Source organism: Arachis stenosperma, chromosome 7 (genome assembly GCF_014773155.1).
Source record: "Arachis stenosperma cultivar V10309 chromosome 7, arast.V10309.gnm1.PFL2, whole genome shotgun sequence".
Lineage (NCBI taxonomy): Eukaryota > Viridiplantae > Streptophyta > Magnoliopsida > Fabales > Fabaceae > Arachis > Arachis stenosperma.
The window spans coordinates 44,694,544-44,766,632 of record NC_080383.1 but is presented as its reverse complement, the minus strand read 5'-3'; the positions used below and the strand labels follow the sequence as shown (position 1 = coordinate 44,766,632).

Here is a 72,089-nt window from a genome sequence, read left to right as displayed (position 1 = left end):
GTGGCTGGAGGCGTGCCAATGGCACAAATCGTCCCACGCGACCGCGTCACTGACGCGACCGCGTCATATGGGAATAATGGCCTCCCACGCGACCGCGTGCCCTGGATTTCGACGTAAAAGGGTGCACAACCAATTATTGTGCTAGAGTGGTGCTGGATTGGTGCTGAATGCACAATTCTACCCACGCGGCCGCGTGACCCACGCGACCGCATCACATTCTTCTAAAGCCCACTCACGCGATCGCATGATCCATGTGATCGCGTCACTTAAAATTTGGCACTAATAATAATTTGAACAGAGAGTTGTGCGAGCGCGAGGCTGCCCTCGCGCCAGTAGCATGAATTGTGTCACGCGACCACGTGACCGACGCGACTGCGTCGATTAACTTAAAGCGCAAGTCACGCGACCGCGTGCCCCACGCGTCCGCGTCGCTTGCGCCGCACACCTTAACCTAATATGCCAAAATATTTTATCTTTTCTTCCCCAATCCTAATTTTTCCTCCCTCCTTTCTTACTTACTTCTTCTTCCCTTCTTTCCCTTCTCATTTCTCTTATCTTTCATTTTCTTTTACTTAATTGCATACTTTCATTCATTACATTATTTTCATTGGTGTTGGAATTTTATTTGGGCCATTGTTTTTTCTATATTTTTGTGGATTATTTGACAATTATGTATTACTTTTTAAAGGGATGCTTGCATGTTCAATTTAATACTTTCAAATAGCTTATTTACCATGTGTTCCGAGGGTTACCTGAAACGTGTAGCTCGGTCGTCTGGAGATGCCCGAGGTGGGGGCCAGGGACCCGAGCTTGATGTGTTGGCGGTTGGTGGTTGTACCTGCAATGACACTCCGATGCTTAAGTTAGCATGGGTCCAAGCAGATATGTGTAGAATGTGGAATGTATCTCATACCTGGGTGTTCCAGTGTATTTATAGTAGTTGGCTGTGATCTTCCCTGGATAAGATATTCTTATCTTATCTTATCTTTCGGGAGTTTTATCCCTATCTTTGTGGAACCGCCTCCCTTAGGCCTTTTCGGCCTTTAGGTTTTGGGCTGCGCTCCTTCTGATGGGCCTTCTTTGCCTTTAATGTCCGAGGTCCGACCTTTAGGCGTGGGCCTTAGGACGAGGTCGGACCTTTCATGGATTTACCGAGTTGGGGGAGCCCGGTCAGGGTATGAACAGTGCCCCTGCCTGAGTTCGTCCTTTTTTGGGAGGTCGAGCTCGGGCATAGTAGTTTTTCAAATTTTCAAAAAATGGCCGTTTCTGCATTTATTGCTTTTTTACCGTTTTTCCTTGATTTTCGTTCCGGCCTTCGTGAAGGCTTTATTTATTCGCTCCCTTTCCTTTTTCTTCGTTCATTCTGTTCCTTTCTTGTTTTTCTAAGTTTTCGCCATCTCTTTTTCGAGCGCCGCTTCTTCTTTTTCTTTGTTCTTCTTCCCTGATTCTTTTCCGTGCATTTTTCCGGGGTTTCCTCTGCGCCGTTGTTTCGTGCTTCTTGCTTCCGGAGTTTGCCGCCTTCGTTTCTCTTTTGCCTCGGAGCTCCTCGCCTTCGTTTCTACTTTCCAGGTTTGTTTTCCATGTTTTTACTTTCTTGTGATCATATGCTTCTGTTCTTTGTGTGGCTCTTTGTTTTGTCTCTTTATGCCTGGGTTGCCCCGAAAAAGAGGCGCCGCCATTGCTGTTGTTTGTATATGGGGGGGGCTCTTTTTTGTTCTCTGGTGTTTTCCGGGTCCGGGTTGCTGCATTTTCTTCGCGGGGTTTTTGTTTTCTTGCATTGCTGAATGGGTTTTTGCTTTCTGTTGTATTCTTCTTTGTAGGTAGGAATTTATGTCTCGAAAGGTTCTTCAAGCGGTGTCGACCAAGATTCCGAGTGGTCTTGGTTGGGTAGATCCTCTTCCTTTGAGAATCCCTTCTGTGGTAGATTCTGAGTATTTAGCTAGGTTCCGTAGGCACAGTAGCATATGTGAAAATAGAGAGTCTGAGAGGGATTATGAACTAGTGGCCCCGGATTCCGAGGAGAGAGTGTGCTTCCCGCCTTTAGAGAGTTCCGAGAAGCTCTTCTTTTATGCTTATGATTGTTTTTTCTCTAAGCTGGGTGTCCGACTTCCTTTTACCGACCTGGAGTCCGAGGTGTTGTGGTCTTGTAACCTTGCCCCTACGCAGCTCCATCCAAATTCTTGGGCGTTTTTGAAGTTGTTTCAACTTTTGTGTCAGTTTTTGGGGGTCCCTCCCTCTATTTCTCTTTTTTCCTATTTGTTTGTGTTGACGAAGCCGGGGTCGGGTGGAGGGAAGGTATCTTGGGTTTCTTTTAGGGCTAACCAGGGAAGGAAGTTTTGTACCCTTTATGATGAGTCTTTTCATGATTTCAAGAACTTTTACTTCAAGGTCCGGGCTACTGGAGACGTCCGACCTTTCTTTCTAGATGAGAGTGGGGAGCCTTCTTTTCCTCTTTGTTGGCAGGAGAATGTAGTGTCTGTTAAATATACCTTTTGGAGTCTAGATGAGGTTGAGCAGGCTTTTGTGGGTGTGGTGAGCAGTTTATGGGGTCGGGCACCTCACTTGGATACGAAGAAAATGTTGGGAGATCCAAGCCTTCTCCGTTCCGAGTTAGGTAGTTCCCGACCTCTTTCGAGATTCATCTTTTTCTTAGTATTTTGGCCTTGTTTGTTTTGGTGGAATTTCTGTTGTGGTAACTCCTTTTCTTTTATTTCTGCAGAGATGTCTTCTCAGGCGGATTCCATGAAGTATCTTCGTCGGACGAAGAAGTCTGTGGCCGCTCGGAATATTGAAGCTGGGGGGGCTTCTACCCGATCTTCTCCGGAGAAGTCTACTGTGGGTGTTCAGACTCGGTCGAAGACTATTCCGACTCCCCAGTTCCGAGCTATAACTCAAGATCCTCCGACCTCCGGGCCTGCTACCTCTTCTCCTCCCCCGTTCTCGGGTCCTCCTCCCAAGAAGCAGAAGACCTCTCAAGAGCCTGCGGGTTTTAATGACAAGGATTTCGATGCTTTTGGTTGGATTGATCAGCATATTCTCCCTCAGACCTTTATTTCTACTGATGATGTGTCTATGGAGCACCATTTTCAGTATATGGCGCGGAGTTGTGTTCGGATGGCTAGTCTTCATGCTACTATTGCCCGAGAGTTCAAGAAATCTCCCCTTGGCGCGACCAGTTCCCGACTTGAGAAGGCTCAGTCCGAGCTCGAGAAGATTAGTGAGCTGAAGGCTGCTAGGATTGCTGAGTTGGAAGCATCTTTAGAGAAGGAGAAAGCTAAGGCTACCGCGGCTGTGGCGGCAGCGAATGCATCTGAGGGGATGGCGAAGGCAGCGAAGGAAAATTATACTCGGGCACTTGCCGAGCTTGTGGAGACGAAGGAGAAGTTGCAATCTGCTCAGAATGACTTTTACGAGCTAGAAGGGCATGTGGCGAAGGGTATGGATGCTATGTATGAAAATTTGAAGGCTCAGGTCCGGGTTCTTGCTCCTGACCTGGATCTGAGCTTATTTAGTATGGATAACGTTGTTGTGGAGGGAGAGATTGTTCCTGCTCCCAACGAGGATGAGGTTCCGGTGTCCGACCCCAAGGTTCCGGTGTCCGTCCCCGAGGTTCCGGTTGCGAACCCGACTTCACTTTTGGTCGGGGATGGGTCTGGTGCGGAGGTTTTGAACCGGGATGATGGGGCTGTCGATGCTGTCCCGATTTCTATGTTTCTTCCGCAGCCTTCTGTTGCTGCGGCGACCGGGAAGGATCTTGATCCTCTGTAATCCCTTTATCTTTTGGGTTTTTGCCCGGCCTGTGGGCTCTTTTGTTTTTTGGATGATTTCTGTGGATGCTTTGGACACCTTTTTTGCTTTTAGCTACTTGTAGTAACTTTTTTAGCTTATTATGCGGTGTTTTTGTTCGCGTTTTGACTTGTTTGTTCCGCTTTTATGCTTTTTAGTTGTTTTTGGATAACAACTTTTTAGCTAGCGTTTGATTTCGTTTTTTCGCTCGTACTTTTTTAGTTGTTTTTGTATAGCAACTTTTTAGTAAGCGTTTTCGAAATCTTTGTCTTCGCCGTTTTGACTTTTTTGTTCCGCTTTTATGCTTTTTTAGTTGTTTTTGGATAACAACCTTTTAGCTAGCGCTTGATTTCGTTTGTTCGCTCGTACTTTTTTAGTTGTTTTTGTATAGCAACTTTTTAGTAGGCGTTTTCGAAATCTTTGTTTTCGCCGTTTTTAGGCTTCCTTCTCGGGTCCGAGCTTTTTATCGGACCTCGGGTGGCGCGGTCGAGTACACCTTTTGTTGGTCCGACCTTGTCTTTGGTCGGCCTTTTAAGTTATTTTTGTAATCTCTTTTTATTTGGCTTTTTTGAGCCTTTTTCAGAGTTACTTTTATAACTTCTCACATTAATTTGAACCTCGTCGCTTTATCTTTGCCGACCTTGTGTGGTCTCTTGGCAAATGATTTTTTGCGTTTTGTCGAGCATAAATTAATGCGCCTTGACGGGGTACTTTTTCAGGATTTGTTTTATCACGAGAAGGAACAAAAGAAAATAGAAAAATTTGATTAGTATTAAGAAAGAAAGAATATTTACAAAGTGTTTACCCTTGACTAGGTCGAGTGCCTTATCTGACCAGGTGTCTCATTAAAAAACCCCTGTAGGGAAAAAGAGTGCACCTCGGGTCAGATTTTTCTAGCTGTAGTACCGTTTTAGATTACAGGCGTGCCAGGCCCTGGGCAGCTCATTGCCTTCTAGGTCGGATATCTTGTAATAGCCTGTTCCTAAGACTTCAGTTACTTTGTAGGGTCCTTTCCAATTTGCGGCTAGCTTTCCTTCTCCCAACTTTTGTGTTCCGATGTCATTTCGGATTAGAATTAGGTCGTGAGTGGAGAAGCTTCGTTTTATTACTTTCTGATTGTATCTGAGGGCCGTTCGCCGTTTTAAGGCTTCTTCTCGGATTCGGGCTCTTTCTAGGACCTCGGGTAGGAGGTCGAGTTCTTCCTTTTGTGCCTGCGGGTTACCTTCTTCGTTGTAGAAGATGACTCTGGGTGACCCTTCATCTATTTCGATAGGAATCATTGCCTCCATCCCATAGGCTAGTCGAAATGGAGATTCTCCCGTTGTAGAGTGTGGAGTTGTCCGATATGCCCATAATACCTGGGGGAGCTCCTCGGCCCATGCCCCTTTGGCCTCTTGGAGTCTTCGTTTTAACCCGGCCAAGATGACTTTATTTGCGGCCTCTGCTTGTCCGTTGGCTTGTGGGTGCTCGACTGAGGTGAATTGCTGTTTGATTTTTAGTTCGGCCACCAAGTTCTGAAAACTTGTGTCCGTGAACTGTGTTCCATTGTCTGTGGTAATGGAGTAGGGGACTCCGAACCTTGTGACAATGTTTTTGTATAGGAATTTCCGGCTTTTCTGAGCCGTAATGGTGGCTAAAGGTTCAGCTTCGATCCACTTCGTGAAATAGTCGACCCCTACTATGAGGTACTTGACTTGTCCCGGTCCTTGGGGGAATGGGCCGAGTAGGTCGAGTCCCCATTTTGCGAAGGGCCATGGTGCAGTGATGCTGATAAGGTCTTCGGGTGGTGCTTTGTGAAAATTGGCGTGTTTTTGGCAGGGGGGGCATATTTTCACAAACTCCGTTGCGTCTCTTTGCAAAGTTGGCCAGTAGAACCCGGCTCGGACTACTTTCTTGGATAATGCCCGAGCTCTGAGGTGGTTCCCACACATGCCTCCGTGGACTTCTTCGAGGACGCTCTTTGTTTCTGAGGTCGGGACGCACCTAAGGAGGGGGCTTGCGAATCCTCTTCTGTATAATACGTCGTGAATTAGTGTGTAATTCTGGGCGTCTTTCGTGAGTCTTTTGGCTTCCTTTCTTTCGGCGGGGAGAGTTCCCGACTTCAGGTAGCTGAGTATGGGGGTCATCCATCCTTGCTGCTGGTCTGATATATTTAGCGTTTCTTCCTCTCTTAGCACGGAGGGAGATTGTAAGGTTTCCTGGAGGAGACTTCTATTGTTGCCTCCTGGTTTGGTGCTGGCAAGTTTTGAGAGGGCGTCTGCCCGGGCGTTTTGTTCCCGAGGTATGTGCTGGATCTGTATCTCTGGAAAGTGGCGTAATTGTGCCTGTGTTTGGTCCAGGTATTTTTTCATAGTGGGGTCTTTGGCCTGGTAGCTTCCATTTACTTGTGATGTGACGACCTGGGAGTCGCTGAAGATTGTGATTTTTCGGGCTCCGACCTCTTCGGCTAGCTTTAGACCTGCTAGTAGGGCTTCGTATTCGGCTTGGTTGTTTGAAGCTTGGAACTCGAATTTTAGGGATAGTTCTATCCGCGTTCCTTGGTCGCTTTCGAGTATAACCCCGGCTCCACTTCCAGTTTTGTTTGAGGACCCGTCGACATATAGGTTCCATGAGAGTGGGGTTCCAGGGGTCTCAGTGTATTCTGCGATGAAGTCGGCTAGATACTGAGACTTTATGGCAGTCCGGGTTTCATAGTGGAGGTCGAACTCGGACAGTTCCACCGCCCATTGCAGTATTCGTCCTGCCAGGTCTGTTTTTTGGAGGATGTGTCTCATGGGTTGGTTTGTCCGGACTTTGATGGTGTGGGCTTGAAAGTAGGGACGGAGCCTCCGAGCTGTGAACACTAGGGCGTAGGCGAACTTTTCTATCTTCTGATAGTTTAATTCGGCCCCTTGTAGTGCCTTGCTTACAAAGTATATGGGGTGTTGTCCTTGGTCATTTTCTCGTATTAATGCTGAAGCGACTGCTCGATGTCCAACCGAGAGGTATAGTACGAGTTCTTCTCCCTTTAGAGGTCGGGTTAGGATTGGTGGCTGCCCGAGGAATTCCTTGAATTCTTGGAAGGCCTTTTCGCATTCTGGGGTCCATGAGAAGGGTTTCCCTTTCTTTAGGAGTGAGTAGAGAGGCAGTGACTTTATTGCTGATCCTGCCAAGAATCTTGATAGTGCGGCTAGCCTTCCATTCAGTTGTTGTACTTCCTTGACACACGTCGGGCTCTTCATATTGAGTATCGCTTGGCATTTGTCCGGGTTCGCTTCGATGCCTCTTTGAGTCAGCATGAAGCCTAAGAACTTTCCGGCTTCTGCGGCGAAGGTGCACTTCGTCGGGTTAAGTCTCATGTTGTGTTTTCTGAGGGTGCCGAAGACGCTGGTGAGGTCGGTCAGTAAGTTTTTGTCCTCTTGTGTCTTTACCAGCATGTCGTCGACGTACACCTCTAGCTGTAGTCCGATGTGCTCTGAGAACACTTTGTTCATTAGCCTCTGGTAGGTTGCCCCTGCGTTCTTCAGCCCGAAGGGCATTACTACGTAGCAGTAGTTTGCCCTTGGGGTTATGAACGAGGTCTTTTCTTGGTCGGGTTCGTACATCGGGATTTGATTGTATCCCGAGTATGCATCCATGAAGGAGAGATATCTGTAGCCTGAGGCTGCGTCTACTAAAGCGTCGATGTTTGGTAGTGGATATGGGTCTTTGGGGCAGGCTTTGTTGAGATCTGTGTAATCGACGCACATCCTCCATTTTCCGTTGGGCTTTTTTACCAGGACCACGTTTGCAAGCCATAGGGGGTATTTTACTTCCCTAATGAATCCTGCATCTAGTAGTGCTTGTACTTGTTCTCCTATTGCTTGCATACGCTCGGGTCCGAGCTTCCGACGTCTTTGTTGGACAGGTCAGGATCCCGGGTAAACTGATAGCTTATGGCACATCAGGTCGGGATTTATTCCTGGCATGTCGGAGGCTTTCCAGGCGAAGAGGTCGGAGTTTTCCTTTAAGAGGTTTATGAGTTCCTCTTTTAGGCCCGTTTTGAGGTTCGCCCCTATGTTTGTGATTTTTTCAGGTGTGTTCCCAATCTGGACTTGTTCGGTTTCTCCCTCTGGTTGTGGTCGAAGATCTTCTCGGGACTGAACTCGTCCGAGTTCTATCGTGTTGACCTCTTTCCCTTTCAGGCTCAGGCTTTCGTTATAGCATCGCCGCGCTAGTTTTTGGTCGCCTTTTAGAGTAGCGATTCCTTTTGCGGTAGGGAACTTCATACAGAGGTGTGGGGTCGAGACTATAGCCCCTAGCCTGTTTAGGGTTGGTCGCCCAATGAGGGCATTGTATGCTGAAGTGACGTCGACTATAATATAGTCGATGCTTAACGTTTTGGATTGCTCGCCTCTTCCAAAGGTAGTGTGTAGCGAGATGTATCCTAAGGGATGGATCGGGGTGTCCCCTAGCCCAAATAAGTCGGTGGAGTAGGCCTTTAGCTCTTTCTCTTCAAGTCCGAGCTTGTCGAAGGCCGCTTTGAACAGGATGTCTGCTGAGCTTCCCTGGTCAATCAGGGTTCGATGTAAGTTGGCGTTTGCTAGGATAATAGTGATTACCATTGGATCGTCGTGCCCGGGTATTATCCCTTGAGCATCTTCTCGGGTAAATGAGATAGTAGGTAACTCGGGCAGGGGGCTGTCTTCTCGGACGTGATAGACTTCTTTGAGGTGTCTTTTTCGCGAGGATCTGGATGTTCCTCCGCCTGCAAAACCTCCATTTATCATGTGAACGTGTCTTTCAGGGGTTCGCAGGGTTGGTTCGGCCCGACCTTCATTATCTTCCCGTCTTCTCTTCCTGGTCTCTTCTCCTTTCTCTGCTATGTATCTGTCGAGTTTTCCTTCTCTGGCCAGCTTTTCTATAACATTTTTTAGGTCATAGCAGTCGTTAGTAGAATGACCGTAGAGCTTGTGATATTCACAGTATTCAGACCGATCTCTCCCCGCTCTCTTGTGCTTTAGTGGTCGGGGCGGTGGGATCTTTTCGGTGTGGCATACTTCTCTGTAGACGTCTACCAGGGAGACTCGGAGGGGGGTGTAGTTGTGGTACTTCCGTGGCTTGTCCGAGTTGGGTTCTTCTTTCTTCTTCTGTTCCCGATCTCGATCTCAGAGTGGGTAGGTTGATTCCTTCCTAGTAGAGTCTCTTAACTGGGAGGTTTCCTCCATGTTGATGTATTTTTCTGCTCACTCCTGCACCTCGTATAGGGAGGTTGGGTATCGTTTGGATAGGGATTGGCTAAACGGTCCTTCTTTTAGGCCGTTTGCTAGTCCCATGATGGCTGCTTCGGTGGGCAAGTGTTGTATGTCCAGGCAGGCTTTGTTGAATCGCTCCATGTATTCTCGGAGAGTTTCTTGGTTACCTTGCTTGATCCCGAGTAGACTGGGGGCATGTTTTGTTTTGTCCTTTTGAATAGAGAACCTTGTTAGGAATTTTTTGGTTAGGTCTTCGAAGCTGGTGATTGATCTTGGTGGCAGGCTGTCGAACCACTTCATGGCTGACTTGGTGAGAGTGGTGGGGAAGGCTTTGCACCGAATCGCGTCGGAGGCGTCGACTAGGTACATTCTGCTTCTGAAGTTGCTGAGGTGGTGACTTGGGTCGGTGGTGCCATCGTAGAGATCCATGTCGGGTGGTTTGAAGTTTCGCGGTACTTTCTCCTTCATGATCTCTCGCGTGAAGGGATCATGGTTGCTTTCGGGGGTGGTGCCGCGTTCTGTCCGGTCTTTCAGATTGGCCTCTATTTTTCGCAGTTTTTCTTCTAATTCTCTGCGCTTTCGAGTCTCCCTTCTCAGATCTTGTTCAGTTTCTTTCTGCTTCTTTATGTCCTCTTCAAGTTGTTTCAGCCGGTGTTGTTGTTCCCGGACTGTTTCCAGGATTTCCGAGCTCTTCCCTTTTTCGGGATTCGGTGGATCTTTGTTTGGGAGTGATGTCTTTGGGCGATTCTGTTTGTTTCCTCCTGGAGTGCGTGGTGATAGAGGGCTGTCCGGTCGTTCTCCGGTGTCAATTTCTTCCTCTTGTTCAGATGCAGCGCGATCATTGTTGTGAGGGTCGTCCGCCATGATAGAGGGATGACTTCCAGGGTCCCCGGCAACGGCGCCAATGTTCCGAGGGTTACCTGAAACGTGTAGCTCGGTCGTCTGGAGATGCCCGAGGTGGGGGCCAGGGACCCGAGCTTGATGTGTTGGCGGTTGGTGGTTGTACCCGCAATGACACTCCGATGCTTAAGTTAGCATGGGTCCAAGCAGATATGTGTAGAATGTGGAATGTATCTCATACCTGGGTGTTCCAGTGTATTTATAGTAGTTGGCTGTGATCTTCCCTGGATAAGATATTCTTATCTTATCTTATCTTTCGGGAGTTTTATCCCTATCTTTGTGGAACCGCCTCCCTTAGGCCTTTTCGGCCTTTAGGTTTTGGGCTGCGCTCCTTCTGATGGGCCTTCTTTGCCTTTAATGTCCGAGGTCCGACCTTTAGGCGTGGGCCTTAGGACGAGGTCGGACCTTTCATGGATTTACCGAGTTGGGGGAGCCCGGTCAGGGTATGAACACCATGCATGCTATGTGTTTGTGAAAACGCCCATATGGCATTGTGCACTATTTTTAAGATTTCTTTTAATCTATTACTATAAATGCTTGCTTTTCACAAAACCCTTTTTATATTTTATTAATTAAATATAATTGTTATTACAAACATGATTGTTAGTTTGAAAGACTTGGTAATCTAACTTGGATATTGAATGCTTGATCTATGCTACTCATGCCTTTGCCAGCATGCCAATAAACATCTTGCATTTAACTGTCATCACATGCACTTACTATATTTCCATTGATGACTTTTCACATGTAGTCATGACCATGTGTTAACATCATTCTTCTTTACTGTGCATTGATTACCACCTTTCCCACTCTCTTCCTTACTGGATCCCCTAGCTTTACTTGTTACTTTCTTTTTTCCCCTTTCAAGATGGCCACCAAGAAGGGTAAAGAGAGAAAGCTACTCCCAAACCACCGACAAGGAAAGGAACACAAGAGAGCACTAGCTGAGGAACTACAACCCCCATCCACCTGCACATCTCAGCATGCACCGAGGACGGTGCAATCTTTAAGTGTGGGGAGGTCGATACCGATCTCCACGGGTTAGTTAGTCCCTTCTCAACACCAATTTTTGTTTTTCATTGTTGCATTTGCATGTTTGATTGCATGTTTATTTTTTTTTGTGCATATTTTACCACTTGGTTAAAGTAATATTTTCTTTTTCAAGAAAATTTTATTGTATTTCACTAATTTGAATAAAACTTTTTGAAAAACTTGTTTGAAGAAATATTATTTTAGAACATAGTTTAGAGCACGAACACACAAAACCAGTGAGATTTTGAGCCTATTTGATTGGTTGCATTTTATCAACCAATACTTTATTCTTGGTGTGTGTTTCTCTCTCTAAAATTGTGATCTTTGTCTTGCTTAATTCTATATTTCCATTATTTGATGTATGCATGCACTTATATGATTGAGGCTTTGTTTCACTGAGCTTACATACCCTTATGGCCTTACCTTTTATTATTCTTTGCAAACCCATGTTGAGCCTATTTTATCCCTTGTTCTTTACTTTAGCTCATCACTAACTCTAAGCGGAAAACAATAATGTCCCTAATTTGAATCCTTGATTAGCTTAGACTAGTGAAAATGCTCATGAATTATGTGTGGGGAAAAGTGGGTTTGGAAACGTTTGGTTTGGGAATTGAGTATGTTAGACTTTGTGTGAAAATATGAAAAATGTTAAGAACACGTTTATGCATTCAAAACCTTAATCATATGCATTAAAAAAAAAGAAGCAAGTAATAAAAGGGGACAAAATGCCCCCAAAGTAAGTGTTGGTATCAATACATATGTACTAAACTCAAATTTAGGATGCATGAACATGTAATAAACATAGTTAATGGGAAGTTAGATTTTGTATTTTAATTACATGAATTGTCTTAAGTTAGGTGGAAAGTTTATGTTAATTAAGGATTCAGATTTTAGTCCACCTGGCCAAATACAATCCTACCTTGACCCTAACCCCACTACAACCCTTAAAAGACCTCTTGATTTGTGTATTGGTGCATTAAATTTGTGTTGATTTTTAGATGAAGAGCAAGTTATAGAAAGCAAGATTAGTAGAGAATTGAGAGAATTGACCCTAGACACTTGAGAGTTAGAATGATATACACTACTAGTAAGGGTCCAGTGCTTAATTCTATGTTCCCTGCTTTTATGAGCTATCTTCTTCTTGCAAGCTATTTATATTGTATTTTGTGATTTGAATTAGTGAAATCCAGTTCATATTTATTCCTGAAAGATTTATTTACTTTTTCACCAAGTAGGTAGAACCATTTTAGCATGTAGTTGCATTCACATTTCATAGGTTGCATTGCATGAGTCTTGCCTTTTTCTACTCATTTATTTGGTCTCCTTGAGTTTAGCATGAGGACATGCTAATGTTTAAGTGTGGGGAGGTTGATAAACCACTATTTTATGGTTTACAATGTGCTTAATTGTGTGGTTTTATCATGGTCTTTACCCACTTATTCATATAATTAGCATGCATTTATATTTCCTTCCTAAAATTATTACATGATTGAAAATATGCTTCTTTTTGGTCCTAATTTAGTTAATCTTAATCCTCTCTTATTACCATTCGATGCCTTGATCTGTGTGTTAAGTGTTTCAGGCTTTATAGGGCATGAATGAGTGAGAGATTGGGAAGGAAGCTTGCAAAAATGGAAGGAACACAAGAAATTGAGGAGATGACCAGCGAGAGGTGACGCGTACGCGTCAGCGACTGATGAGCGGATATTTTATACGCTTTTTGGGGGTAATTTCATGTAGATTTTAGTATGTTTTAATTGGTTTTTAGTAGAATATTATTAGTTTTTAGGCAAAAATCATATTTCTGGACTTTACTATGAGTTTGTGTGTTTTTCTATGATTTCAGGTATTTTCTGGCTGAAATTGAGGGAGCTGAGCAAAAATCTGAGTTAGGCTGAAAAAGGACTGCTGATGCTGTTGGATCCTGACCTCCCTGCACTCGAAATGGATTTTCTGGAGCTACAGGAGTCCAATTGGCGCGCTCTCAACGGCGTTGGAAAGTAGACATCCAAGGCTTTCCAGCAATATATAATAGTCCATACTTTGCGCGAAGATAGACGACGTAACTTGGCGTTGAACGCCAAGTACATGCTGCTGTCTGGAGTTAAACGCCAGAAACATGTCATGATCCGGAGTTGAACGCCGAAAACACGTTATAACTTGGAGTTCAACTCCAAGAAAAGCCTCAGTTCGTGGATAGCTTTAGTCTCAACCCCAGCACACACCAAGTGGGCCCCAGCAGTGGATTTCTGCACCAATTATCTTAGTTTACTCATATTCTGCAAACCTAGGTTACTAGTTTACTATTTAAACAACTTTTAGAGAATTATTTTGTACCTCATGACATTTTCAGATCTGAATTACATACTTTTTGACGGCATGAGTCTCTAAACTCCATTGTTGGGGGTGACGAGCTCTGCAGCGTCTCGATGAATTAATGCAATTACTTTTGTTTTCCATTCAAACACGCTTGTTCTTATCTAAGATGTTCATTCGCACTTAATTATGCAGAAGGTGATGATCCGTGACACTCATCACCTTCCTAAATCCATGAACGTGTGCCTGACAACCACCTCCATTCTACATCAGATTGAATGAGTATCTCTTAGATTCCTTAATCTGAATCTTCGTGGTATAAGCCGGATTGATGGCGGCATTCATGAGAATCCGGAAAGTCTAAACCTTGTCTGTGGTATTCCGAGTAGGATTCTGGGATTGAATGACCGTGACGAGCTTCAAACTCCTGAAGGATGGGCGTTAGTGACAGACGCAAAAGAATCAATGGATTCTATTCCAACCTGATTGAGAACCGACAGATGATTAGCTGTGCTGTGATAGAGCATTTGGACCATTTTCACTGAGAGGATGGGAAGTAGCCATTGACAACGGTGACACCCTACATAGAGCTTGCCATGGAAGGAACCTTGCGTGTGGGAAAAGGATTTCAAGGAAGAGTTGAAGTTCAGAGGACAAGGCATCTCCAAAACCCCAACATATTCTCCATTAATAAAGTAACAATTCCTTATTCCAAATACTTTGACTTCTTACAATTAAAACCAAATAACCTTATTGGTATCCTGACTAAGATTAATAAAATAAACGTAGCTTGCTTCAAACCAATAATCTCCGTGGGATCGACCCTTACTCACGTAAGGTATTACTTGGACGACCCAGTGCACTTGCTGGTTAGTTGTACGGATTGCAAATTCATGCACCAAGTTTTTGGCGCCGTTGCCGGGGATTATTCGAATTTGAACAACTAAAGGTTTATTTTATTTCTTAGATTAGGAATAATTTATTTTTTTTATTGTTATAGAGTCATTAAATTCTGATAGGATAGTTTCTTTTCAAAAATTTCTTTTCAAAAAAAAATATTATTTTTCTTTATTAATTGTTAATTTTTCGTGAGTCTAGTGTCTTGTTCTAAGTTTGGTGTCAATTGCATCTTTTATATTTTTCTTTAAATTTTCGAACTTGTGCTCTTTGTTCTTCATTGATCTTCAAGTTGTTCTTGTTTATTTTTCTTGTTTGATCTTGAGTTTTTCTTGTTTTGTGTCTTTTCTTGTTTTTCTTGTGCTTTTTCAAAACATTAACTTTCAAAAATTATACTTTTATCCATAAAAATAATACATCTTTAAAATACGTTACATTTTTAGCTCAGTTGGTTATAGCGTGGGTTTATGTTCTTAGCAATTGGGCACCTTCTTTTTAAAATCCTTTTTCAAAAATAATTTTTCTTGATTTAATCTTGTACCAAACTTTAAGTTTAGTGTTTTCTTGTTAATCTTTTCATAATTTTTGAAAATTTTATTAAAGTTTTCTAAAAATTTTAAGTTTGGTGTTCTTCCTTTTGTTCTTGGTGTTCTTGTGAATCTTCAAGGTGTTCTTGAGTTTTTCTTGTGTCTTGATCTTAAAATTTTTTAAGTTTGGTGTTCCTTGGTGTTTTCCCTCCAAAATTTTCGAAAATAAGGAGCATTAGATCTAAAAAATTTTAAGTCTTGTGTCTTTTATGTGTTTTTCTCTTTCATCATAAAATTCAAAATTCAAAAAAATATCTTTTCTAACTAATTTTAAAACTACATTTTCGAAATTTTTATATAAAATTCAGATTTCAATTTCAAAATTTTTCAAAAAAAAAATTTCACAAAATATTTTCAAATTTTTTTTATATATTCCGTTTTTATTTATTCCACTTCTATAAAATAAATAATATCAACATACATATCATCTCCCTTGTTCCATCATGGAATTAAGTGGAAATGAACAGTCCAGGAGGACTCTGGGGTCATATGCTAACCCCACTACTGCTTCATATAGGAGTAGTATCTGTATACCATCCATTGGAGTTAGTAGCTTTGAGTTGAACCCTCAGCTCATTATCATGGTGCAGCAAAACTGCCAGTATTCTGGTCTTCCATAGGAAGAACCTACAGAGTTTCTAGCACAATTTTTACAAATTGCTGACACAGTACATGATAAGGAAGTAGATCAGGATGTCTACAGATTATTATTGTTCCCATTTGCTGTAAAAAATCAAGCTAAGAGGTGGTTAAATAACCAACCTAAGAACAGCATAAAGACATGGAAACAGCTGTCAGAAAAATTCCTGAATCACTATTTCCCTCCAAAACGGATGACACAGCTAAGGCTAAGCATCCAAGGCTTCAAACAAGGAGATAATGAATCCCTTTATGATGCCTGGGAGAGATACAGAGAGATGCTAAGAAAATGTCCCTCTGAAATGTTTTCAGAGTGGTGCAATTAGACATCTTCTACTATGGGCTTACAAAAAAAGCTCAGATTTCTCTAGACCACTCAGCCGGTGGATCTATACATATGAGAAAAACAATTGAAGAAGCTCAAGAGCTTATTGATACAGTTACCAGAAATCAGCATCTGTACCTAAGCAGTGAATCTTCCATGAAAGAAGAAGCTAAAACAGTAACTGCTGAGCGCAGTCCTGTAGATCAGGCTAATGAATTCAATCAGCAATTAGACCTTCTAACTCAGCAGCTAGCCGAATTCAAGGAAATACTACAGGAAACAAGAATGGCTAACAGGAATATGGAAGTACAATTAAGGCAAACAGAAAAGCAACTGTCAAAACAAATAGCAGAAGAATGCCACGCAGTTCAATTAAGAAGTGGGAAGACATTAAATACCTCACTTCAAAGCAGCAGGAAGCCAAGAAATGAACAAATGGCTACTCAAAATCCCTCTGAGGACAATCAGAGCCCAGAGAGGAATAAGGCTGGCGCTGAACGCCCGGACCATGCTCATTTCTGGCGTTCAACGCCAGAAACAAGCATGAATCCGGCGTTGAACGCCCAAGGGAAGCATAGTTCTGGCGTTCAGACGCCAGTAACAGATAAGGAGTTGGCGTCTAACGCCACTCCAGCTTCCACCCCTGGCATTCAAACGCTAGTGGGAAATCAGTCACATACAAGTGCTGATAACAACCCTTCTAAAAAGGCTTCCCAACCCACTTCTATAGGTAATAAACCTGCAGCAACTAAGGTTGAGGAATACAAAGCCAAAATGCCTTATCCTCAAAAACTCCGCCAAGCAGAACAGGATAAACAATTTGCCCGCTTTGCAGACTATCTCAGGACTCTTGAAATAAAGATTCCGTTTGCAGAAGCACTTGAGCAAATACCCTCTTATGCTAAGTTCATGAAAGAGATCTTAAGTCATAAGAAGGATTGGAGGGAGACTGAAAAAGTTTACCTCACTGAAGAATGCAGTGCAGTCATTCTGAAAAGCTTACCTGAGAAGCTTAAAGATCCTGGGAGCTTCATGATACCATGCACATTAGAGGGTAACTACACCAAGACAGCTCTATGTGATCTTGGGGCAAGCATCAACCTAATCCCTGCATCCACTATCAGAAAGCTTGGCTTGACTGAAGAGGTCAAACCAACCCGGATCTGTCTTCAACTTGCTAATGGTTCCATTAAATACCCATCAGGCATAATTGAGGACATGATTATCAAGGTTGGGCCATTTGCCTTCCCTACTGACTTTGTAGTGCTGGAAATGGAGGAGCACAAGAGTGTAACTCTCATTTTAGGAAGACCATTCCTAGCAACTGGACGAACCCTCATTGACGTCTAAAAAGAGGAGATAACCCTGAGAGTCAATGAGGATGAGTTTAAGTTGAATGTTGTCAAAGCTATGCAACATCCAGACACATTAGACGACTGCCTGGGTGTTGATATTATTGACTCCCTGGTGGAAGAGGTCTATATGACTGAGAGTCTCGAATCAGAGCTAGAGGACATTTTTAAAGATGTTCAGCCTTATCTGGAGGAACCAGAGGAAATAAAAGAACCTCTGAAAACTCCTCAGGAAGAAGAGAAACCTCCTAAACCCGAGCTCAAACCACTACCACCATCCCTGAAATATGCATTTCTGGGAGAAGGTGACATTTTTCCTGTAATCATAAGCTCTACTTTAGGGCCACAGGAAGAGAAAGCATTAATTCAAGTGCTAAGGACACACAAGACAGCTCTTGGGTGGTCCATCAGTGATCTCAAGGGCATTAGCCCAGCCAGATGCATGCACAAGATCTTACTGGAGGGTGACGCCAAGCCAGTGGTTCAACCACAAAGGCGGTTGAATCCAGCCATGAAGGAAGTTGTGCAGAAAGAGGTCACTAAGTTACTAGAGGCTGGGATTATTTATCCTATTTCTGATAGCCCCTGGGTAAGCCCTGTCCAAGTCGTCCCTAAGAAAGGTGGCATGACAGTGGTTCATAATAAAAAAAATGAACTGGTTCCTACAAGAACAGTTACAGGGTGGCGTATGTGTATTGATTATAGAAGGCTCAATACAGCCACCCGAAAGGATCATTTTCCTTTACCATTCATAGACCAGATGCTAGAAAGACTAGCAGGTCATGAATACTACTACTTCCTGGATGGATATTCAGGTTATAATCAAATTGCAGTAGATCCCCAGGATCAAGAGAAAACGGCATTCACATGTCCATCTGGAGTATTTGCATACAGAAGGATGCCATTTGGCTTGTGCAATGCACCTGCAACCTTTCAAATGTGCATGCTCTCCATCTTCTCTGATATGGTGGAGAAGTTTCTGGAAGTCTTCATGGATGACTTTTCAGTATTTGGAGACTCATTCAGCTCCTGCCTTAACCATTTAGCACTTGTTCTGAAAAGATGCCAAGAGACCAACCTAGTTTTAAACTGGGAAAAATGTCACTTTATGGTGACTGAAGGGATTGTCCTTGGGCACAAAATTTCAAACAAGGGAATAGAGGTGGATCAAGCTAAGGTAGAGGTAATTGAAAAATTACCACCACCTGCCAATGTTAAGGCAATCAGAAGCTTTCTGGGGCATGCAAGATTCTATAGGAGGTTTATACAGGATTTTTCAAAATTTGCCAAACCTCTGAGCAATCTGCTAGCTGCTGACACGCCATTTGTGTTTGACACAAAGTGTCTGCAGGCGTTTGAGACCCTGAAAGCTAAGCTGGTCACAGCACCAGTTATTTCTGCACCAGACTGGGCATTACCCTTTGAACTAATGTGTGATGCTAGTGACCATACCATCGGTGCAGTATTGGGACAGAGGCATAACAAGCTTCTGCATGTCATTTATTATGCTAGCAGTGTTTTAAATGATGCCCAGAAAAGTTACACAACCACAGAAAAAGAATTACTTGCAGTGGTTTATGCCATTGACAAGTTTAGATCCTACTTAGTAGGATCAAAAGTGATTGTGTACACTGACCATGCTGCTCTTAAATATCTACTCACAAAGCAGGATTCAAAGCACAGGCTCATAAGATGGGTGTTGCTTCTGCAAGAGTTTGATATAGAAATAAGAGACAGAAAAGGAACAGAGAATCAAGTAGCTGATCACCTGTCCCGGATAGAACCAGTAGCAGGAGCATCCCTCCCTCCTACTGAGATCTCTGAAACCTTTCCGGATGAGCAATTGTTTGCTGTTCAGGAAGCTCTGTGGTTTGCATACATTGCAAACTATAAGACACAAGGTTCTCCTTTTGTAACAATGGAGAGGAAGCATGAAAAGCTTCTCTCACTGCAGAGTCAACCAAAGCCCCCACAGTCCAACTCTAAGTTTGGTGTTGAGAGGCAACCCAGCCAATCACAAAATTTAATTTTATTCGTTTTGATTAATTAATTGATTTTTACAGGTATATGTCAAAGTATCTTCAAGGTAAAATAGCAATTGATTGGATTCACAGAGTTATAAGGGAATTTGGAAGCTCACTGGCGTGAAAAAGCCAGTAAGAAACATTTTGGGCGTTGAACGCCCAAAAGAAGCACCCACTGGGCGTTCAACGCCAGTAAGGGTAGCCATCTGGGCGTTCAACGCCAGAAAGAAGCAATAACTGGGCGTTGAACGCCCAGGAGAAGCAGCAATTGGGCGTTAAACGCCCAAAACATGCAGCATTTGGGTGTTTAACGCCAGGATGGTGGGGAGGAGGTAAAATTCATTTTTCTTCACAAATTTTCTAATTTTTATGTTTCAATTCATGATTTCTTGCATAAACATGTTTCCAAATATCATCCTTCAATTTCAAAAATTTTAATTCTAATTTCTAAGAACCCTAATTTCTAAAATCCCTTTTTCAAAAATATTACATGCATCTTAATCCATAAAAACAAATTGTTTTCCAATCCAATCCAACTCTTTTTTTTAAAGTTCTTCAACACTTAATTATCTTCTAAAATATTTTTCAAATTAAAAATTCAGATTTATTTTTAAATATCATTCATATCTTTTTAAATTATATCTTTTTCTTATCATATTTATCTTTTATAAATCATATCTTTTATCTTATATCTTTCTTTAAATCTTTTTCAACTCATCATATCTTTTGAATTTCGAAATTGCCTCTCCCTCTATTCCTCTCTTATCCTTTCTTTTACTTGAGGACAAGCAAACCTCTAAGTTTGGTGTGATTTGCCATGATCATTGAGCTAAAACTCATCAAGATCATGGCACCTAAGGAAACAGGAAGAGCAAGAATGTAACTTGAAGGAACTGAAGCGTCAGAAATTATATCTTGAAGGACCAAGCACCCCACAGACTAGAGGAACATCCACTTCCCAAAATAAAGGTCGTTGAGTTCTAATCTTTGCCTTAACTCTGTGATAACTGTTCTTATTAGAAATTTACCTTAGAAGTTATATATTAGTAGTAGTAATTAGTATCTCTACATTGATTTTAATTCCAATTAAGTTATAATTTATTTTTCTCATCATCATCAAACATGAATAAAATAGTAGATTTTTAGAATAAAGAGGCAATATTTTTTTCGAGTTCTTAATAAGAAAAATTCTAATTATTTATATGTGGTGGCAATACTTTTTGTCTTCTGAATGAATCCCTAAACAGTGCATATTTTTGATATTGAATTTTATGAATGTTAAAATTATTGGCTCCTGAAAGAATGATGAACAAGAGAAATGTTATTGATGATCTGAAAAATCACAAAATTGATTCTTAAAGCAAGAAAAAGCAGTGAAAAACAACCTTGCAAAAAAAAAAGCAAAAGAGGTAGAAAAAGCCAATCGCCCTTTAAACCAAAAGGCAAGGGTGAAAAAGATCCAAGGCTTTGAGCATCAATGGATAGGAGGGCCCAAGGAAATAAATCCAGGCCTAAGCGGCTAAATCAAGCTGTCCCTAACCATGTGCTTGTGGCATGCAGGTCCAAGTGAAAAGCTTGAGACTGAGTGGTTAAAGTCGTGATCCAAAGCAAAAGAGTGTGCTTAAGAACTCTGGACACCTCTAATTGGGGACTTGAGCAAAGCTAAGTCACAATCCGAAAAGGTTCACCCAGTTATGTGTCTGTGGCATTTATGTATCCGGTGGTAATACTGGAAAACAAAGTGCTTAGGGCCATGGCCAAGACTCATTAAGTAGCTGTGTTCAAGAATCAACATACTAAACTAGGAGAATCAATAATACTATCTGAATTCTGAGTTCCTATGGATGCCAATCATTCTGAATTTCAAAGGATAAAGTGAGATGCCAAAACTGTTCAGAAGCAAAAAGCTACTAGCCCCGCTCATCCAATTAGAATCTGAGCTTCACTTAAAACTCTGAAATATTATTGCTTCTTAATTTCTTGTTATCCTATTTTATTTATCTAGTTGCTTGAGGACAAGCAACAGTTTAAGTTTGGTGTTGTGATGAGCGGATATTTTATACGCTTTTTGGGGGTAATTTCATGTAGATTTTAGTATGTTTTAATTGGTTTTTAGAAGAATATTATTAGTTTTTAGGCAAAAATCATATTTCTGGACTTTACTATGAGTTTGTGTGTTTTTCTGTGATTTCAGGTATTTTCTGGCTGAAATTGAGGGAGCTGAGCAAAAATCTGAGTTAGGCTGAAAAAGGACTGCTGATGCTGTTGGATCCTGACCTCCCTACACTCGAAATGGATTTTCTGGAGCTACAGGAGTCCAATTGGCGCGCTCTCAACGGCGTTAGAAAGTAGACATCCAGGGATTTCCAGAAATATATAATAGTCTATACTTTGCGCGAAGATAGACGACGTAACTTGGCGTTGAACGCCAAGTACATGCTGATGTCTGGAGTTAAACGCCAGAAACACGTCATGATCCGGAGTTGAACGCCCAAAACACGTTATAACTTGGAGTTCAACTCCAAGAAAAGCCTCAGTTCGTGGATAGCTTTAGTCTCAACCCCAGCACACACCAAGTGGGCCCCAGAAGTGGATTTCTGCACCAATTATCTTAGTTTACTCATATTCTGCAAACCTAGGTTACTAGTTTACTATTTAAACAACTTTTAGAGAATTATTTTGTACCTCATGACATTTTCAGATCTGAATTACATACTTTTTGACGGCATGAGTCTCTAAACTCCATTGTTGGGGGTGAGGAGCTCTGCAGCGTCTCGATGAATTAATGCAATTACTTTTGTTTTCCATTCAAACACGCTTGTTCTTATCTAAGATGTTCATTCGCACTTAATTATGGAGAAGGTGATGATCCGTGACACTCATCACCTTCCTAAATCCATAAACGTGTGCCTGACAACCACCTCCGTTCTACATCAGATTGAATGAGTATCTCTTAGATTCCTTAATCAGAATCTTCGTGGTATAAGCCGGATTGATGGCGGCATTCATGAGAATCCGGAAAGTCTAAACCTTGTCTGCGGTATTCCGAGTAGGATTCTGGGATTGAATGACCGTGATGAGCTTCAAACTCCTGAAGGCTAGGCGTTAGTGACAGACGCAAAAGAATCAATGGATTCTATTCCAACCTGATTGAGAACCGACAGATGATTAGCCATGCTGTGATAGAGCATTTGGACCATTTTCACTGAGAGGATGGAAAGTAGCCATTGACAACGGTGACACCCTACATAGAGCTTGCCATGGAAGGAACCTTGCGTGTGGGAAAAGGATTTCAAGGAAGAGTTGAAGTTCAGAGGACAAGGCATCTCCAAAACCCCAACATATTCTCCATTAATAAAGTAACAATTCCTTATTCCAAATACTTTGACTTCTTACAATTAAAACCAAATAACCTTATTGGTATCCTGACTAAGATTAATAAAATAAACATAGCTTGCTTCAAACCAATAATCTCCGTGGGATCGACCCTTACTCACGTAAGGTATTACTTGGACGACCCAGTGCACTTGCTGGTTAGTTGTACGGATTGCAAATTCGTGCACCAGCGACGCGACCGCGCGGAAGAAAGGAATTCGCAGTGACGCGGCCGCATGGCTCACGCGACCGCGCGGATTGGAAAAGCACAAGTGACGCAGAAGCATGGACGACGCGAATGCATGGCAGGGAAAAACGCGAATGACGCGTCCGCATGGATGACGCGATCGCGTGATGTGCGCAATCTGCAGAATTACAAAAGTCGCTGGCAGAGATTCTGGGCCGCATTTCAACCCAGTTTTTGGCCCAGAAACACAGATTAAAGTCAGGGAACTTGCAGAGACTCATCATGCTCTCATAATTCACAATTTTAGTTTAGATGTAGTTTTTAGAGAGAGGTTCTCTCCTCTCTCTTAGGATTAGGATTAGGATTAGAATTTATTTTAGGATTAGGATTTCTTATCACCTCAGGATTATTTCATCTTCAATTACAGGTTCAATGTTCCTTTTATTTATTTTCTCAATTTAATTTATGGATTTCTATGTTCAACTCAACTTCTTTATTTGGCTATAACTGCCCATGTTACATTTGATTGAGTTATTAATTTATGATTTTGAGGTAATTCAAATTGATGATTGCTGTCTTTTATTTATATAAATAATTTGGATTTTCCTGTTACCCTTTTGGCTTTGGTTGAGTAATTGGTGACGCTTGAGTTGTCAAATAAAGCAATGGTTGAAATTGGGAGTTGCTAATTAATTTGAGTTCCAATAACTCTAGCCTTTCCAAAGAAAAGACTAGGACTTTAGGTATCAAATTAATTAGTCCACTTGACCTTCCTTTGTTTAGTAAAGGTTAACTAAGTAGGATTAAAATCCAATTCTCATCACAATTGATAAGGATAGGACTTCCAGTTCTTATATCTTGCCAAGAGTTTATTTTACAGTTATTTATTTATTTTTATTGCTTTGAAAATATACCTGTGCCCATTGCCCAAATTCCAAAAACTCCAATTTTACCTTTTTCATAGCCAATAATAAGAACATACTGATGCACGTTGGAAATTTGTCTCTCAACAAATCTCCCTTCGGCAAGTGTACCGAATTGTCGTCAAGTAAAACTCACAATAGAGTGAGGTCAAATCCCACAGAGATTAACGAATTAAGCAATCAATGGTTAATTGATTATCCTAGTTAGACGATTCAGATTTGGATGAGGAGCAGCAGGAATTGTAAATTGACAGAAAAGTAAAGAAACCAATAAAGTGCAGAAGAGTAAAATGGCAAGAAAAGTAAATGTAAGAACTAAAAATAAAATGAACATTGGGATCAAGAGATATTGCAATCCTCCGGATCAAGTTCATTTTCATCTCTTCCTCAATCAATGCACTCATTGATCTCCTTGGCAATCTTAAGTGATCGAATTACAATTTCTTACAATTCAATCTCTCAAATCTTGATCAATAGCCAATTCCTTGGTCAATTGCTCATGAGAAGAGATGAAGTGTGGTCACTGATTATACCACATGCATTTCCCAAATCAAGTATTGAGAGGATTATAGTCACATATCCATCCAAACCCAATTTGGTCCAGCATGAGAAAGCATTTCTAGCTTGATCTCTTCATTCCTCTTTCATGGCTCAGAAGAGATCCAAGTTTGAATAGCTTATTTTCCAAGAGAACTACCCAATGGGATGAAGAACGAAAGCTCTCTAGTAAAATCAAGAGAAAAGAAAGAAGAAGAAGAATAAGAACTACACTTAATCCATTGAATCACAATAGAGCTCTCTAACCCAATGTAAAGAGTTAGTTGGTCATTGCTCTACCTAAATAGAAAAGAAGAAAAGTGCAGAAAGTAAAGATGAAGATTAAAACTAAAATTAAAACTTCAAAATACATAAATGAAAATTACAACTAAAATAAAACTACTCCTAAGGAAGAAAAGAAGAGAAAAGGAAGAAGAGTGGTGGAGGGGAGGGGTCCGAAGACCCACTCCCCTTGGAGTGTGCCAATTCACAGAAGTTTGAATTGGTTTTCACCCTCTCCCCCTTCCTTCAATTCTCCAGAATCTAGAATTACTTGAATGTAAAAACTAAGGCCTTTATATAGGCTCTCCTAAATTACCAAAAATGAAATTAAAAACAAATTACAATAAAATGAAAATTCTTATTCTAGATGCTTCTTGTGGTCTTGATTGGTTGACAATTGTGGGCTTGCTTGCTTGAGCTTTGAAGTGGACTTGAGAGAGAAGTGGGTCAAGTTGAGGTCCAGGTGCCAAAGTTAGTGCTAAAGTTATTGTGGCTAACGTTGCACTTGCTGCCCAGTTGGTGTTTTCGGGGCTTAAAAGATGCCTCTTGTTTGTGCTCCAATTTCATGCCCACTATAAAATATTATACATCATTGGAAAGCTCTGAATGTCAGCTTTCTAACGCAACTGGAATCACCTCAATTGGACCTCTGTAGCTCAAGTTATGCTCCTTTGAAGTGGACATGGTCGCTGGCATATATGCCAACGTTACTGGAAATGTTGATTGCCAATAACGCTAGCGATCAGGGCTTCATTATTGCCAGTTTCTGAAGCTCAAACTTAGTGTTCACCCCATACTATTATACATTGTTGGAAAGCCCTGGATGTCTACTTTCCAATGCCTTTAAAAGCGCATCATTTGGAGCTCTACAACTCGAGTTACACTTCTTGGAAGGTGAAGAGGTCAGTTGACCTTAATACAGGTTGATACCATGTTCATCATTGCACTTTCGGGGCAGGTTTTCTCCCTCAAATTTAGTGTCAACCATGTAGTGCCATATATGCTTGGAAAGCTCTGGAATCCTACTTTCCAATGCCACTAGAATCACTTCATTTGAAGTTTTGTGGCTCAAGTTATGCGTGTTTGAAGAAGGCATGGTCAGGCTGTCAGGTACCACGTTAACTAAGTTAACGTGGGAGTTAACGTGGCTCATGGTGGCATGTGTGGCTCCTTCCAACGTTAGTGACAATGTTGGGTGTCACTAACGTTGGTGAGCACCTTCTTTTTTCACACGTTAGCCTCCACGTTAACTAAGTTAACGTGGAAGTTAACGTGGCTCCTTGGGGGGTTGTGTGGTTGCTTCCAACGTTAGTGACAATGTTGGGTGTCACTAACGTTGTCGACCACTTTGTTCCTTCACGTTAGCTTCCATGTTAACTAGGTTAACGTGGGAGTTAACGTGGCTTAATGTGCTTTGGCCAACGTTAGTGACAATGTTGAGTGTCACTAACGTTGGCTTTCCCCCTTCCTTCTTAACGTTAGAGGCCACGTTAACTAGGTTAACGTGGACTCTAACGTGGCCACTCATGAGCTTGGTCCAACGTTAGTGATAATGTTAAGTGTCACTAACGTTGGCTCCATTTCCTTTCTTCAAAGTTAATGCCACTAACTTTTCTCACTAACGTTGTGGCTTTCCTTCCTTCCACGTTAGTGCCCACGTTAGTGTAACTAACGTAGCCACTAACGTGGCTCTTCTCTTTTTCTTTTGGCCTGAAATCAATCAAACAGAGTGCATCAAAGTCTTGCTCTTAATCATGGGATCCTGCATCATCCAATTTATCATTCAATTTATGCATAATTCTCATGAAATCATTCAAAATTCATAATGTTTTCTTGAATCAAGATGTAAGTGAATATCTACCCAAAACTAGCTTATTTCCTAAGAAAATGCATGAAACTACCTTAAAAACAGTAAAGAAAAGGTCAGTAAAACTAGCCAAAATGCCCTGGCATCACATACCTCCCTGCAATTCCCTGAGAAGATGACCCGAGATTTAAATACTCGGTTATCAATTTTAAAGGGGTTTGTTACTTGTGACAACCAAAACGTTTGCACGAAGGGATTTCTGTTGGTTTAGAATCTATATCTACAACGCGGCTATTTTTATAAAATTCTTTACTAGCAAAGATTCTAACGTCTAGTCCCCATTTAATTGAAGGACTAATTTTCCTCTGTTAACATCTATCACAGCTTCTGCTGTGGCTAGAAAAGGTCTTCCAAGGATGATGCATTCATCCTCCTCCTTCCTAGTGTCTAAGATTATGAAATCAGCAGGGATGTAAAGGCTTTCAACCTTTACCAACACGTCCTCTACCAATCCATAAGCTTGTCTTACTGACTTGTCTGCCATTTATAATGAGAATATGGTAGGCTGTACCTCAATGATCCTCAGTTTCTCCATTACAGAGAGTGGCATAAGATTTATACCTGACCCCAGGTCACACAGAGCTTTTTCAAAGATCATGGTGCCTATGGTGCAGGGTATTACGAATTTGCCAGGATCTTGTCTCTTTTGAGGTAAAGTTTGTTGAACCCATGTATCTAGTTCACTAATGAGCAAGGGAGGTTCACCTTCCCAAGTCTCATTACCAAATAACTTGGCATTCAGCTTCATGATGGCTCCTAGATATTGAGTAACTTTCTCTCCAGTTACATCATCATCCTTTTCAGAGGAAGAATAATCTTCAGAGCTCATGAATGGCAGAAGGAGATTTAATGGAATCTCTTTGGTCTCTATATGAGTCTCAGATTCCTTTGGATCCTCAATAGGGAACTCCTTCCTGCTTGAGAGACGTCCCATGAGATCTTCCTCATTGGGATTCGCGTCCTCTCCCTCCTTCTTGCATTCGGCCATGTTGAGTATATCAATGGCCTTACACTCTCTCTTTGGATTCTCTTCTGTATTGCTTGGGAGAGTACTAAGAGGGGTTTCAGTAACTTTCTTACTCAGCTGGCCCACTTATGCCTCCAGATTTCTGATGGAGGACCTTGTTTCACTCATGAAACTTAAAGTGGCCTTAGACAGATCAGAGACTAAATTTGCTAAGTTAGAGGTACTCTGTTCATAATTCTCTGTCTGTTGCTGAGAAGATGATGGATAAGGCTTGATATTGCTGAGCCTATTTCTTCCACCATTATTAAAGCCTTGTTGAGGCTTTTGTTGATTCTTCCATGAGATATTCGGATGATTTCTCCATGATGAATTATAGGTGTTTCCATAAGGTTCACCCATATAATTTACTTCTGCTATTGCAGGGTTCTCAGGATCATAAGCTTCTTCTTCAGAAGATGCCTCTTTAGTACTGTTGGATGCATTTTGCCATCCATTCAGACTTTGAGAAATTATATTGACTTGCTGAGTCAACATTTTGTTCTAAGCCAAAATGGCATTCAGAGCATCAATTTCAAGAACTCCCTTCCTTTGAGGCGTCCCATTATTCACGGGATTCCTCTCAGAAGTGTACATGAACTAGTTATTTGCAACCATGTCAATAAGTTCTTGAGCTTCTGCAGGCATTTTCTTTAGGTGAATGGATCCACCTGCAGAATGGTCCAATGACATCTTAGAGAACTCAGATAGACCATAATAGAATATATCTATCATGGTCCATTCTGAAAACATGTCAGAAGGACATCTTTTGGTCATCTGTTTGTATCTTTTCCAAGCTTCATAGAGGGATTCACCATCTTTTTGTTTGAAGGTCTGAACATCCACTCTAAGCTTGCTCAGCTTTTGAGGAGTAAAGAACTTAGCCAAGAAGGCCATGACCAGTTTATCCCAAGAGTCCAGGCTATCTTTAGGTTGAGAGTCCAACCATGTTCTAGCTCTATCTCTTACAGCAAACGGGAAAAGCATGAGCCTGTAGACTTCAGGATTTACTCCATTCGTCTTTACAGTCTCACAGATTTGCAAGAACTCAGTTAAAAACTGATAGGGATCTTCTGATGGAAGTCCATGAAACTTGCAGTTTTGTTGCATTAGAGCAACTAGTTGAGATTTCAGCTCAAAGTTATTTGCTCCAATGGCAGGAATTGAGATGCTTCTTCCATTAAACTTGGAAGTAGGTGTAGTATAATCACCAAGCATCCTCCTTGCATTATTGTTGTTAGGTTTGGCTGCCATCTCCTTCTCTTGTTCGAAAAATTCAGCAAGGTTGTCTCTGGATTGTTGTAATTTGGCTTCTCTTAGTTTCCTCTTCAGAGTCCTTTCAGGTTCAGAGTCAGCTTCAACAAGAATGCCTTTTTCCTTGTTCCTACTCATATGAAAGAGAAGAGAACAAGAAAAGAAGAGAAGAGGAATCCTCTATGTCACAGTAAAGAGGTTCCTTATTGTTAGTAGAAGAAGAAAGGGAATAAAGAAAGGAGAATCCAAACAGAAGGGTGAGGATAGGGGTAGTGATTTAAGATGAAGAGAGGTGAAGAGAAGTGTTAGTAAATAAATAAATAAATAGAAGAAGATGAGAGAGAATTCAAAAATTAATTTTGAAAAGCAGTTAATGATTTTCGAAAATTAAATGTGAGATAGAATTAAAATTAAAATTTAAAACAATTAGTTAATTTAAGAAGAATTTTGAAAAAGGGATGAGATATTTTCGAAAAGTAGAAAGGGAAAAGTAGTTAAGTTGTTTTGGAAAAGATAAGAAACAAACAAAAAGTTAGTTAGTTAATTGAAAAAGATTTGAAAATCAAATTTGAAAAGATAAGAAGATAAAAAGATAAGATAAGATATTTTGAAATCAAATTTTTTGATAAGATAAAATTTTTGAAAAAGATATGATATAAAAGATATGATAAAAAAAGATATGATAAAAAGATATGGTTGAAAAAGATTTAATTTTCAAAATTAAAATTAATTACTTAACTAACAAGAAACTAAAAGATATGATTCTAGAATTTAAAGATTGAACCTTTCTTAACAAGAAAGTAACAAACTTCAAATTTTTGAATCAATCACATTAATTGTTCGTGTAATTTCGAAGATTATGAAATAAGGATAAAAAAAGATTTTGAAAAGCAATTTAAAAGAAATTTTTGAAAAATATATAAAAAAAATGAAAAAGATTTGAGTTTTGAAAAAGTTTTGAAAAGATAAGATTTTTAAAATTGAAATTTTGACTTGACTAACAAGAAAACAACTTATTTTAAAAATTTTTGACCAAGTCAACCCAAAATTTCGAATTTTTGAGAGAAATAAGGAAAAGATATTTTTTTATTTTTGAATTTTTAATGATGAGAGAGAAAAACACAAAAATGACCCAAAACTTGAAAATTTTGGATCAAAACACATGATGCATGCAAGAACACTATGAATGTCAAGATGAACACCAAGAACACTTTGAAGATCATGATGAACATCAAGAATATATTTTTGAAGAATTTTTTATGCAAAGAAAACATGGAAGACACCAAACTTATAAATCTTTAATGCATGGACACTATGAATGCAAAAATGCATATGAAAAATAATAAAAGACACAAAACAAGAAAACATCAAGATCAAACAAGAAGACTTACCAAGAACAACTTGAAGATCATGAAGAACACCATGAATGCATGAATTTTTGAAAAATAATGCATAAATTTTTACAAGCATGCAATTGACACCAAACTTAAAAATTGACTCAAGACTCAAACAAGAACACAAAATATTTTTGGTTTTTATGATTTTATGATTTTTTTGGATTTTCTTTTATATTTTTTGAAAAACATATAGGAAAAATAAAGTAATGAATCCAAAGTCCTCAATCAAAATCCTGTGAATTAGCCATGGCTTAATAGCCAGCCAAGCTAAAACATGTTATATGAAACTCTAGGATTCATTCTTGAAAACTCTGAAAATTTTCGAAAACATGTGAGAAATTTTGAAAAATATTTTTGAAAACTTTTTGAAAAAAAATAAAAAGAAAATTCCTAATCTGAGCAACAAGACGAACCGTTAGTTGTCCATACTCGAATAATCCCCGGCAACGGCGCCAAAAACTTGGTGGATGAAATTGTGATTCATACTTAAATTGTTGTTCGAAATTGATTGCCCCAGTAATGGCTCCAAAAGCTTGGTGCTCAATACCATGGTCTAAACATAACTTCACAACTTCACTCAACTAACCAGCAAGTGTACTGGGTCGTCCAAGTAATAAACCTTACGTGAGTAAGGGTCGATCCCACAGAGATTGTTGGTATGAAGCAAGCTATGGTCATCTTGTAAATCCCAGTCAGGCGGATTCAACTATATTAAGAGATTATTGGATTTTCGAATAATAATAATAAATTAAACAGAAAATAAAGATAGAGTTACTCATGTAGTTCAATGGTGGGAATTTCAGATAAGTGCAAGGAGATGTTGTGTCCTTTCTGAATCTCTGCTTTCCTACTGCCTTCCTTCAATCCTTCCTACTCCTTTCCATGGCAAGCTGTATGTAGGGCATCACCATTGTCAATGGCTACATCCCATCCTCTCAGTGAAAATGGTCCAAATGCTCTGTCACAGCACGGCTAATCATCTGTCGGTTCTCGATCATGTTGGAATATATTCCCTTGATTCTTTTGCGTTTGTCACCACGCCCAACAATCGTGAGTTTGAAGCTCGTCACAGTCATTCAATCCCGGAATCCTACTCAGAATACCACAGACAAGGTTAGACTTTCCGGATTCCCATGAATGCCGCCATCAATTCTAGCTTATACCACGAAGATTTTGATTAAGGAATCCAAGAGATATGCGCCCGGCCTAAAGTAGAACGGAAGTGGTTGTCAGTCACGCGGTCATAGGTGAGAATGATGATGAGTGTCACGGATCATCACATTTGTCATGTTGAAGTGCAACGAATATCTTAGAATAAGAACAAGCGGAATTGAATAAAAAGTAGTAGTAATTGCATTGAAACTTGAGGTACAGCAGAGCTCCACACCCTTAATCTATGGTGTGTAGAAACTCCACCGGTGAAAATACATAAGTGATGAAGGTTCAGGCATGGCCAAATGGCCAGCCCCCAAAACATGATCATAGGATCAGAAATACAATTCAGGATCCAGGATCGGTCAAAAGACAACTAGTACAATAGTAAAATGTCTTATTTATACTAAACTAGCTACTAGGGTTTACAGAAGTAAGTAATTGATGCATAAATCCACTTCTGGGGTCCACTTGGTGTGTGCTTGGGCTGAGCTTGATCTATCCACGAGCTGAGGCTTCTCTTGGAGTTGAACGCCAAGTTGTAACGTGTTTTGGGCGTTCAACTCTGGTTCGTGACGTGTTTCTGGCGTTTGACTCAAGAATGCAGCATGGAATTGGCATTGAGCGCCAGTTTACGTCGTCTAATCTCGAACAAAGTATAGACTATTATATATTGCTGGAAAGCTCTGGATGTCTACTTTTCAACTCCATTGAGAACGCGCCATTTGAAATTCTGTAGCTCCAGAAAATCCATTTTGAGTGCAGGGAGGTCAGATTCCAACAGCATCAGCAGTTCGTTGTCAACCTCCTATCAGAGTTTTGCTCAGGTCCCTCAATTTCAGCCAGAAAATACCTGAAATCACAGAAAAATACACAAATTCATAGTAAAGTCCAGAAATGTGAATTTAGCATAAAAACTAATGAAAACATCCCTAAAAGTAACTAGATCATACTAAAAACTACCTAAAAACAATGCCAAAAAGCGTATAAATTATCCGCTCATTAGCTACCGCGAGTGAATCTTTTGTTACAGATAGATATAGGTAGAGGACCTCTCCCGTTTGAGGTTTAGCGAGAATGGAGGGTTCTGCTAGTACTTTCTTGAAGTGTTGGAATGCCTCTTCACATTCTGTTCCCACTTGAAGGGAGTCCCTTTCTTCATAAGTTTGAAGAAGGGGATTGCCTTCTGGGCCAACGCTCTGAGGAAACGGGATAGGGCGGTTAGTCGGCCGGTTAGTTTCTGTATGTCTTTGAGGTTTTTTGGAGTTGTGACGGGCGAAAAATTACCGATTAAGAATTTATAATGGAAATAACATTGCAAGTACAGTTCTTAACCGACGAAAATTCCGCTTATCAATTTAAAAAGAGTTGTCACAATTTAAGAATAAAATACTGGGAGTAGAATTTCCAGGTCGTCTCCCAACGAGTTGACAAAAGAATGCAATTTATTGGTCAGAAATTTTCTGAGAATTTTTAGAGTTGGGGAATAGAGAAATAAATGACTATCAATTAAAGCAATGAAAATTAACAAGAGGTTTTATGTAATTGAAATAAAAAGCCTTGACTAGGAGAAGATTAATCGGAAGTTCTATCCTTGTTGAATTTTCCCAAGTGTAATGGTAAGAGGTTGTTGTTTCTACTTAGTTATCCTTTACCTAATAAAGGAAAGTCAAGTAACTGAGCCAACTCTGATTCACAAGTCCTAATCCCCTCCTAGGGAAGGATTAGAGCTAGTGACTGGAGAGTCAGCCAACAACTTCCAATTACAAATTAACACTTGAGTATTCCAACTCAAGGGTCTCCTATTAATCAACTCCAAAGTAAAGTTGAGAGCCTACTCCATTGACATGGATGCCATTTTCGCAAACATGTAAAGGGAATAGAAAGAAGACATGGTAATTAAAATTAATTTAGTAAAAGCTATTTTTGAAATAATAAATTAAGGGAAGATGATATGCAAACAAATAATGAAATCAAATGTGAAAATAACTCTTGCATTAATACTTTCTAAAATCAAAGATATCCATATGTAACTCTGAGCAAACGAAATGGAAGATAAAAGAGTAAGGAATTAAGAAAGCAAACTGTAATGATAGAGACTTCAAACGGAAGTAGTAATTCTCTCAAGATCCAATCCAAAAGCATAAACTAAAAATCTAAGAATGTGAAGAACCCTAGAAGAAGTAAGTGTTTTCTCTCTAAGATTCCAAACTAAAACTAAAACTAAGTGAATGTTAATGTGTGTTGAATCTCTATTGTCCCCTGGCTCAAGTCTGTGTTTCTGGGCCGAAAACTGTGTCCAGACTCAGCCCAAAATTGCCCCCAGCGTCTTCTGCAGTTGCAGCACGTTACGCACTTCACGCGTACGCGTCAGTCACGCGTACGCGTCGATGGTCTTCTGTGCGTGTCACGTGTATGCATCAGTTACGCGTGCGCGTCGCTGTGATATGCGCCAAGTCATGCGCACGCATGAGCGTTGATCCTCACTGGTCAGCTCCTTTGTTTCTTGTGTTCCTTCCACTTTTGCATGATTCCCTTCCATCCTCTAAGCCATTCTTACCCTATAAAGCCTGAAAACACTTAACACACAGATCACGGCATCGAATGGTATAAAGGGAAATTAAAAATTGACAATTTAAAGGATTAGGAAGCAAGTTTTCAATCATAGAACAAAATTAGAAAGGCAAATGTAAAACCTGCGAATTACATGAATAAGTGTGCAAAGAACTGATAAAAACCACTCAATTTAGCACAAGATAAACCATAAAATAGTGGTTTATCAACTTGCCATTTCGAGGATGGCTCTACATTTCTCAGGGTTTGCCTCTACCCCGCGTTGTGTGATTATGAACCTTAGAAATTTTCCTGCTTCCATTCCGAAGGCGCACTTTGTCGGGTTAAGGCGCATTCGGTGCTTCCTCATGGTATTTATTATGAGCTCAAGGCCACTAATGAGTTGCTCGCCAGATTCGATCTTGGCGAGCATGTCGTCGAAGGCATGATTGTGTAATAGTACGTGCCGTCAGAGATTATGAAGGCCATTTTCTCCTCGTCGGGTCGGTGCATGGGTATCTGGTTGTACCCAGAGTATGCATCCATGAAGTTGAGGTATTGGTGACCGGATGCGGCATCTACCAGTCCGTCGATGTTTGGCAGAGGAAAGGCATACTTTGGACAGGCTTTGTTCAAGTCCGTGTAGTCGATGCACATCTGCCACTTCCCGTTGGCTTTCTTAACTAAAATGACGTTAGCCAATCAGGTCGTATATGGTATTTCCTAAATGAAACCTGCCTCCAGGAGGGCCTTAACTTGCTTCTTGACTTCGATGTCTCTGTCAGGTGATATTTTCCGTCTCCTCTGGGTCACAGGTTTGGCTTTGGGGTCCATGGCAAGTCGGTAGGACATTAAGTCGGGGTCTATTCCTAGCATGTCGGCATGAGTGAATACGATAGGTCTCTACTCCGCTTTAGGAGACGTGTGAGCTCTTCCTTAAGGTCATATGGGAGGTTCCTATTGATGAACATGTATTTCTCTTTGGTTTGCCCTATTTGCAGTTTTTCCATGTCTCCCTCTGGTTCTGGTCTCAGTTGCCCTTCTTGTCGGGCGTCCAGGTCAGCTAGAAAGATGCCAGCTGTGTCGTAGGATCTTTTCTGTAGAGCCAGGCTGGTGTTGTCGCATTCTACTGTGATTTTCCGGTCTTCGTGGATTGTTCCGATGGAGCCATCTTCTGCAGTGAACTTCATGAGTAGGAATTTGGTGAAGATGACGGCAGAAAGGTCGTTGATTATTTTTCTTCCGAGGATAACATTGTAGGTGGTAGAGTCCGTGAGGACCACGAACTCGGATAGGATCGCCTTACTTTGGTTCCCTGTCCCTATGGTCAGGGGGAGGACAATGGAACCGTCTGGCTTGAGGAAGTTGTCTCCGAGTCCGGTTACTCCGTTGCTCTGTGTCTAGAGGTTTTCATTGCGGAGTCTGAGCTTGTCGAAGGCTCCTCTGAAGTGGGTGTTGGAATCTGCTCCCATGTCTACCAGTATTCTTCTGACCAGCCCGGTTCTAATCTTTACCGAGATAACGAAGGGGGCATTTTCTACCGAGGTGTTGTATTGGCAGTCCTCGGGAGAGAATGTTATCACATTTTCAGTGGTGACCCCTGGGGTTTGGTTTCTAACTGCCAAGATTTTGAGGTCCTTTTTTAGCGCTGATTTCAATTTTCTTGGGGTTTCCTTGCTTGTAATCATGTTCACGATTATAGCCAGGTTTAGGATGGTCCTTCTGGATTTCTCTTGGTGGAGGGTTATGTCGAGATGTTGTGCTGTCGTGCTGCCGTTTATTGGCGGCTAGGACTTGGCTTACCTCTTCGTCGTTTATGTATTCCTTTGCGATGCCCTGAATCTCGTGCATGGTCCACACCGGTCTGGTGATGAGGTGTTTCCGAAAGTCTTCATTCATAAGCCCGTTAGTTAGGCAAAGCCTTACGACTAAGTCCGTGAGTCCGTCGATCGTCAAGCACTCGTCGTTGAACCAGTCGAGGTACTTCCTCGTGGATTCATCCTGTCTTTGGGTGACTCCCAACAAGCTGATGGGGTGTTTGGCTTTTGTGATTCCGGTGGTGAATTGGGCCATGAATTTCCTCGAGATATCATGGAAGCTAGTTATGGACCTGTTGGGGAAGGTGTTAAACCATTTAATCGCAGGTTTGGCTAGGGTTACTGGGAAGGCCCTACATCGAACCACATCGGCGGCCCCTTCCAGGTTCATCCTAGCCTCGAAGACCGTTAGGTATTACTGGGGATCCTTGGTTCCGTCATACTTCATGTCCGTGGGTTGGTCAAAACCCTTAGGGAGTTTCGCTTTTAGGATTCTTTCCGTGAAGGGAGTAGCTCCCATTATCAGGTGCTCGCTCTTCGTGTGTTTGGCCTCTCGATGGCACCGGTCGTCATTTGCGTCACGCCAGAGTTTCAGGTCGTAGGATACGCTGCGCTCATGCCTTTTGCCTTGACGCCATTCGGGTTATCTGTGACGGCCAGTGTCGCAGCGGGATCTTGATCTAGAAGTGGCGTGGCTTCCATTCTCTGTGTGGTGTTCTTCCTTGGCGGTAACCCGGTCTTCGAGTTCCTGTACTCGGAGGCAGAGATCTTGGATTATCTGGGCGGCCTTGCTTCCTAGGTTTTCGGGAGCCCGAGTTTCAATGACTGCGGGGCCATTCTCTTTGTTTTGTGGAGGGGTAGTTTGGGGAATAGCGCTTGCTATCCTTCCATGGGTGTGGAGCGTAGTTTAATTTCTCGGTGTTTGGGAGTTATTTCGGTCTCAGGGATTGCTCCTTGAATACATCCACCATTCCGTTGCGACACGGTACAATCCCCACAGATGGCGCCAATGTACTGGAAGCCTCCAGTACGGGTCATGAGATGTATCGGGGACCTTCGGGTCGGAACAGCTACCAGATTATCGGTGGGAACAATGGGGGTGATACCTGCTGTATGAACCAGAATTTTCGAAAAAAAAAAATATTATTAGTTAATTTCAATTTATATTATTAAAGATAAATTAAAGCAAATTTTGATTTAGGGAGTTTAAAATAATTTAAGGTTTTATCTGATTTTATAATTATCGAATTATTTTCTAATATTTGAATAATAAAGTTTAGCAAATATAAAGTAATAAGAATTGTATATGGCTTGGTTTAAATAACTGAGATTTCAGAATTTAATATTAATATTTTTCTAAATAAAGAAAATTAATTATATTACCTTATAATTTCAATTAGAGTATTTGATTTCAAATCAATTAGTATTTTGATATAATAAATAATAATTTAGAGTAGTTTTAGAGATTTAATTAGATTTCATATTAACCCAAAAATCTCCAATTTTATCACAAAATCCAAATTCCCAAATCAAAATCCCAAATTCCCAAAACACAACCCTAACCCTAATTTCCCTAACCCTAGCCGTTATATCCTTTCCCCAAAATAACCCAAACCCACTTCAGGAACAGAAAAGAAAAGAAAGGGAAGAGAAAAAGGGGGGAAGCTGATCAGGGAAGAGGGGAAGAGAGAGTGAGACCTGAGAGAGGGGTGAACGGCAAGAGAAGGAAGGAGACTTGATGAGCGGATATTTTGTACGCTTTTTGGGGGTAATTTCAGGTAGATTTTAGCATGTTTTAATTAGTTTTTAGTTAAATATTATTAGTTTTTAGGCAAAAATCATATTTCTGGACTTTACTATGAGTGTGTGTATTTTTCTGTGATTTCAGGTATTCTCTGGCTGAAATTGAGGGAGTTGAGCAAGAATCTGACTTAGGCTGAAAAAGGACTGCTGATGCTGTTGGATCCTGACCTCCCTGCACTCGAAATGGATTTTCTGGAGCTACAGGAGTCCAATTGGCGCGCTCTCAACGGCGTTGGAAAGTAGACATCCAGGGCTTTCCATCAATATATAATAGTCCATACTTTGCGCAAGGATAGACGACGTAACTTGGCGTTGAACGCCAAGTACATGCTGCTGTCTGGAGTTAAACGCCAGAAAAACGTCATGATCCGGAGTTGAACGCCCAAAACACGTCAAAACCTGGAGTTTGACGCCAAGAAAGGTCTTTACACGTGGAAAGCTTTAGTCTCAGCCCCAGCACACACCAAGTGGGCCCCAGAAGTGGATCTCTGCACCAATTATCTTAGTTTATTCATTTTTCTATAAACCTAGGTTACTAGTTTACTATTTAAACAACTTTTACAGACTTATCTTTGACCTCATGACATTTTCAGATCTGAATTACATACTTTGTGACGACATGAGTCTCTAAACTCCATTGTTGGGGGTGAGGAGCTCTGCAGCGTCTCGATGATTTAATACAATTCCTTTGTTTTCCATTCAAACACGCTTGTTCTTATCTAAGATGTTTATTCGCGCTTAACTGTGGAGAAGGTGATGATCCGTGACACTCATCACCTTCCTCAACCCATGAACGTGTGTCTGACAACCACCTCCGTTCTACATCAGATTGAATGAATATCTCTTAGATTCCCCAACAGAATCTTCGTGGTATAGGCCGGATTTATGGCGGCATTCATGAGAATCCGGAAAGTCTAAACCTTGTCTGTGGTATTCCGAGTAGGATTCCGGGATTGAATGACTGTGACGTGCTTCAAACTTTAACCTGCTGGGCGTTAGTGACAGACGCAAAAGAGGGATTCTATTCCAGTAGGAGCGGGAACCAACCGGTGATTAGCCGTACTGTGACAGAGTGCGTGAGCATAGTTTTCACTGCGAGGATGGGAAGTAGCCATTGACAACGGTGACACCCTACATAGAGCTTGCCATAGAAGGAACCAGGCGTGTGAGAAGAGGACTTCAAGGAAAAGTAGAAATTCAAAGGACAAAGCATCTCCAAAACTCCAACATATTTCTCAGTGCTGCAAATCAAAGTAACATTGTTCCCTCTTTTATTTTTATAATCAAATCCAGTAATTTCACTTTTAATCCAAACTAATCCTACTGACATCCTGACTAAGATTAATAAAATAAATATTGATTGCTTCAAACCAATAATCTCTGTGGATTCGACCCTTACTCACGTAAGGTATTACTTGGACGACCCAGTACACTTGCTGGTTAGTTGAACGGAATTGTGAAAAGGGAAGTAATCAGTTAGTTGAGTTAGTTTAACTTTTTGGCACATGCCAAGGAGCCACTAATCAAGAATCACAATTTCGTCCACCAAGTTTTTGGCGCCGTTGCCGGGGATTATTGAGTTTGGACAATTGAAGGCTTATTTTATTTCTTAGATTAGGAATAATTTATTTTTATTTTTATTCTTATTTTTATTATTATAGAGTCATTAAATCAATATTGATAGGATAGTTTCTTTTCAAAAATTCCTTTTCAAAAATTATTATTTTTCTCTTAATTAATTGCTAATTTTCGTGAGTTTTAGTGTCTTGTTCTAAGTTTGGTGTCAATTGCATATCTCATATTTCTCTTTAAAATTTTCAACTTGTGATTTTTGTTCTTCATTAATCTTCAAGTCGTTCTTGCTTTGTGTCTTTTCTTGTTTCACTTGTGTTCTTTTTAAAGCATTAATTGGAATATTTAGAACAAGTGTTATATTTAATCCAATTGGATTTACGCTTTGGAATCTTTTTCAAAAATAATTTTTCTTGATTTAATCCTGTGCCAAACTCTAAGTTTGGTGTTTTCTTGTTAATCTTTCTTTAATTTTCGAAAATTTGTCTTGATTTTCTAAAAATTTTAAGTTTGGTGTTCTTTCTTGTGTTCTTGGTGTTCTTGTGAATCTTCAAAGTGTTCTTGAGTTTTTCTTGTGTCTTGATCTTAAAATTTTTAAGTTTGGTGTTCCTTGGTGTTTTCCCTCCAAAAATTTTCGAAAATTAAGGAGCATTAGATCTAAAAATTTTGAATCTTGTGTCTTTTGTGTGTTTTTCTCTTTCATCATAAAAATTCAAAATTCAAAAATTTTTATTTTCTAACTAATTTTGAACTACTTTTTCGAAATATTTTTATAAATTTCAGATTTTAATTTTAATTTTCTCGAAAAAAAAAAATATATATATAATATATATATTTTAACTCCTTTCTATATATTGTTATTACTTATTCCATTTTTTTTTAAAATTAACATATAAATTCTCAACTTGTATTCCATTATGGAAGTAAGTTTGAATGAACAGTCCAAGAGGACTCTGGGGTCATATGCCAACCCCACTACTGCTTCATATGGGAGTAGTATATGTATACCCTCCATTGGAGTTAGTAGCTTTGAGCTGAATCCTCAGCTCATTATCATGGTGCAGCAAAACTGCCAGTATTCTGGTCTTTCACATGAAGAACCTACAGAGTTTCTGGCACAATTTCTGCAAATTGCTGATACAGTACATGATAAGGAAGTGGATCAGGATGTCTACAGATTACTACTGTTTTCATTTGCTGTAAAAGATCAAGCTAAGAGGTGGTTAAATAACCAGCCTAAGAACAGCATAAAAACATGGAAACAGCTGTCAGAAAAATTCCTGAATCACTATTTCCCTCCCAAACGGATGACACAGCTAAGGCTAAACATCCAAGGCTTCAAACAAGGAGATAATGAACCCCTTTATGATGCTTGGGAGAGATACAGAGAGATGCTAAGAAAATGCCCCTCTGAAATGTTTTTAGAATGGGTGCAATTAGACATCTTCTACTATGGGCTTACAGAAAAAGCTCAGATTTCTCTAGACCACTCAGCTGGTGGATCTATACACATGAGAAAAATAATTGAAGAAGCTCATGAGCTTATTGATACAGTTGCCAGAAATCAGCACATGTATCTAAGCAGTGAATCTTCCATGAAAGGAGAAGCTAAAACAGTAACTACAGAACTCAGTCCGGTGGATCAGGCTAATGAATTTAATCAGCAATTAGACTTTCTAACTCAGCAACTAGCCGAATTCAAGGAGATATTACAGGAAACAAGAATGGCAAACAGGAACATGGAAGTGTAATTAAAGCAAACAGAAAAACAACTGTCAAAACAAATAGCAGAAGAATGCCAAGCAGTTCAATTACGAAGTGGGAAAACATTAAATACCTCACTTCAAAGCAGCAAGAAGCAAGGAAATGAACGAATAGCTAATCAAAATTCCTCTGAGGACAAGCAGAGCCCAGAAAGGGATAAAGCTGGCGCTGAACGCCCAGACCATGCTGATTCCTGGCGTTCAACGCCAGAAACAAGCTTGAATCTGGCGTTGAACGCCCAAAAGGAGCATGGTTCTGGCATTCAAACGCCAGTAACAAGCAAGGAAGTGGCGTCTAACGCCACTCCAGCTCCTACCTCTGGCATTCAAATGCCAGTAGGGAATCAGTCACATACAAGTGCTGATAACACGGCCTCCCAACCCACTTCTGTAGGTAATAAACCTGCAGCAACTAAGGTTGAGGAATACAGAGCCAAAATGCCTTATCCTCAAAAACTCCGCCAAGCGGAACAGGATAAGCAATTTGCCCGCTTTGCAGACTATCTCAGGACTCTTGAAATAAAGATTCCGTTTGCAGAAGCACTTGAGCAAATACCCTCTTATGCTAAGTTCATGAAAGAGATCTTAAGTCATAAGAAGGATTGGAGGGAGACTGAAAAGGTTTACCTCACTGAAGAATGCAGTGCAGTCATTCTGAAAAGCTTACCTAAGAAACTTAAAGATCCTGGGAGCTTTATGATACCATGCACATTAAAAGGTAATTGCACCAAGCAAGCTTTATGTGACCTTGGGGCAAGTATCAACCTAATACCTGCATCTACTATCAGAAAGCTTGGTTTAACTGAAGAAATCAAACCAACCAGGATATGTCTTCAACTTGCTGATGGCTCCATTAAATACCCATCAGGCGTGATTGAAGACATGATTGTCAAGGTTGGGCCATTTGCCTTTCCTACTGACTTTGTAGTGCTGGAAATGGAGGAGCACAAGAGTGCAACTCTCATTCTAGGAAGACCTTTCCTAGCAACTGGACGAACCCTCATTGATGTCCAAAAAGGGGAAGTAACCTTGAGAGTCAATGAGGAGGAATTTAAGTTGAATGTGGTCAAAGCCATGCAACATCCAGACACCCCAAATGACTGTATGAGTGTTGACATGATTGATTCTCTGGTAAGAGAGGTCAATATGGCTGAGAGTCTCGAATCAGAGCTAGAGGACATCTTTAAAGATGTTCAGCCTGATTTGGAAGAGTCAGAGAAGATAATAGAACCTCTGAAAATCCTTCAGGAAGAGGAGAAACCTCCAAAACCCGAGCTCAAACCATTACCACCATCCCTGAAATATGCATTTCTGGGAGAAGGTGAAACCTTTCCTGTGATTATAAGCTCTACCTTAGAGCCACAGGAAGAGGAAGCACTAATTCAAGTGCTAAGGACGCACAAGACAGCTCTTGGGTGGTCCATTAGTGATCTTAAGGGCATTAGCCCAGCCAGGTGCATGCACAAAATCTTGTTGGAAGATGACGCCAAGCCAGTGGTTCAACCACAAAGGCGGCTGAATCCAGCTATGAAAGAAGTGGTGCAGAAAGAGGTCACTAAATTACTAGAGGCTGGGATTATTTATCCTATTTCAGACAGCCCCTGGGTGAGCCCTGTCCAAGTTGTCCCTAAGAAGGGTGGCATGACAGTGGTTCATAATGAAAAAAATGAACTGGTTCCTACAAGGACAGTTACAGGGTGGCGTATGTGTATTGATTACAGAAGACTCAATACAGCCACCAGAAAGGATCATTTTCCTTTACCATTCATAGACCAGATGCTAGAAAGACTAGCAGGTCATGAATACTACTGCTTCCTGGATGGATATTCAGGTTATAATCAAATTGCAGTAGATCCCCAGGATCAGGAGAAAACGGCGTTCACATGCCCATCTGGAGTATTTGCATACAGAAGGATGCCATTTGGCCTGTGCAATGCACCTGCAACCTTTCAGAGGTGCATGCTCTCAATTTTCTCTGATATGGTGGAAAAATTTCTGGAAGTCTTCATGGATGACTTCTCAGTATTTGGAGACTCATTCAGCTCCTGCCTTAACCATTTAGCACTTGTTCTAAAAAGATGCCAAGAGACTAACCTGGTTTTAAACTGGGAAAAATGTCACTTTATGGTGACTGAAGGAATTGTCCTTGGGCACAAAATTTTGAACAAGGGGATAGAGGTGGACCAAGCTAAGGTAGAAGTAATTGAAAAATTACCACCACCTGCTAATGTTAAGGCAATCAGAAGCTTTCTGGGACATGCAGGGTTCTATAGGAGGTTTATAAAGGATTTTTCAAAAATTGCCAAACCTCTGAGCAACCTGCTAGCTGCAGACACGTGATGAGCGGATAATTTGTATACTTTTTGGCATTGTTTTTAGTATGTTTTTGATATGATATAGTTAGTTTTTAGTATATTTTTATTAGTTTTTAATTAAAATTCACTTTTCTGGACTTTACTATGAGTTTGTGTGTTTTTCTATGATTTCAGGTATTTTCTGGCTGAAATTGAGGGACCTGAGCAAAAATCTGATTCTGAGACTCAAAAGGACTGCAGATGCTGTTGGATTCTGACCTCCCTGCACTCGAAGTGGATTTTCTGGAGCTACAGAAGCCCAATTGGCGCGCTCTCAACGGCGTTGGAAAGTAGACATCCTGGGCTTTCCAGCAATATATAATAGTCCATACTTTGCCCAAGATTTGATGGCCCAAACCGGCGTTCAAAGTCACCTCAAGGAATCCCAGCGTTAAACGCTGGAACTGGCACCCAAATGGGAGTTAAACGCCCAAACTGGCACCAAAGCTGGCGTTTAACTCCAAGAAGAGTCTCTACACGAAATTGCTTCATTGCTCAGCCCAAGCACACACCAAGTGGGCCCGGAAGAGGATTTTTATGTCATTTACTCATTTCTGTACACCCTAGGCTACTAGTTTCTTATAAGTAGGACCTTTTACTATTGTATAGAAATCTTTTTGATCACTTTTAGATCGCTAGATCATCTTTGGACATTTTAGTTCTTAGATCATTGGGAGGCTGGCCATTTGGCCATGCCTAGACCTTATGCTTATGTATTTTCAACGGTGGAGTTTCTACACACCATAGATTAAGGTGTGGAGCTCTGCTGTACCTCGAGTATTAATGCAATTACTATTGTTCTTTCATTCAAATTCCGCTTGTTCTTTATCCAAGATATCACTTGTTCTTCAACATGATGAAGGTGATGATTGACGCCCATCACCATTCTCACTCATGAACAAAGTGACTGACAACCACTCTTGTTCTACAAGCATTTGAGGCTTGGTGAATATCTCTTGGATTCCTGATTGCACGATGCATGGTTGATCGCCTGACAACCGAGTGCTCGCCTGACAAACGAGCCAATCATTCCGTGAGATCAGAGTCTTCGTGGTATAGGCAAGAACTGATGGCAGCATTCAAGAGAATCCGGAAGGTCTAACCTTGTCTGTGGTATTCTGAGTAGGATTCAATGATTGAATGACTGTGACGTGCTTCAAACCTGTAACCTACTGGGCGTTAGTGACAGACGCAAAAGAGTTATTCTATTCCGGTAGGGGAGGGAACCACACCGGTGATTGGCAGCACTGTGACAGAGTGTGTGCATTAGCTTTCACTGCGAGGATGGGAGGTAGCTGCTGACAACAGTGAGACCCTATACGAGCTTGCCATGGAAAGAAGTAAGAAGGGTTGGATGAAGACAGTAGGAAAGCAGAGAGACGGAAGGGAAGGCATCTTCATGCGCTTATCTGAAGTTCCTACCAATGAATTACATAAGTATCACTATCTTTATCTTTTATGTTATTTTCGTTCATCACCATATATATCTGAGTTTGCCTGACTAAGATTTACAAGATGACCATAGCTTGCTTCAATACTAACAATCTCCGTGGGATCGACCCTTACTCATGTAAGGTTTATTACTTGGACGACCCAGTGCACTTGCTGGTTAGTTGTGCGAAGTTGTGTAATGCCATGGTATTGAGCGCACCAAGTCTTTGGAGCCAGTACCAGGGATTATGAGAGTTGTGAAAAAGTATAGTTCACAATTTCGCGCACCAAGTTTTTGGCGCCGTTGCCGGGGATTGTTCTAGTTTTGAGCAAGCCTTTGGTAACATCAGTGCCAAGATCCGGCAACAACATCAAATTTTTGGTGTTATTGCCCGGGATTGTTTAGGCTGGACAACTGACGGTTCATCTTGTTGCTTAGATTAGGTATTTTTTTTTTTCGAAATTCTTGAAGATGAATTCTAGAGTTTCATGATGATTTGTTGAAATCTGGCTGGCTGAGAAGCCATGTCTAATCTGATTGGACCGAGGTTTCAACTTATCACCACAAGAGCTTGTTGATTTCGTATCAATCTTGCTTTTGGAGCAGTGATTTGCTAAGGCTTGGCTGACCTTTGGTCATGTCTAGTGTTTTGGACCGAAGCTTTCTTTGGAAGCTTGGCTGGCTGTGAAGCCATGTCTAATTCCTGGACCGGAGTCTTAGACTTGCATTGCACTGATTCCTGGAATTCTCATTAAGAATTTTGATACCTTCTTTTTCCACTTAATTTTCGAAAAACACAAAAAAATTAAAAAAAATTGCAAAACCATAAAATCCAAAAATATTTCTTGCTTGAGTCTAGAGTCTCATCTTAAGTTTGGTGTCAAATGCATGTTTTTGTTATATTTTTCGAATCCATGCATATATTTCTTGTTTTGATCTTTAAATTCTATTGACTTGAGTGTTTATGTGTCTCATATAGTGTCAGTAGTGCACAAACTGCTAAGTTTGGTGTCTTGCATGCATTGTTATTTGATTCTTGTTGCATTTTGATTATTAAAAAATCCAAAAATATTTTTAATTTGTGTCTTTTCAAGTCAATGATACAAGGGATTGAAGATTCAGAACACACTGCAGAGGAATTATACAGAAAAAGCTGAGCATTCAAAAATGCCCAGTGAAAAAGGCAGACTGGCGTTTAAACGCCAGCCAGGGCACCTGGTTGGGCGTTTAACGCCCAAAGTGGTAGCATTTTGGGCGTTAAACGCCAGAATGTATACCATTCTGGGCGTTTAACGCCAGGATGGTGCTAGGGGGAAGATTTTGTTTTCAAATCAATTTTTTTTCAAGTTTTTCAAAATCAAATCTTTTTCAAATCAAATCTTTTCACTCAAATGTTTTCAAAATTAATTTCTTTCCTTTCAAAGATACTTACTAACAATTAATGATTTGATTGAACATTTTTTGCCTTTTCTGTTAAGGAAGGTTTTATGTTTGAATCATATCTTTTCTTATTAGGCAAGTCACTAATTTTCCAAATCAAATCTTTTAAAATAATTTTCAAAACATATCTTTTAAAATGGTTTTCAAATCATATCTTCTCAATCACATCTTTTTAAGACAATAACCTTTCAATCATATTTTTTTTTTATCATATCTTTTTCAAATTAGTTTTCAATCAAATCTTTTTAGTTTCTAATTTCAAAATCTTTTTCAAAAATCACTTGATTTCTCTTCCACTTTCAATTTTCGAAAATTATCAATCAAATTTTCAAAATGTTTTCAAAATCTTTTAATTGAATTTTCGAAAATCCTCTTCCCTCCTTCTCACATCCTTCTATTTATGGAGTACCACTCCTTCTTAATGCACAATTCGAACCTTATCTAATTAAAGTTCGAATTCTCCTTCTCCTTCTTCTTTCTATTTCTCTTTTCCTCTGACACTTCAAGGAATCTCTATACTGTGACATAGAGGATTCCATATTTTCTTGTTCTCTTCTCTTTCATATGAGCAGGAGCAGAGACAAAGGCATTCTTGTTGAAGCTGACCCTGAACCTGAGAGGACCCTGAAGAGAAAGCTAAGAGAAGCCAAAGCACAACTCTCTTTAGAGGACCTGACCGAATTCTTCAAGGAAGAAGAACCCATGGCAGCCGAAAACAACAACAATGCCAACAATGCAAGGAAGGTGCTGGGTGACTTTACTGCACCTACTCCTGATTTCTATGGGAGAAGCATCTCTATCCCTGCCATTGGAGCAAACAACTTTGAGCTTAAGCCTCAATTAGTTTCTCTAATGCAACAGAATTGCAAGTTCCATGGACTTCCAATGGAAGATCCTCATCAGTTTTTAGCTGAATTCTTGCAAATCTGTGACACAGTCAAGACTAATGGGGTTAACCCTGAGGTCTATAGACTGATGCTATTCCCTTTTGCTGTAAGAGACAGAGCTAGAATATGGTTGGATTCTCAACCTAAAGAAAGCCTCGACTCCTGGGAAAAGCTAGTCAATGCCTTCTTGGCAAAGTTCTTTCCACCACAAAGATGGAGTAAGCTTAGAGTGGAAGTCCAAACCTTCAGACAGAAGGATGGAGAATCCCTCTATGAAGCTTGGGAAAGATACAAACAATTAATCAGAAGATGTCCTTCAGACATGCTTTCTGAATGGAGCATCATAGGTATTTTCTATGATGGTCTCTCTGAACTATCTAAGATGTCCTTGGATAGCTCTGCTGGAGGATCTCTTCATCTGAAGAAGACGCCTGCAGAAGCTCAAGAATTGATTGAAATGGTTGCAAATAACCAATTCATGTACACTTCTGAAAGGAATCCTGTGAACAATGGGACTAGTCAGAAGAAAGGAGTTCTTGAGATTGACACTCTGAACGCCATATTGACTCAGAATAAAATATTGACTCAACAAGTCAATTTGATTTCTCAAAGTCTGTCTGGAATGCAAAATGCACTAAACAGTACTAAGGATGCTTCATCTGAGGAAGAAGCTTATGATCCTGAGAACCCTTCCATGGAAGAGGTGAATTACCTAGGAGAACCCTATGGAAATACCTACAATTCTTCATGGAGAAATCACCCAAATCTCTCATGGAAGAATCAAGAGAGACCTCAACAAGGTTTCAATAACAATAATGGTGGAAGAAACAGGTTTAGCAATGGCAAGCCTTTTCCATCATCTTCTCAGCAACAGACAGAGAGTTCTAAGCAGAATACTTCTGACTTAGCAACAATGGTCTCTGATCTAATAAAGACCACTCAAAGTTTCATGAATGAAACAAGGTCCTCCATCAGAAATTTGGAAGGACAAGTGGGTCAGCTGAGCAAGAAAGTTACTGAACTCCCTCCTAGTACTCTCCCAAGTAATACAGAAGAAAATCCAAAAGGAGAGTGCAAGGCCATCAACATGGCCGAATATGGAGAGGAAAGAGAGGAAGAAGACGCCACTGAGAAAGACCTCAGTGGGCGTGCACCACTCTCCTCTGAGTTCCTCAATGAGGAACCTTGGGAATCTGAGGCTCAAAATGAGACCATAGAGATTCCATTGGACTTACTTCTGCCATTCATGAGCTCTGATGAGTATTCTTCCTCTGAAGAGGATGAGTATGTTACTGAAGAGCAAGTTGCTAAATACCTTGGAGCAATCATGAAACTAAATGACAAGTTATTTGGAAATGAGACTTGGGAGGATGAACCTCCCTTGCTCACCAAAGAACTGGATGACTTGTCTAGGCAGAAACTGCCTCAAAAGAGGCAGGATCCTGGGAAGTTTTCTATACCTTGTACCATAGGCACCATGACCTTCAAGAAGGCCTTGTGTGACTTAGGGTCAAGTGTGAACCTCATGCCCCTCTCTGTAATGGAGAAATTAGGGATCTTAGAGGTGCAAGCTGCAAGAATCTCATTAGAGATGGCAGACAACTCAAGAAAACAAGCCCATGGACTTGTAGAGGATGTTCTGGTTAAAGTTGAAGACCAGTACATTCCTACTGATTTCATAGTCCTAGAGACTGGGAAGTGCATGGATGAATCCATCATCCTTGGCAGACCCTTCCTAGCCACAGCAAAGGCTGTGATTGATGTTGACAGAGGAGAGTTAATCATTCAAGTGAATGAAAAATCCTTGGTGTTTAAGGCCCAAGGATATCCCTCTGTCATCATGGAGAGGAAGCATGAAGAGCTCCTCTCAAAACAGAGCCAAACAGAGCCCCACAGTCAAACTCTAAGTTTGGTGTTGGGAGGCTACAACCAAACTCTAAGTTGGTGTTGAAACCCCACATTCAAACTCTAAGTTTGGTGTTGGGAGGTTTCAACACGGTTCTGAGCATTTCTGAGGCTCCATGAGAGCCCTCTGTCAAGCTAATGACATTAAAGAAGCGCTTGTTGGGAGGCAACCCAATGTTTTATAATTAATTATTTTCTTTTATTATTTTATTTTTTGTAGGTTGATGATCATAAGAAGTCACAAAAACAATGAAAAAAGCAAAAACAGAATGAAAAACAGGAAGAAAATAGCACACCCTGGAGGAGAAGAAACTGGCGTTCAAACGCCAGTAATGCTAGCTGTTGGGCGTTTAACGCCCAGTCTGGCACCATTCTGGGCGTTTAACGCCAGAAAGGGGCACCAGACTGGCGTTAAACGCCAGTAAAGGGCAAGAACCTGGCGTTAAACGCCAGGAATGGGCACCAGCCCGGCGTTTAACGCCAGAAATGGCTCAAAACGTGATTTTGAGCAACATTTGGTGCAGGGATGACTTTTCCTTGACACTACAGGATCTGTGGACCCCACAGGACCCTACCATCACTCTCTCTCTTCTTCCCCCATTCACCAATCACCTCAACACCTCTTCCCCAAAAACCCCTCACCTATCAAATCCCATCTTTCTCTTCACCACTCACATCCATCCCTCATAAACCCCACCAACCTCACCCTTCAAATTCAAACCACTCTCCCTCCCAAACCCACCCATAATGGCCGAACCTTTACCCCCTCTCCTATAAATACCTTCTTCAACTCTTCATTTTCACACAACCTAAACACCCTTTCTTCCCCCTTCTTGGCCGAATACACCACCATCTCCCTCTTCTTCATTTCTTCTTCTTCTACTCTCTTCTTTCTTCTTTTGCTCGAGGACGAGCAAACATTTTAAGTTTGGTGTGGTAAAAGCGTTGCTTTTTCGTTTTTCCATAACCATTTATGGCATCCAAGGCCGGAGAAACCTCTAAAAAGAGGAAAGGGAAGGCAAAAGCTTCCACCTCCGAGTCATGGGAGATGGATAGATTCCTCTCAAGGGTGCATCAAGACCACTTCTATGAAGTTGTGGCCTTGAAGAAGGTGATCTCCGAGGTCCCCTTTTCACTCAAAAAGGGTGAATATCCGGAGATCCGCCATGAGATCCGAAGAAGAGGTTGGGAAGTTCTTACCAACCCCATTCAACAAGTCGGAATCTTGATGGTTCAAGAGTTCTATGCCAATGCATGGATCACAAAGAACCATGACCAAAGTGTGAACCCGAATCCAAAGAATTATCTCACTATGGTTCGGGGGAAATACTTGGATTTTAGTCCGGAGAGTGTGAGGGTGGCGTTCAACTTGCCTATGATGCAAGGAGATGAGCATCCTTACACTAGAAGGGTCAACTTTGATCAAAGGTTGGACCAAGTCCTCACAACTATATGTGAAGAGGGCGCACAATGGAAGCAAGATTCAAGAGGAAAGCCGGTTCAATTGAGAAGGTATGACCTCAAGCCCGTAGCTAGAGGATGGTTAGAGTTCATACAACGCTCAATCATTCCCACTAGCAACCGGTCCGAAGTTACCATAGACCGAGCCATCATGATCCATAGTATCATGATTGGAGAAGAAATAGAGGTTCATGAGGTTATAGCCCAAGAACTCTATAAGGTGGCGGACAAGACCTCCACCTTGGCAAGGTTAGCTTTTCCTCATCTTATTTGTCACCTCTGTTATTCAGTTGGAGTTGACATAGAGGGAGACATTCCCATTGATGAGGACAAGCCCATCACCAAGAAAAGGATGGAGTACACAAGAGATCTCACTCATCATGAGATCCCTGAGATTCCTCAAGGGATGAACTTTCCTCCACAAAATTATTGGGAGCAACTAAACACCTCCCTAGGAGAATTGAGTTCCAACATGGGACAACTAAGGGTGGAGCATCAAGAACACTCCATTCTCCTCCATGAAATTAGAGAAGACCAAAGAATCATGAGGGAGGAGCAACAAAGACAAGGAAGAGACATTGAGGAGCTCAAGCACTCCATAGGATCTTCAAGAGCAAGAAAGAGCCGCCATCACTAAGGTGGACCCGTTCTTTGATTTCCTTGTTATTGTTCTTCTGTTTTTCGAAAATTATGCTTTATGTTTATCCATGTTTGTGTCTTGTGATCATTAGTGTTTTAGTGTCTATGCCTTAAAGTTATGAATGTCCTATGAATCCATCACCTTTCTTCAATAAAAACGTGCCTAATTGATAAAAGAAAGAATTGCATGAATTTTGAATTTTATAATAGTTTAATTATTTTGATGTGGTGGCAATATTTTTGTTCTCTGAATGTATGCTTAAACAGTGCATATGTCTTTTGAATTTGTGGTTCATGAATGTTGGCTCTTGAAAGAATGATGAAAAAGGAGACATGTTACTGAGGATCTGAAAAATCAATAAAATGATTCTTGAAGCAAGAAAAAGCATTTCAAAAAAAAAAAAAAAAACCGAAAAAAAAAACGAAAAAAAAAAAAAGAGAGAAAGGAATAAGAGTTGTGATCCAAGGCAATAAGAGTGTGCTTAAGAACCCTGGATACCTCTAATTGGGGACTTTAGCAAAGCTGAGTCACAATCTGAAAAGGTTCACCCAATTATGTGTCTGTGGCATGTATGTATCCGGTGGTAATACTGGAAGACAGAGTGCTTTGGGCCACAGCCAAGACTCAATAAATAGCTATGTTCAAGAATCATCATACTTTACTAAGAGAATCATTAACACTATCTGGATTCTAAGTTCCTAAAGAAGCCAACCATTCTGGATTTCAAAGGATAGAGTGAGATGCCAAAACTGTTCGGAGGCAAAAAGTTAAAAGCCCCGCTCATCTGATTAATACTGATCTTCACAGATGTTTTTGGAATTCATTGCATATTCTCTTCTTTTTATCTTATTTGATTTGCAGTTGCTTGAGGACAAGCAACAATTTAAGTTTGGTGTTGTGATGAGCGGATAATTTGTATACTTTTTGGCATTGTTTTTAGTATGTTTTTGATATGATATAGTTAGTTTTTAGTATATTTTTATTAGTTTTTAATTAAAATTCACTTTTCTGGACTTTACTATGAGTTTGTGTGTTTTTCTGTGATTTCAGGTATTTTCTGGCTGAAATTGAGGGACCTGAGCAAAAATCTGATTCTGAGACTCAAAAGGACTGCAGATGCTGTTGGATTCTGACCTCCCTGCACTCGAAGTGGATTTTCTGGAGCTACAGAAGCCCAATTGGCGCGCTCTCAACGGCGTTGGAAAGTAGACATCCTGGCTTTCCAGCAATATATAATAGTCCATACTTTGCCCAAGATTTGATGGCCCAAACCGGCGTTCAAAGTCACCTCAAGGAATCCCAGCGTTAAACGCTGGAACTGGCACCCAAATGGGAGTTAAACGCCCAAACTGGCACCAAAGCTGGCGTTTAACTCCAAGAAGAGTATCTACACGAAATTGCTTCATTGCTCAGCCCAAGCACACACCAAGTGGGCCCGGAAGAGGATTTTTATGTCATTACTCATTTCTGTACACCCTAGGCTACTAGTTTCTTATAAGTAGGACCTTTTACTATTGTATAGAAATCTTTTTGATCACTTTTAGATCGCTAGATCATCTTTGGACATTTTAGTTCTTAGATCATTGGGAGGCTGGCCATTCGGCCATGCCTAGACCTTATGCTTATGTATTTTCAACGGTGGAGTTTCTACACACCATAGATTAAGGTGTGGAGCTCTGCTGTACCTCGAGTATTAATGCAATTACTATTGTTCTTTCATTCAAATTCCGCTTGTTCTTTATCCAAGATATCACTTGTTCTTCAACATGATGAAGGTGATGATTGACGCCCATCACCATTCTCACTCATGAACAAAGTGACTGACAACCACTCTTGTTCTACAAGCATTTGAGGCTTGGTGAATATCTCTTGGATTCCTGATTGCACGATGCATGGTTGATCGCCTGACAACCGAGTGCTCGCCTGACAAACGAGCCAACCATTCCGTGAGATCAGAGTCTTCGTGGTATAGGCAAGAACTGATGGCAGCATTCAAGAGAATCCGGAAGGTCTAACCTTGTCTGTGGTATTCTGAGTAGGATTCAATGATTGAATGACTGTGACGTGCTTCAAACCTGTAACCTACTGGGCGTTAGTGACAGACGCAAAAGAGTTATTCTATTCCGGTAGGGGAGGGAACCACACCGGTGATTGGCAGCACTGTGACAGAGTGTGTGCATTAGCTTTCACTGCGAGGATGGGAGGTAGCTGCTGACAACAGTGAGACCCTATACGAGCTTGCCATGGAAAGAAGTAAGAAGGGTTGGATGAAGACAGTAGGAAAGCAGAGAGACGGAAGGGAAGGCATCTTCATGCGCTTATCTGAAGTTCCTACCAATGAATTACATAAGTATCACTATCTTTATCTTTTATGTTATTTTCGTTCATCACCATATATATCTGAGTTTGCCTGACTAAGATTTACAAGATGACCATAGCTTGCTTCAATACTAACAATCTCCGTGGGATCGACCCTTACTCACGTAAGGTTTATTACTTGGACGACCCAGTGCACTTGCTGGTTAGTTGTGCGAAGTTGTGTAATGCCATGGTATTGAGCGCACCAAGTCTTTGGAGCCAGTACCAGGGATTATGAGAGTTGTGAAAAAGTATAGTTCACAATTTCGCGCACCAACACGCCATTTATCTTTGACAAGGAGTGTCTGCAAGCATTTGAAACTCTGAAAGCTAAATTGGTTACAGCACCAATCATCTCTGCACCAGACTGGACATTACCATTCGAGTTAATGTGTGATGCCAGTGACCATGCCATTGGTGCAGTGTTGGGACAAAGGCATGACAAGCTTCTGCATGTCATTTACTATGCCAGCCGCGTGTTAAATGATGCACAGAAGAATTACACAACCACAGAAAAAGAGCTACTTGCAGTGGTTTACGCTATTGACAAATTCAGATCCTACTTAATAGGATCAAAAGTGATTGTGTACACTGATCATGCTGCTCTTAAATATCTACTCACAAAGCAGGATTCAAAACCCAGACTTATTAGGTGGGTGCTGCTTCTGCAAGAGTTTGATATAGAAATAAGAGACAGAAAAGGGACAGAAAATCAAGTAGCAGATCACCTGTCCCGAATAGAACCAGTGGGAGGGGCGTCCCTCCCTCTCACTGAAATTTCTGAAACCTTTCCGGATGAGCAATTACTAGCCGTCCAGGAAGTGCCATGGTTTGCAGACATTGCAAACTACAAGGCAGTGAGATTCATACCCAAAGAGTACAGTAAGGTGCAATCAAAGAAATTAATCACAGATGCAAAATACTATCTTTGGGATGAACCATATCTCTTTAAGAGATGTGCAGACGGAGTAATCCGTAGATGTGTGCCTAAAGAAGAAGCACAGAAGATCCTCTGGCATTGCCATGGATCACAGTATGGAGGACATTTTGGAAGTGAACGAACAGCCACAAGAGTCCTCCAGAGTGGCTTTTACTGGCCTACTCTCTATAAAGATTCCCGAGCATTTGTGCTTAACTGTGATAGTTGCCAGAGATCAGGCAACTTGCCCCATAGTTATGCTATGCCTCAACAAGGAATCTTGGAAATTGAGTTGTTTGATGTATGGGGCATTGACTTCATGGGACCTTTCCCACCATCATACTCAAACACCTATATTCTGGTGGCAGTGGATTATGTATCCAAATGGGTGGAGGCTATTGCAACACCCACTAATGATACTAAAACAGTGTTAAAATTCCTCCAGAAACATATCTTCAGCAGATTTGGTATCCCCAGAGTGTTAATCAGTGATGGGGGTACTCATTTCTGTAATAAGCAGCTCTACTCTGCTCTAGTACGTTATGGAGTCAACCACAAGGTGGCTACCCCATATCACCCACAGACTAATGGGCAGGCAGAAGTCTCAAATAGAGAACTTAAAAGAATCCTGGAACGGACTGTAATTAACCGTAGAAAGGATTGGGCAAGAAGCTTGGATGATGCTCTGTGGGCATACAGAACAGCATTTAAGACCCCTATAGGGACCTCTCCATACCAGCTTGTGTATGGAAAGGCATGTCACTTGCCAGTGGAACTGGAACACAAGGCCTACTGGGCAACCAGATTCCTGAATCTTGATGCCAAGTTAGCTGGAGAAAGACGATTGCTCCAGTTAAATGAGCTAGAGGAATTTAGACTCAATGCTTTCGAAAATGCAAAAATTTACAAAGAGAAAGCAAAAAGATGGCATGATAAGAAATTGTCATCCAGAGTCTTTGAGCCAGGACAGAAAGTTCTGTTATTTAATTCAAGGCTCAAATTATTCCCTGGGAAATTAAAATCCCGGTGGAGAGGTCCATATCTCATTACAAACGTATCACCATATGGATACATAGAGCTTCAGGATAATGACTCTAATAAAAAATTCATTGTTAATGGACAAAGAGTCAAACATTATCTTGAAGGCAATTTTGAGCAAGAATGCTCAAGACTGAGACTTAATTGAAGAATCAGTGATAGTCCAGCTAATGACATTAAAGAAGCGCTTGCTGGGAGGCAACCCAGCCTATCACAAAATTTAATTTTATTCGTATTCATTAATTAAATTTATTTTGTTTCAGGTATATATCAAGTATCTTCAAGGGTGAAATATCAAATAGTTGAAGTCACAAAGTTACAGGGAAATTTGGAAGCTCACTGGCATAAAAAAGCCAGTGAGAAATACTTTGGGCGTTAAACGCCCAAAAGAAGCTCCCACTGGGCGTTTAACGCCAGTAAGGGTAGCCATCTGGGCGTTAAACGCCAGAAAGGAGCATCTTCTGGGCGTTAAACGCCAGAAAGATGCACCTTCTGGGCGTTTAACGCCAGTCTGCTAGCATCCTGGGCGTTTAGAAAAACGCCCAGTGAAGAAGGACTTCCTGGCGTTCAACGCCAGAAAGAAGCTCCAATTGGGCGTTGAACGCCCAGGAGAAGCACCATATGGGCGTTGAACGCCCAAAACATGCACCACATGGGCGTTCAACGCCAGGATGATGGGAGGAGGTACATTTTCATTTTTTTATATAATTTTTCAAAATTTTTATGTTTTAATTCATGATTTCTTGCATAAACATATTTCAAATTATCACTTTCAATTCCAAAAGTTTTTATCCTAATTTCTAAAATCCAATTTTGCAAATGTTTTAGATACATCTTAACCCAAAAAAACAAATGGCTTTCAAATCCAATCCATCATCTTTTCAAATTTGTTTTCAAAACTTAATTATTTTTTAAAAATCTTTTTCAAAAGTAAATTTCAAATTTATCTTTTAAATTATTATTCATATCTTTCTCTTTTAAAAAAAATTTATTATTATATCTTTTTCTGATCATATCTTTTAAAATCATATCTTCTATCTTATCTTTTTCTTATTTTTCGAAAATTACCCACCCCCCTCCCTATATCTTGTATTCGGCGCCCTCCTCATCATCACCATTCCACATTGCTCTCCTTCATTCCCTCTTCTTTCTTCTCTTTTGCTTGAGGACAAGCAAAGCTCTAAGTTTGGTGTGTTTTACCCGTGATCACAAAAACTATTGTGTCTCTTGATCATGGCCCCTAGAGGAAAGCAAACCACCCAAAAGGGCAAGGAAAAGAGCAATCCAAAGCCCCTCTGGAATCAAGGGAAGTTCTTAACTAAAGAACATTCAGACCATTACTACAAGATAATGAGTCACAGATCAGTGATCCCAGAAGTCAGATTTGATCTGAAAGAAGATGAATATCCGGAGATCCAAGAGCAGATTCGAAACAGGAATTGGGAAATTCTGGCCAATCCTGAAACGAAAGTGGGAAGGAACATGGTTCAGGAATTCTATGCTAATCTATGGCAGACAGAAAGGCAAAGAATCATTGGAGCGGCTCTCTTTGACCATAAGACCGTAGTCAGAGGAAAGATCATTCATACCAATGCTGACAAGATCAGGGAGATATTCAAGATTCCTCAACTGAAGGATGACCCAGACTCCTTTAATAGGAGAATGATGAGGGTCAATAAAGGATTAGACAAGATCTTGGAAGATATATGCGTTCCTGGAGCCAAGTGGACTACCAGTACAACTGGCACCCCAGTTCAACTCAAAAGAGAAGATCTAAAACCAGTAGCTAGAGGCTGGCTGGATTTTATTAGTCGTTCCATATTGCCCACCAGCAACCGTTCTGAAGTCACCATCAAGAGAGCTGTCATGATTCACTGCATCATGCTGGGAAAAGAAGTGGAAGTTCATCAGCTGATCTCATGTGAGCTATATAAAATTGCAAACAAGAACTCTAAGGACGCCAAATTGGCTTACCCAAGCCTAATTTCTATGCTTTGCAAAGATGCTGGAGTAAAGATGGGAATAACTGAATATATCCTAATTGAAAAGCCCATTACTGGAATATCAATGGTCAGACAACAGCAACAAGATGATTCAACCAAGAGGAGAGCACAAGAAGCCCTCCCAGAACTGCCCCAATTCGAATATTGGGAACATCTTGAGGATTCTATTTCCAGATTACAAGAAGCTATGGATCAAATAAAGGAGGAACAGAATAATCAAAGTAGCATGATTTGCAAACTGCTCAAGGAACAGGAGGAGCAAGGGCGTGATCTAAGGGAGCTGAAGCGCCAAAAATTAATCCCTGAAAAGTGCTCCATGGATTAAAAGAACATCTACTGCTCAAAACAACAGGTTGCTGAGTTCCAATTTTCCTGCTTTAATTTAGTGATAGCGTTTTTATTTTATTGAATTTCACCTTAGGAGATATTTAGTAGTAATTAGTATGTCTATTTTGATTTTATTTCCAATTAAGCTATAGTTTATTCTTCTCATCATCATCAAGCATGAATAAAGTAGTAGATTTTATTTTAGAATGAAGAAGTAATCTATATTTTTCGAGTTCCTAATAATAAAATTTATAATTAATTATATGTGGTGGCAATACTTTTTGTTCTCTGAATGAATGCTTGAACAGTGCATAATATGTACTTTGAATTTGATGAATATTGGCTCCTGAAGGGATGAGGAACACGAAAAATATCATTGATGATCTGAAAAATCATGAATTGATTCTTGAAGCAAGAAAAAGCAGTTCAAAAAAAAAAAAAAAAAAAAAAAAAAAAAAAAAAACACAATATTCACAAGCCATGGGCACTAGCCAAGAATAAAAAGGATCCAAGGCTTTGAGCATCAATGGATAGGAGGGCCCAAGGAAATAAAATCCAGGCCTAAGCGGCTAAACCAAGCTGTCCCTAACCATATGCTTGTGGCATGCAGGTCCAAGTTACAAGCTTGAGACTGAGTGGTTAAAGTCGTGATCCAAAGCAAAAGAGTGTGCTTAAGAGCTCTGGACACCACTAACTGGGGACTTTAGCAAAGCTAAGTCACAATCTGAAAAGGTTCACCCAGTTATGTGTCTGTGGCATTTATGTATCCGGTGGTAATACTGGAAAACAAAGTGCTTAGGGCCACAGCCAAGACTCATAAAATAACTGTGTTCAAGAATCAACATACTACACTAGGAGAGTCAATAATACTATCCGAATTCTGAGTTCCTAAGGATGCCAATTATTCTGAAATTCTAAAGATACAGGGAGATGCCAAAACTGTTCAGAGACAAAAAGCTACAAGCCCCGCTCATCTAATAAGAATCTGAGCTTCATTTAAAACTCTAAAATATATATTACTTCTTAATTTCTGTTAGAACCTATTTTATTCATCTAGTTGCTTGAGGACAAGCAACAATTTAAGTTTGGTGTTGTGATGAGCGGATATTTTGTACGCTTTTTGGGGGTAATTTCAGGTAGATTTTAGCATGTTTTAATTAGTTTTTAGTTAAATATTATTAGTTTTTAGGCAAAAATCATATTTCTGGACTTTACTATGAGTGTGTGTATTTTTCTGTGATTTCAGGTATTCTCTGGCTGAAATTGAGGGAGTTGAGCAAGAATCTGACTTAGGCTGAAAAAGGACTGCTGATGTTGTTGGATCCTGACCTCCCTGCACTCGAAATGGATTTTCTGGAGCTACAGGAGTCCAATTGGCGCGCTCTCAACGGCGTTGGAAAGTAGACATTCAGGGCTTTCCAGAAATATATAATAGTCCATACTTTGCGCAAGGATAGATGACGTAACTTGGCGTTGAACGCCAAGTACATGCTGCTGTCTGGAGTTAAACGCCAGAAAAACGTCATGATCCGGAGTTGAACGCCCAAAACACGTCAAAACCTGGAGTTTGACGCCAAGAAAGGTCTTTACACGTGGAAAGCTTTAGTCTCAGCCCCAGCACACACCAAGTGGGCCCCAGAAGTGGATCTCTGCACCAATTATCTTAGTTTATTCATTTTTCTGTAAACCTAGGTTACTAGTTTACTATTTAAACAACTTTTACAGACTTATCTTTGACCTCATGACATTTTCAGATCTGAATTACATACTTTGTGACGGCATGAGTCTCTAAACTCCATTGTTGGGGGTGAGGAGCTCTGCAGCGTCTCGATGATTTAATACAATTCCTTTGTTTTCCATTCAAACACGCTTGTTCTTATCTAAGATGTTTATTCGCGCTTAACTGTGGAGAAGGTGATGATTCGTGACACTCATCACCTTCCTCAACCCATGAACGTGTGTCTGACAACCACCTCCATTCTACATCAGATTGAATGAATATCTCTTAGATTCCCCAACAGAATCTTCGTGGTATAGGCCGGATTTATGGCGGCATTCATGAGAATCCGGAAAGTCTAAACCTTGTCTGTGGTATTCCGAGTAGGATTCCGGGATTGAATGACTGTGACGTGCTTCAAACTTTAACCTGCTGGGCGTTAGTGACAGACGCAAAAGAGGGATTCTATTCCAGTAGGAGCGGGAACCAACCGGTGATTAGCCGTACTGTGACAGAGTGCGTGAGCATAGTTTTCACTGCGAGGATGGGAAGTAGCCATTGACAACGGTGACACCCTACATAGAGCTTGCCATAGAAGGAACCAGGCGTGTGAGAAGAGGACTTCAAGGAAAAGTAGAAATTCAAAGGACAAAGCATCTCCAAAACTCCAACATATTTCTCAGTGCTGCAAATCAAAGTAACATTGTTCCCTCTTTTATTTTTATAATCAAATCCAGTAATTTCACTTTTAATCCAAACTAATCCTACTGACATCCTGACTAAGATTAATAAAATAAATATTGATTGCTTCAAACCAATAATCTCTGTGGATTCGACCCTTACTCACGTAAGGTATTACTTGGACGACCCAGTACACTTGCTGGTTAGTTGAACGGAATTGTGAAAAGGGAAGTAATCAGTTAGTTGAGTTAGTTTAACTTTTTGGCACATGCCAAGGAGCCACTAATCAAGAATCACAATTTCGTCCACCAAGACTGCGCTGCTGCCGCTGCCCAACCGTGTCGCTGCCGTCCCGTGGAGCTGCCGCCGAACAGTCGCATGTAAGGAGCATGTGTTGTCGCCGCCATCACCGTCGCGGAGGAAGGAGCTCAAAGGAGAGAAAGACCATGCGATGTTGAGGGCAGAGGACGTGGACTGGTGTCGCGAGGAGGAGAGTGACCCACTGTGCGAAACTGCGTTGCCACGTGTTGTTGCCATCGCCGAGCTCCCATGGCTGCCGCCGGCAAGATTCGAAGAGAGAGAAGCTCGAGGAGAGAGAGAGATTGACAAAGGGAGTTACTGTTCACACGGCCGTGTCTCCACTATCTTTCACCGCCGCAAATCCGCCATCGTCTGTCGCGCCGCACCACGCCACGTTGCCGCCGAAAACTGTCACTGAAGTCCCTTTTTCCCTTGGTAAGCGTTATCGTCTCTAAAACCTTTGAAGTCAGTTTTCCGTTATAGCCTATTATAGTAATTGTGAAGATGGTAACGTAGGGCCGAGTTGTGGTTCTCGCATGCTAAGTTTAGTAGTCATCCATGTGACATTGAGCTGCCGCGTTGCCAACGGAGTCACCACCGTTCAGTTTTCGCTGCTATTCGTATGTTCGGTAAGCTGCTACCTGTTCCGAATTCTCTCAGTCGTTGCTCTGTTATATGCTTCTAAGTCCTTGCAACATTAATGCTTTAGGTTTGAGTTTCGGTCCTTATGTGCCATGATTAGAGTTGCCGTAATTGCGGCTGTCGCAGATTTCGGGCTGAGAGAAAAGAGTTCAGTTGATGCGTTTGGCTTTCGGGTTTCGATTTTTCGAGGTAGGGGCATTTTCTTAAATTCATTTTACTTTCCAGACTTGTTATAAGCCGATAAGAGTATGAAAAATGTATTTTTATAATTACGTAAGTCTTATGAATTTGAATTGAACTATTTGGATGGCTGGGAATATTTCTGTGATTTATTTAATAAATTATTGAGGAAGCTGGTTATTCTGATTTGCTGTTTTGGTTTGTTAAATTAGTCATTGTTGAGTTGGTTTTTCTTAAATTACTGGAAGAGGTTTAATGTTGGAATTTAGTTTAATTTTGGAAATGTTGACTTTAGAAAAGATTCAAAACCAGAATTTTGTTTGATTTTTGAAAGGATTGATATTTGAAGTTAGTTGGAAGTGGATTAGAAAATTTTGTTTTGATGGGACCCGTAGGGGTGGCATAATCCGAATTTTAGAGAAGATGCTGCCCAAATTTTTATAAAAATTGGAGACTTTGTTTAAAAATGGTTATTTAGAAAGATTTAGATTTTCAAGAATTTTATAATTTGGTTTTTGGGAATTATGAAGAAAAAGTATGTTTGGTGCTTGATTTGTTTAAAAAGAATGAATTATATTTTGAATCTGAATTTTTGAAGAAAGTAATAAGTAGTATGATGAGAATGAGTATGAGAGTGAAGATTGATTTTGAGTATGATGTTTGAATAATTGAATGACAATGAGGTTGAATGTGAAAATGAGATTTGTATTCGATTGAGATACCTGGGTAGTAGCAAGGATGGTGGTTCATCCCGCTTGCTCCAGGTTAATGTTTGAGAATTGATAATGATCATGCTTGATTTAGATTGAATAAATGTATGTTTGTGACGCCTGGGTAGTAGCAGCAGTAGTGGATCTTCAACTTGCTCTAGGTTGATCTTTTAAACACCCACCTGGGTAGTAGCCGCAGTATTGGTTACTCCACTGGCTCTGGGTTAAGCGGGTAGTAGTAAGGGGGTTGTAGCTCAAATCCACTTGCTCTGCTTGGGTGTTTCAGTCCATGGTTAGCTACCAGGATGTGTCGGGTTAGCTTTATAACCAACATATGATATCATCAGCCATAGGATAGACATTCATCATATGCACTTGTATGCTTTGCTTGAGTTTGAATTTGTTTGTGTTTGCCTAATTGCTAAACTGTTATTAACTGCTATCTGAGCTATTTGCTGTAACTGCTATCTATACCTGTGTTTTTCTTGTCTGTTTTGCCTGTGTTTGTTCTGATGAGGTGCTTTTGGAATTATTGGTGATGAGATTATGATTGAGTTGATTGATAATGTGACGGGCTGAAAGCTGTGATTAGTTTCTGATTAGTTATTAATAAAGTATGAAAAATCAAGCTGGTTTAGCGTAGACCTAATGAACCTATGCTTGGAACAGATTGGTCGTTCATACTGTTAGAAGACTTTTAAGATTTTTTTTTATAAAAAGAAAAGTACATTTTTTATTTCTGGATACTTATATGATTTCTTTTAAAAAAAGCTTTGAAATTTCATGGATGGTTAACTGTCGGTTTTTAAAAGATTCATAAAGCAACGATAATCACTGAGTTCGAAAAGGATTTTCTTATTAAATATCTTCTTATGACATTTCTGAATCCCCGTGGTGAGACCGTGTGGTTAGGTTCTTACCCCCCCCCCCCCCACAGACTTTCTTTGTCAGTGACAGGTCGGAAAGTTTTGGCGCGAAGCCACGATCGATCTACAAGCTTTATGTGAATGTTGTACTTTCCGTTTGTTAGTTTGGTTAAAGTTTTACCTCTCGTCAATTGTCACTTTAAGCTTTTACGAGAGGCAGAACTTGTATTTAAAAAGGTTTATGTATTTATTATCATGTGAATATATTTGTGTGATTAAATGAATTAAAGTAAAGACATTTCAATTTCCGTAACCAAGGATTCAGTTTATAACCGCGAAGGCTCAATATTAAATAATAACAATATTAAATTAATGCATTAGAGACAAGTAACGCTTGAACTTTTAGTACGATCATGAGGTATTAAAAGTAAGGTTGTTACATTATGGTATCAGAGCAGTTCATCCTTATTAGAGCCTTGGGAATGGACTGACTATGCTTCATTGCATACTCTGAGTGTCTGTCATGTTATAGGTCTTGTCCGAATGACGAGAATTAGAGCTTTATGCACATGACTATCTTTTGATTAATGCTGATATTAAATCTGGCCAGCTTAATGTTGATAGTATGTGTACAAGAAAGTTAATAGGTTATCAAAGATAAAGTAGGATTGAGTGATGTGATTCACGGGTTTTGGGAGCGTTAGAAATTAATTTTCTGAAATCATTTCCGTTTCGGCGTAAGATCCTTATTCGTGTTTGGCATTATCTCCTTCTCTATCAATTGTACCAGAATTCCTTCTTTTTTATTTCCTTCATGAAATGTGATTGATTTAATTGCCAACCTTATTTTACCATTCATACATTGCCTTTTCTTGGTTTTGTATTCGGTTGTTGCTTGAAACTTTTGAAATATTTACCCTTATCACTGTTAATAGCCATCTTTATAAACTCTATACTCTTAACTTGATCTTGGATTTATTCTGGTGCTAATGCTATAAAAGATTCACAAATCTCAGGAAATATTAACTATTGATTTTAGCTACCCTTACTTATAAACTTTGAATTCCTTCCTAACTGCATGGTGTCAACGGATGCGTTATGAATCGTGCCACATTATCTGATGTATCAATTGTTTCTCTTTTCTTTATCTTGAAAACACTTGCTTGAGTATTACTTAAGAAGCAATTTGAATTTTCTTACACATAATTTAGTTGATCATGTTCTAATCTTTCCTTTTTTATTCTTGTAATGTGGTTGTTGATTTTGTATTCTTCTACATGAGCTAGGAAACCCTTGAAGTGACTTGAATCTGCACCACTGTGGTGCACAACAATTTATTTAATCCTCTCGAAAATCTTGTTTTAGACTTTTCTAAATAAGTTTTGATTTGATTTGCTTCCTGCTTGATTGTGTTTCTTATAGTTTACTTGAATCCTTCGAAATATTCCCCTTACGAAATACACGCATACAATCCGTTAATCTTAAATGGTTTTGAACCCTGAAAGTTACTATTGTAGTGAACTAATTATGCAAATGGATTCTTCTGCTCCATATTCTATATCTTATTTTCATCTTGTTCTGTTTGACACTTTGTGTCTTATAGCATTCACTTTGAATTCTTACTTAGGATCTTTAAAAAAAAGTTTCATTTTATTTTTCTCTACCCAATTGTGTTCATAATCATTCTTTGAAAGTTTTGACAAGATTACATTTACTTTTGCATGCACTTTCTTATATGGATTTTGAGAACCTTTTATGTGATTTGAATACAACTTAAATTATACCAACCATACTTCAATTTTCTATGCATAACCTTATTTGAGTATCTTCCAGGGTTTTTGAAGAAAGATTTTGCACTTAACCTAGTCAATTTTCGTTTTACAAGCTTTTTATATTCTATTTTGACTTAAACTTGTCTTGGCATAAGGCAACATTTATGCTTCTAAAACTTCCTTTGAAAAAGTTTATCTCATATCTTTCTTTAAGAAGGTGGAATGATTTTCTTAGTTTTGTCTATTATTAATGGATGTCTTAATGAAGTGTGTCCCTTGTTATCTTCTTAAAATCTTGTAAATATTGTCTTAAATTCTGTTATCTTCTCTTTGCGGACTTTGTATGTTCTTTATTCGGCCTAAACTTTTTTCGGCTGAATATGTTGACTTCTTTTATGATTCCTATTGAAGTTCACTGATTCAGATCTCCTCACAAGGATGTAAATTGACTCTCCTTCTGGAATATTTCATTATTATTGCGCATCCCTGTTAAATTGTGACTCTATTCATTCTTTCAATTTCATGTGAATATTGTCCTTGTTGTTTGATTTGTTCTTCCTAGGTGAAGTTTGTAAGTGCTCGATGCCACATAATGTTGTGGAGTCTTGTTTTACGTGAAAGAGGTTTTGTTGATATTTGGTTTTTCATAATATTTTTGAAACATTTTCTTGTGCCTGTACATCGTTGCTTAGTTGCAATCTTACAGCTCCTTCCAAATTCATGAGAAACATATCTTTGTCACTTATTCTTCTTTTCCTGCGAATTGTATCTTAGTGCGCAGAATTGTGATCATCAATGGCGCCATCAACATGGTACGCTCAATTATAATCTCAACTCTTTATCACAACTTCGCACAACTAACCAGCAAGTGCACTGGGTCGTCCAAGTAATAAACCTTACGCGAGTAAGGGTCGATCCCACGGAGATTGTTGGTATGAAGCAAGCTATGGTCATCTTGTAAATCTCAGTCAGGCAGATTCAAATGGTTATGGATGATTTATGAATAAAGCATAAAATAAAGATAGAGATACTTATGTAATTCATTGGTGAGAATTTCAGATAAGCGTATGGAAATGCTTTGTCCCTTCCGTCTCTTTGCTTTCCTACTGTCTTCATCCAATCCTTCTTACTCCTTTCCATGGCAAGCTGTATGTTAGGCATCACCGTTGTCAGTGGCTACAGTCCCGTCCTCTCAGTGAAAATGTTCAACGCGCTCTGTCACAGCACGGCTAATCATCTGTCGGTTCTCAATCAGGTTGGAATAGAATCCAGTGATTCTTTTGCGTCTGTCACTAACGCCCAGCCTTCAGGAGTTTGAAGCTCATCACAGTCATTCAATCCTTGAATCCTACTCAGAATACCATAGACAAGGTTTAGACCTTTCGGATTCTCTTGAATGCCGCCATCAATTCTAGCTTATACCACGAAGATTCCGATTAAGGGATCCAAGAGATATCCATTCAATCTAAGGTAGAACGGAGGTGGTTGTCAGGCACACGTTCATAGGTGAGAATGATGATGAGTGTCACGGATCATCACCGTCATCAAGTTGAGGAACAAGTGATATCTTGGAACAAGAATAAGCTGAATTGAATAGAAGAACAATAGTAATTGCATTAATACTCGAGGTACAGCAGAGCTCCACACCTTAATCTATGGTGTGTAGAAACTCCACCGTGGAAAATACATAAGAACAAGGTCTAGGCATGGCCGAATGGCCAGCCTCCCAAAGAGGGTTCAATCATAAAAACATGATCACAAGATTCTCAATACAATAGCAAAAGGTCCTATTTGTAGAGAACTAGTAGCTTAGGGTTTACAAAGATGAGTAAATGACATAAAAATTCACTTCTGGGCCCACTTGGTGTGTGCTTGGGCTGAGCATTGAAGCTTTCATGTGTAGAGACTTTTCTTGGAGTTAAACGCCAGCTTTTGTGCCAGTTTGAGCGTTTAACTCCCATTCTTGTGCCAGTTCCGGCGTTAAACGCCAAAATTCTTGAGCTGACTTGGAACGCCTGTTTGGGCCATCAAATCTCGTGCAAAGTATGAACTATTATACATTGCTGGAAATCCCAGAATGTCTACTTTCCAACGCAATTGAGAGCGCGCCAATTGGGCTTCTGTAGCTCCAGAAAATCCACTTCGAGTGCAGGGAGGTCAGAATCCAACAGCATCTGCAGTCCTTTTCAGCCTCTGAATCAGATTTTTGCTCAGGTCCCTCAATTTCAGCCAGAAAATATCTGAAATTACAGAAAAATACACAAACTCATAGTAATGTCCAGAAAAGTGAATTTTAACTAAAAACTAATAAAAATATAATAAAAACTAACTAAAACATACTAAAACTAAAAACAATGCCAAAAAGCGTATAAATTATCCGCTCATCATATCTCTTTGAACGTACTCATGCCTATCTCAATGTCACACGTGATCCTTAGAGGAAGAACTTATGTGTTAGTTATTTAGGGAACGACTGGTACATGGGGAGTGAATCTTGAAAGTTCGAGACGTTGCAAGTTAGAACATTTGAGTTCGGTAAAGAAATTTCGTTAAGAGGAGGTTTAAATTTTTAGTAGCTCGATGCATACATGATAACTCATAATAAGTTAGCTAAATGATTGGAGCAACATGAGATAGTGATATTACATTAACGTGTTTAAGTGCGTGTCAGATAATTAAAGTTTTTCAAATAATTAGATAGATTGATTAGAAGTCGCATGACGACAAGTGAGTTTAAAACCTCGAGGGAGTTAGCTGGAAGCCAAAGTTAATGGTTGAGCATGGATAAAGATGAGAATTCAAAAGGAATGGAAGTTAAGAAGCTTTTTCATATAAGATAAAGTGTTGGGAATGACGTTGGATATTCGAGTAAACTTGAAACGGAGTGATAAGCGAGTTGGAAAGCAGCTAGTGATTGATTAGTTAAGGGAACAAAAGCGTTAGCCTATTGACCACATCGTCCTTGCAAACGCCTATTTTGAAAAATTTGCACATTATTCTATTTCTTCAAGTCTTGGTAAAGTGTTGACACCATATAACCTCTTTGTTATCAGCCTATCTTGTGAGTTCTGCTTTACGCCACATTCTTCTCTTATATCTAACTCTTATGACTTATTTGGTATTTGAAAATTTATATTTATACCAAGACTTCTTTCTTATCTAAAGTATTCATAAGTAAAGTATTAAAAGTAAGCAATATTATATGTATTATTTTAATTTTCGAGGACGAAAATTTTTATAAGATGGGTAAGACGTAAGACCCAGAATTTTCGAAAAAAATATTATTATTAGTTAATTTCAATTTATTTTATTAAAGATAAATTAAAGAAAAGTTTGATTAATTGAGTTTAAAATAATTTAAGGTTTTATCTAATTTTATAATAATCGAATTATTTTCTATATTTGAATAATAAAGTTTAGCAAATATAAAGTAATAAGAATTTTTATATGGGTTGGTTTAAATAATTGAGATTTTGAAATTTAATATTAATATTTTTATAAATAAAAAAAATTAATTATATTACCTTATAATTTCAATTAGAGTATTTGATTTCAAATCAATTAGTATTTTGATACAATAAATAATAATTTAGAGTAATTTTAGAGATTTAATTAGATTTCATATTAACCCAAAAATCTCCAATTTTATCACAAAATCCAAATTTCCAAATCAAAATCCCAAATTCCCAAAAGACAACCCTAACCCTAATTTTTGTAACCCTAGCCGCTATACCCTTTCCCCAAAATAACCCAAACCCACTTCAGGAACAGAAAAGAAAAGAAAGGGAAGAGAAAAAGGGGGGAAGCTGATCGGGGAAGAGGGGAAGAGAGAGTGAGACCCGAGAGAGGGCTGAACAGGAAGAGAAGGAAGGAGACTGCGTTGCTGCCACTGCCCAACCGTGTTGCCGCCGTCCTGTGGAGCTGTCGCCGAACAGTCGCATATGAGAAGCATGTGCTGTCACCGCCATCGCCGTCGCGAAGGAAGGAGCTCAAAGGAGAGAAAGACTGTGCAACGCTGAGGGCGAAGGACGAAAACTAGTGTCGTGAGGAAGAGAGCGACCCGCTGCGTGAAACTGCGCCGCCACGTGTTGTTGCCGTCACCGTGCTCCCATGGCTACCGCCGGCAAGATTCGAAGAGAGAAGCTCGATGAGAGAGAGAGATTGACAGAGGGGGTTATTGTTCACGCAGCCGTGTTTCCACTGCCTTTCAACGCTGCAGATTCGCCATAGTCCGCCGCGCCGTACCACGCCATGTTGCCGCTGAAAATTGTCACTGAAGTCCCTTTTTCCTTTGGTAAGCATTATCGTCTCTGAAACCTTTGAAATCAGTTTTCCATTATAGCCTATAATAGTAATTGTGTTGATGGTAACGTAGGCTGAGTTGTGGTTCTCGCATGCTAAGTTTCGTAGTCGTGCATGTTACATCGAGCTGCTGCGTTGCCAACGGAGTCACCGCCGTTCAGTTTTCTTGGCTATTCGTAAGTTCGGTAAGCTGCTTCTTGTTCCGAATTCTCTTAGTCGCTGCTCTATTATATGCTTCTAAGTCCTTGCAACATTAATGCTTTAGGTTTGAGTTTCGGTCCATACGTGCCATGATTAGAGTTGCCGTAATTGCGGCTGCCGCGGATTTCGGGCTAAGAGAAAAGAGTTCAGTTGGTGCATTTGGCTTTCGGGTTTCGATTTTTCGAGGTAGGGGCATTTTCTTAAATTCATTTTACTTTTCAGAGTTGTTATAAGTCAATAAGAGTATGAAAAATGTATTTTTATAATTATGTGAATCTTATGAATTTGAATTGAACTATTTGGATGGTTGTGAACATTTCTTTGATTTATTTATTGAATTATTGAGGAAGCTGGTTATTCTGATTTGCTTTTTGGTTTGTTAAGTTAGTCATTGTTGAGTTGGTTTTTCTTAAATTATTGGAAGAGATTTAATGTTGGAATTTAGTTTAATTTTGGAAATGTTGACTTTAGAAAAGATTCAAAACTGGAATTTTGTTTGATTTTGGAAATGATTGATATTTGAAGTTAGTTGGAAGTGGATTGGAAAATGTTGTTTTGACGGGACTCGTAAGGGTGGCATAATCCGAATTTTAGAGGAGATGCTGCCTAAATTTTTATAAAAATTGGAGACTTTGTTTAAAAATGATTATTTAGAAAGATTTAGATTTTCAAGAATTTTATAATTTGGTTTTTGGGAATTATAAAGAAAAAGTACGTTTGGTGATTGATTTGTTTAGAAAAGAATGAATTATATTTTGAATCTGAATTATTGAAGAAAGTAATAAGTGGTATGATGAGAATGAGTATGAGAGTGAAGATTGATTTTGAGTATGATGTTTGAATAATTGAATGACAATGAGGATGAATGTGAAAATGAGATTTGTATTCGATTGAGATACCTGGGTGGTAGCAAAGATGGTGGTTCGTCCCGCTTGCTCCAGGTTAATGTTTGAGAATTGATAATGATCATGCTTGATTTAGATTGAATAAATGTATGTTTGTGACACCTGGGTAGTAGCAGCAGTAGTGGTTACTCCACTGACTCTGTGTTAAGCGGGTAGTAGTAAGGGGATTGTAGCTCAAACCCACTTGCTCTGCATGGGTGTTTCAGTCCATGGTTACCTACCAGGATGTGTCGGGTTGGCTATATAACCGACAGATGATATCATCAGCCATAGAATAAACATTCATCATATGCACTTGTATGCTTTGCTATCTATACCTGTGTTTTTCTTGTCTGTTTTGCCTGTGTTTGTTCTGATGTGGTGCTTTCAAAATTATTGGTGATGAGATGGTGATTGAGTTGATTGATTATGTGACGGGCTGAAAGCTGTGATTAGTTTCTGATTGAGTTATTAATAAAGTATGAAAAATCAAGCTAGTTTAGCATAGACCTAATGAACCTATCCTTGGAACAGATTGGTCGTTCATACTGTTAGAAGACTTTTAAGATTTTTTTTATAAAAAGAAAAGTAAGTTTTTTATTTCTGGATACTTATCTGATTTCTTTTAAAAAGAGCTTTGAAATTTCGTGGATGGTTAACAGTCGATTTTTAAAAGATTCATAAGGCAACGATAATAACTTATTTCGAAAAGGATTTTCTTATTAAATATCTTCTTATGACATTTCTAAAACCCCATGGTGAGACCATGTGGTTAGGTTCTCACCCCCTACAGACTTTCTTTTTCAGTGACAGGTCGGGAAGTTTTGGCGCAAAGCCGCGATCAATCTACAAGCTTTATGTGAATGTTGTACTTTCCGTTTGTTAGTTTGGTTAAAGTTTATTTTACCTCTCGTCAATTGTCACTTTAAGTTTTTATGAGAGGCGGGACTTGTATTTAAAAAGATTTATGCATTTATTATCATGTGAATATATTTGTGTGATTAAATGAATTAAAGTAAAGACATTTCGATTTTCGTAACCAAGGATTCAGTTTATAATTGCGAATGCTCGATATTAAATAATTACAATATTAAATTAATGCATTAGAGACAAGTAACGTTTGAACTTTTAGTACGATCATGATGAGGTATTAAAAGTAATGGTGTTACACCTGCAAAGACGCTCCGACGCTCAAGTAAGAATGGGTCTGAGAGGTATAAGGTGTATGGTTGAGTGACATACCTAAAGGGGCCTGGGGCTCCCCTTTATATAGGTGAAGGTAGGTATCTTATTTTATCTTATTTGGCTAAAATAAACGAGATATTTAAATTCAAATGTTAGTTAAAGAGTCTAATAAATCGGTTTGATACTTCTAAAAGGAAAAGCGGGTTAGGCCGAGTGACCGAATTAAAAGACTGTTCAGAGTGTGAAATTCACGGGTCAAATCCATAACACATATAAAGATTTAATTTTAATAAAAACTAGTTAAAAAAGATAATTAGAGCATGACATCTAATAGATCTTAAATAACTTTGACTAAAAATTTTCTTTTAGTATATTAAGAAATCTAATTATATTTGAACATTTAATTAGCACTACAGATGATTTGAAGAATATATTCTTGTAACTTTTGAAAATCTGTAGAAGATATATAAAATTTAAAATTAAAATTAATAAAGACCTTATCTTAAGAAAATACTTTAGATAAATATAAAACAGAAATGATATGTATGGTGGCTAAACAGTTTTCAAATCAAATTTAACCAAGTTACACTTACATATGCATAATTTTTTCTTCGTACGTGACTCTTATTTGCATCGTCTTTTTCTTTTTCATTTGTGTCTTTTTTTTTCTTTTTCTTTTTACCGCATCTTCTGTTCTTTCTCCTTTCTCTTTTTCTACATCATCATCGTGAATCTTCTTTTTTTTGTTTTGTATTTTTTTTCTCTAAAAAACCAAAAAGATAAAAAAAAATCAATAATGCAGTAATATTCAAACTTTTATTAAGGAAAAAATATGAAAAAACATATGTGTAATTTGTTATAGTGCTGTGTTAAGATTAAAAAATTTCATATGTCACATTCCTCCCTTTCGAATAAAAATAAAAAAAATAAAAAAGAAATCAAACAGAAAAAAAAAAAGAAACAAAAAATTTTATGTTACATTTAAAAAATTTTAATATTATTTTTATTTCTGATAACTTTAATTGGTTAAGAAATTTTTTGTGTTATGATTAAAATTTTTTTCATCTCTCAATTAAAAAATTGTATCAAAGTTAAAAAATTTCGATATTATTCTTGTGTTTTATAATTTTTCCTGGAATAAAAATAAGATCCTCTTCCTTTTTCTCTTCCAAGATTATAAATAAGAAAAATAAAAAAATTAAACAAACAAAAACATAAAAATAAAAAAGATTGCAGGTAATAATGCTAGAAGGGGAGAGGAGAAAAAGAAACAAAAAAAAAAGTGTTAGGGGATAGTAAATTTTGTGTTTTATAATTATTAATTGGTCA

At 39.8% G+C, this 72,089-nt stretch overlaps 1 non-coding gene across 1 annotated transcript; it reads right to left on the bottom strand.

Moving 5' to 3' along the window:
- Nucleotides 1–46,889: 46,889 nt before the first annotated feature.
- LOC130942471 (small nucleolar RNA R71) lies at nt 46,890–46,997 on the bottom strand. The gene has a single exon (XR_009071041.1). It is a non-coding gene; the product is annotated as a small nucleolar RNA R71 (small nucleolar RNA).
- Between the last annotated feature and the right edge of the window lie 25,092 nt (nt 46,998–72,089).